Below are 72,089 nucleotides of genomic sequence, written 5' to 3'. Positions count from 1 at the left end.
GATGAAAAGTGTATGACCTCTTTGTGCCAAGACAGTTGTATTAGAAACGGCTCAAGAGAGCGTTTGACAAGAAAGTTCGTCTTTGGGAATTCAAATAAGGAGATTTCGTGCTCAAGAAGATCTTGCATGTGCACAAGGATTCACATGGGAAATGGACTCCCAATTATGAAGGCTCATATGTTGTAAAGAAATCCTTCTCCAGGGGTGCCCTAATTTTTACAACTATGGATGATGAAGAACTCTCACACCCCATGAACTATGATGTAGTAAAAAAATACTATGCCTAACAAAAACTCGCTAATTCGAAAACCTGAAAGGACGACTTAGGCAAAAGTTAGAGATAAATAAAAAATAATAATAGCTCGCTAAGTTGAAAACCCGAAAGGGAGAGTTAGGCAAAAAATAACGTCCCGATGGACTGAAAACCTGAAAGGGCGGTCCAGATAAAAATTAGGGACAAAAGGCAAAAATTGCATCAGAAAAACCGACCCCTTATATAGGAATATCAATCCAACTGCTCCTACAAAAGCAAGGTTTTTGTGAAGTCATGGTTATTAGGACTAGTAGTGGTTATTGTGATTCAATGTAGACCCTTTCTCATTACCATTTTCAAAATTGTAACATTCCATAGAGCTACGCCATTTGCGTGTTACTAATCTTGAATAAAAACAAACTTTTCCTTCAATTACCATCATTCATGTTTTTCTTTGTTTTTCTTTGTTATGAAAAATGTCATTTGTTTGTTAATAATGAAATTTTGAATTTGGAAAGAATATTTTAAACATATTAAAAAAACACAAATTTGCTTTGACATATGTTAGGATTAAAAGGAAATCATTTGTTTCCCGAAAGTCTCAAGGATGCAAAATCACTCCTAGATCACCACAACATGAATCTCCATGGAGTACAACCTATCAATCCTCTGGAATGACCACTTGGTTGGTTACAATTGTCAAGCTTGGTGAATTCTCCTATGACAACACCCATCTCACATACTTGGTTGAGTTATTGGTGTTGAGGAATCAGAACCTCCATAAACAACCTCTACAAACTCCTAGTTTGCATAGCGCAAGAATTTGCATATCATGATCATTCACATATCACGCATAAAAGAAAATTCAAATCATGCATAGTTGAAGTGTAGTTCGCGCTCATTTTGCATTGATCACATTCTCTTTTGTTGATCCTATATCCATTTACCTTAAAAATCCAATTTTGATTTAGCGCTCTTAAACCATAGTTTAGTTTTCACAAGCATAAAGTCCGTTGAAGCCGGTAAATATTTTACTGATGCCTTCGGTTAAGTCCAGTCTCGTCTGGAAAACTCTGTTTGAAACTGTTGCACCCCAAAATTTGCCCTCTATTTTTAACTCTAACCAATTTTTTGTTTCACATTCATTTGCATCATCTTCATAGCATAACATTTTTTCTGTCTTAATATTAGCCGGAATAATTTCTCGGAATTTACAAACAGACTGGTCAAATTAACTTTTTAACTGTGCCTAAAATTAGTCAACGAAAAAATGTCAAGTTTAAGTTTGCAAATGTCGGTAACATTAATCTGCAGTTCACGTGGTTTAATTTGACATGCTAAAAATATTTTTACAACTATTTTTGGTCATATGTTGATCAGTCTGAGCAGTTTAAACGGTCATAATTTTTATTTCAAAATCCGACTAAACGCTGTATTTTTCCGAGTCATTTATTTCGCGCTGATTATTTTGACGTGTTCATTTTATTTTTTCGAGCATTTTGGTGCCCGACTTTTATTTTTTTGAGTCTATTTATTTTTATATTGGGTCTAGAATAAATAAATAGGTTAATTAGTTTTTATTTTAATTTTAACTATTTTAATTATTTAACTTTATTCAGTTTTTAATTTAATATTGGGTCTAGAATAAATAAATAGGTTAATTAGTTTTTATTTTAATTTTAACTATTTTAATTATTTAACTTTATTCAGTTTTTAATTTAATATTGGGTCTAGAATAAATAAATAGGTTAATTAGTTTTTATTTTAATTTTAACTATTTTAATTATTTAACTTTATTCAGTTTTTAATTTAATATTGGGTTTCAAAATAAACTTAGGCCCATTATCATTAACCTAATTTGTTCCTATATATATTTACTAGCATGACTGATAGAGGGAGGCCAAAAGACAGAACAAAAAAAGAGAAACTGAGAGTGGCTGATCTATACTATCGTACACACAGTTTGGTAATAGTTTATATATGATATATATTTTATCTATTTTGTTGATATATTTGTTACTGTGTTTCAAATACATGTTCATATATGTAACTAGTGTGTTAAATATATATATATTTCTATTTTATGTTATAATTTGATTATGTTTTCGGATCGGATCGTGTCAATACGCCGTTTTCACATATACGTGTATGAGGCGTGACATTTGTGTTATCCGATCCAGTTGCGATGATCGCAATTTTGCGCTAGCAACGCCGTTGTTTTTTTTTTAATTCATATTTTTTTTTATATACATATATTTAGATCTACACATTTTTTTCATAACTAACTACCCTGATTTTTCCTAAACCCTGACAATTTCGTCACAAACTCTAAATTTCAAACCTAAAACTTTAACCGTGTTGTTTCCTCTAAACCATAAACCTTTTCTTAAACCTTAACAAACCTTATTATTATTTCCTATTTTCACTCTTATTTATGTTATTCATACACTGTAACTGCTTCGCCCTTGTAATATTTTAAGTTTTAACTTGTAATATTTTAAGTTTTACTTTTCGCCATCTTTATTATGTAACTGCACCAAAGCGTTGTAATAATTAGGATTTTATTTTCTGCCATTTATTTTCTGCCATTTTATTTTTCTGCCATTTATTTTTCTGCCATTTAAATTTCTGCCATTGATCCTATATTAACTGCGTGGTTTAGTAATGTAGGGCGTGAAAACCTACTAAATTAATTATTTAATATTTTTCTATAACCTTTATATTTTTTGTAAATAAATAATAAATACTAACTATTTTAATAACTTTTTTTTATTACTTACTTATAATAATAAATCCTTATATATTTTGTAAATAAAATCTAATTGACCATTTTTCTAATTGAATAATAATAATAAACCTATTAATCTAATAATTTGATATTTTCTATAATCTTTATTTATTTTGTAAATAACTAACTTAATATTTTTCATATAACTCTTTTATTTTATAATTTGTACATTAATGTATTTTAAATTCTTTTATTATTACTAATTTATTTTAAACTCATATTTTTCTAATAACTTCTAAAAAAATCTAACTTGTTTAACCTAAAATAATTTCTTTTAAAATTCTAACCTTTTTATTATCACTTTATTATTATTGTTATTTTATTATTGCTTTATTACCATTGTTTATTTATTATTTTATTATTATTTGCTTTTATTTATTCTATTTTTGCTTCATTATTTTCCTTATTTTAATTTTGTTTTATTTATAATATTAGGAACAAATGTATAAGTTGTAAATTTATTCTTTCTCGCCTGATTATTATGTATCTGTCCCATAGCCATGTAATAGTTTAGAAATTTATTTTTCTTGCTTTTATTTTTGTAAATATTTATTGCGTGGTTAGTAATTTAGGGAGTGCAAAAAACTAACTGTAAATAATTGAACTTAGAAAATTAAATTCAAGACAAATATCTGAAAAATAACACTCACACACGTAAGTCGATCTTTGATCGCCATCTGTACTTCCTAGGGTATTCCTCTTGGTTGCCTTCTTTAAATGGTCAAGTCCCTCGAAAATAGGGGTGTCTTAAGCAAAGTCCCTTCAAACAGAAAAATCATCAAGTCCCTATAAACTTAAAAGATCAAGTCCCTACGAGGTTGCCTATGATATAATGATCTTGTCCCTTCGGTAAATATGATGATAGTCCCTACGAGTTGCTAAAGACACCCCTTATGTTGCCTTCATTGACCATACGATGACCCTACGCCCGTCCCTTAAACACATCCAAGGTAATGACTACCTATTCCTTAATAATAGGGACAGTCTTACCATTGAAAGAATATACGAGAACACGAAAGACTTAATCTAGGGTAGGTATCTCATAGTTACTTGCTCACACTTTTCGAAATTACTTTTACACCTCACAATTTCTAAACTAGGCTTTGTATACACCCATACGAGGGTCATTACAAAGTACTTAAAGAAATTTTTCTAATCACACATTACACTCTTGCAAACAAACAAAGTGAGCTAAGTAACTAAGAGCCCATGGATAACCATGGATATAAAGGGTGCTAATACCTTCCCTTTGTATAACCTACCCCCCGAACTCAAAATCTTTTTAAGGTCTTTCATGTTCTTTTATGTCCTTTCCTTTTGGATAAAATAAAAGTCGGTGGCGACTCTTGCTATCCGCAACATTTAACTAAAGTCAGTTCTCCCACCGTGTTACAGAACTGGCGACTCTGCTGGGGATTTAATAAAAGAGGGGTACCCTTAGGAATTAGATCACTTTAAAATTGTTTGCCTTGTTTGCTTTATACTTATTTGTTGGATGCTCTTATGTGTGAAAGACCCTAACCCGGATCTAGTGTACCTTAGGTAAATGGCAATAGACCAAGGAAACTGTACGGCGTATATCGATATGGTTGATCTGGTGGCCATAGTTAGTGTGACTTCTTGGTTGGTGCTTATGTTCCTTAAGCAAGTTGAGGATAATATGAGGCTGCCATATGTTGTCAATACACTAACTGACTTTTAGAACCCTAGTCATCCCATCTTGGCCTTTAGAAAGTAGTGAGATAACCGGCTTTGGTGAAGACTGAAGTTGGTTGATACTCGATACTACACTCATTGAGATCCTAAACTTGGAGGGTTTTGGTTGGAAAGTAAGTTGCCTACTGAACAACCACCCTTGTGAAGGATCAATGATTTTGAGATCCCTTAGAACCTGGTTACTTTTGTAGGACAGGATGAATCAACTAAACTTCAGGGGAGGGTACTTACCTTTAAACCTCATGCAAGCCTTCAAACCTAGGGCTATTGTGTGACTTGTTTGTGTGTGCCACATGTTTGTGATTGAGCATAACATCATAGCATCATCATGCATCATAAGCATAGCATTTTCACTAACCATTTCAAGGACCAAAGGATTTATCTTTGTTCTTTGTTGCAGGTCATGGCTTCTGCTCGTAGGAATACTATCCGGATCAACTTTGTAGGAATACCTCCTAAGCTTAAGGAATTGGTCTCTCAAGTTTCTGAAAACTCCCAGTTCATCAAGAGGCATGGTCACCTACTGGATCTAGTCACTTCAGGGTTCAATGAAGACATGATGAGTGTCCTGTTTCAGTTCTTTGACCCTAAACATCATTGCTTCACATTTCCCGACTATCAGCTGGTTCCTACAATAGAAGAGTTCTCCAAGCTTCTGGGTATACCTATTCTTGATCAGAAACCCTTCACAGGCTTGGAAAAAGAGCCTAAACCTGAAGTCATTGCTGCAGCCTTACATTTAAAGAAATCAGACATTGTCCTAGAAACAAGGAGTGGAGTTAAGGGTATTCTTGCTAAGGTATTGATGGAGAAAGCTCAAGTATTCCTGAAGGCTGTGAGTTATGATGCTTTTGAGGAGATCTTAGCCCTATTGATTTATGGCTTAGTACTGTTCCCCAATCCATACCAGTTCATAGACGTACACGCCATCAACATATTTCTGACTCGCAATCCAGTGCCTACATTACTTGGAGACATCTTACACTCTCTTCATACCCGTACAAGGGTTGATACTACTGATAGTGTTGTTCGTCCTTTGGGGAATTCTGCCGTTTCTCTGAATCCGGCACTTGCTGTTAATAGACCTGCCGCCGCTGTTGCTAAAACTCACGTCCCTGCTGGCCAGAATGGCATGATGAAAGAGGTATGTGATGAGATGCTGAGGCTCATCAAGAGGAGTGAGTACAACGTTGTAGATCAACTTCTACAAACGCCTTCAAAGATATCTGTGCTATCTTTGTTAATGAACTCTGAACCACACCGAGAAGCTCTATAGAAGGTGTTGGACGTGGCGTATGTAGATCATGACGTCACAATAGAGAAATTTGATAGTATTGTTGCAAATATTACTGCTTGTAACAATCTGTCATAATAGAATTTTGGCGTCCCCAACGGAGTTCGTATTTCTTCAACAGGTAGATCGTCATCAGAAGGGAAAGTGCTTTTGTCTACAAGAGTTTGAAGGGGAAAAACCAGGATCGCGGGAAACCGTATGATGACAAGAGGAGACAAGTTGGTTTTGGCAAGAAGCCAAGTGGGGGAGGATCTTCTACTCCACTTAAGTGTTTCAACTGTGGCGTTGAAGGTCATCTTGCTGTTGATTGTAGTAAGGATTCTGTGACGTGTTTCAAGTGTGGTAAGAGTGGTCATAGAGCAAACAATTGTGGAGTTGGTTCGAGCGTGACTTGTTTCAATTGTGGTGAGAAAGGTCACATTAGTACCAAATGTGATAAGCCAAAGAAGGAGCAAGCGAAGGGAAAGGTGTTTGCATTATCTGGTGCGGAGGCCACTATCGATGATAGACTAATCCAAGGTATGTGCTTTATTAATGGTACACCTTTGACTGCCATTATTGATACCGGTGCAACACATTCTTTCATTTCTTTGGATTGTGCTAAGAGACTGAATCTTATATTATCTGATATGCGTAGAAGTATGGTTATTGATACACCTGCTATGGGTTTTGTTTCCACTTCCTATGTGTGTCTGAATTGTCTGTTGAGTATCTTTGGTAGGGATTTTGGAATTGATTTAGTTTGTCTTCATTTAGAGCAACTTGATGTGATTTTGGGTATGAATTGGTTAGAATTTAATCGGGTGTATATCAACTGTTTTGAGAAGACAGTTATTTTTCCTAAGGTTGGTGCGAAGGAAGATTGGTTTGTGTCTGCTAAGCAAGTTGATGAATCGGTGCAAGATGGTGCCGAGTTGTTTATGTTGTTGGCAACTTTGGATATTCGTGAGAAGAGGACGATTGAAGAATTGCCAATAGTTGTGAGTTTGCGGAGGTATTCCCGGAAGATATAAGTGATTTACCGCCAGAACGTGAGGTTGAGTTTTCGATTGATTTAGTTCCTAGAACTAGTCCTGTATCGATGGCTCCCTATAGGATGTCTGCTTCTGAGTTGAAAGAGCTGAAGAGTCAACTCGAAGACTTGCTTGAGAAGAGGTTTATTCGTCCTAGTGTGTCGTTGTGGGGTGCACCTGTTCTGTTGGTCAAGAAGAAAGAAGGTTCTATGAGATAATGTGTTGATTATAGACAACTGAACAAAGTGACGATTAAGAACAAGTATCCACTTCCGAGGATTGACGATCTGATGGATCAGCTGATTGGAGCTTGTGTGTTTAGCAAGATTAATTTGAGGTCTGGGTATCATCAGATTTATGTAAAGGCTGAGGATATTCAAAAGACTGCTTTTCGGACAAGGTATGGTCACTATGAGTATTCCGTGATGCCTTTTGGTATGACTAATGCACCTGGTGTATTTATGGAGTATATGAATAGAATTTTTCATGATTACCTGGATAAGTTTGTTGTTGTGTTCATCGATGATATATTGATTTATTCTAAGAGCGAAGAGGATCATGCCGAGCATTTGAAGGTTGCGTTATCGGTGTTGAAAAAGAGGAAGTTGTTTGCTAAACTCTCTAAATGTGATTTTTGGTTGAGTGAAGTAAGTTTTCTTGGGCATGTGATTTCGAGTGGTGGTATTTCTGTGGATCCTACGAAGATTGAAGCTGTATCTCAGTGGGAAGCTCCTAAGTCTGTTGCTGAGATTCGAAGTTTCCTTGGTTTGGCTGGTTATTATAGGAAGTTCATTGAAGGATTTTCTAAGTTGTCATTACCATTGATGCAGTTGACTAGGAAAGGTCAAGCTTTCATTTGGACTTCGCAGTGTGAAGCAAATTTTCAAGAGCTTAAGGGAAGATTGACTATAGCTCCTATTTTGATTTTACCGGATCCATTAGAAACTTTCGTTGTGTATTGTGATGCTTCTTTGTTGGGTTTGGGAGGTGTTCTGATGCAAAAAGGGCAAGTGGTAGCTTATGCTTCAAGGCAACTTAAAGTTCATGAGAGGAATTATCCGACGCATGATTTAGAGTTGGCAGCCGTTGTGTTTGCGTTGAAGCTTTGGAGACATTATTTGTTTGGATCGAGATTTGATGTGTTTAGTGATCACAAGAGTTTGAAGTACTTGTTCGATCAGAAAGAATTGAATATGAGGCAAAGGAGATGGTTGGAATTCTTGAAAGATTATGATTTTGGTTTGAATTATCATCCTGGAAAGGAGAATGTTGTAGCTAATGCATTGAGTAGGAAGTCATTGCACATGTTTATGTTGATGATTCGAGAGTTTGAATTGTTGGAGCAATTTAGAGATTTGAGTTTGGTTTGTGAAGCGACGCCTTCGTGTGTTAAGCTTGGTATGTTGAAGCTTACGTGTGGCATTATTGACGAGATTAGAGAAGGTCAGAAGTCAGATTTGAAATTAGTCGATTTTATGACATTTATTAATCAAGGCAAAGGTGGTGACTTTCGGATTGATGGGAATGGTATCATGAGGTGTCATGATCGAGTTTGTGTTTCGGATGTTGCGGATTTGAGAAAGAGGATTCTCGAGGAAGGGCATAGAAGTGGTTTGAGTATTCATCCTGGTGCTACTTGTTGATTCTAAGTGTTGGCAGCAATTTTGGTAAAACAAAGAGTGTTCACAAGATGTCATGTGTGATGTCTTAACATGAGATATCCTATGTACCTGCTGGAGTTAAAGAACATGTGCAAGCAGGATTGTTTCAGAATGCTACATACAATGACAAGGCTTCTGATATTGGTTGTACTTGCTGGAGCTTATATGGAAGACATGTTCATGCAGGCTTATTTCAGATGACATACACAATGTCATGGTATCTGATATGGTTGTACCTGCTATAAAAGGAAATTGGATTATGCAGGATTTTTCTAGGATGTCAGACCCGATGTCATGACATTCTGTACACAGAACATTCAGTATGAATGTCTGGTGTTTTGTGATTGCACAAGTAATGGCAATCATTGGTTGATTGAAGATATGGCTAGCTGGCGCATTCAATCAGGGATTACAACCAGATTTGATTATTTTCCAAGGAGATCTATACAACTGTTATAAAAAGATTTGATTGGAAAATATATTTAGGGTTTTCAAGATATCCAAGCCCAGCAGATTGCTTCTATAAAAAGGGGCTTAGAAAACCTGTTTGAACACACAACCAAGACTGAGCGAAATTTAGAGAGAGAGCTAGGGTTTGTGTCTGTAGGTCATTCAAGTCATCCATTGATGATTGAATTGGACTGATTTGTCTTCTTGATCAAAGTTGTGAAGCAAGATCAAGAGTGTGTCTTCTTGATTGAAACTGTGAAGTAAAATCAAGAGTTTTGTAATTGAAAATTATTTTCTTTTCACAAGGATTGTCGTTTAAAATCACGGGTGTGTGATTGTAAGGGAAGTGAGTGGGTTCTCATATTTAAGAGTGCTTAGGTAGAAGTTGCACGGGTAGAGATTAGGTGAGAAAGACTGTAACTTATTGAAGTGTACGGATAGTCTTTGAACTAATTCTATTATAGTGAATTTCCTTCCTGGCTTGGTAGCCCCCAGACGTAGGTGAGTTGCACCGAACTGGGTTAACAATTGTTTGTGTGATTTGCTTTACAATTCTGTTTATATTTCCATTGTGTATTAACAGATATTAGTGTCGTAACATCACCTTCGACATCTTATATCTGATACCAGAATTTCAATTGGTATCAGAGCAGGCATCCTGCTCTGGCTCTGGGTGAGATCTAGGGAGAATACTTTCTGGTACAATGGAGAGGGATGGAGGATCTGTTCATAAGCCACCAATTTAGGATGGTTCTAACTATGACTATTGGAAACCAAGAATGGTAGCTTTTTTAAAATCCCTTGATAACAAAGCCTGGAAAGCTGTCTTGACAGGCTGGATGCATCCTGTAGTTATTAAAGATAAAGAAGTCTCTGCTGAGAAAAAGCCTGAAGAACAATGGTCCAAGGAGGAGGATGACCTAGCCCTTGGAAATTCTAAAGCTTTGAATGCCATCTTCAATGGAGTGGACAAGAATATTTTCAGGCTGATAAATAATTGTGAAGTAGCCAAAGAGGCTTGGGACATTCTCAAGACCACTCATGAAGGCACATCTAGGGTAAAGATGTCTAGACTTCAGCTGCTCACCTCCAAGTTTGAAAACTTAAGAATGAAAGAAGATGAAAATATTCATGAATTTTACATGAGCATTCTTGAAATTGCCAATGCCTCTGGAGCTTTGGGCGAGAAGATGTCAGATGAAAAGCTGGTAAGAAAAATACTAAGATCACTCCCCAAGAGATTTGCTATGAAAGTCACAACCATAGAAGAATCTCAAGACATCTCAAATATGAGAGTGGATGAGCTAATTGGATCCCTCCAAACATTTGAGATGGGAATATGTGATGGAGCTGAAAAGAAGGCCAAGAGCATAGCATTTATGTCAAACACCGAAGAGGAAGATGAGGAAGGTGGTCACGACATTGATGGAGACCTGGCAAATGAGATAGCAATGCTGGGAAGACAGTTCAACAGACTAATGAAAAAGGTAGATGTTAGAGCTAAGGGCAATGTCAAAAACATCACATCTGACATCAATAAATCCAACAGCTTTGGTAAGAACACAAAGTCTGAAGAAAAGCCCAAAGAAGTTCAGTGCTATGAGTGTAATGGATATGGTCATATTAAAACTGAATGTGGGACCTACCTCAAGAAACAAAAGAGGAGCCTTGTAGCCTCTTGGTCTGATGGAAGTGAAACTGAAGAAGCTACAAATCATGTGAATGCTTTGACAGGAAGATGGGGGTCTGAGGAAGAGTCAATTGATGATGAAAGAACATTTGAAGAGCTGGATACTACCTACAAAGAGTGGTGCCACAGAAGGGCAGGAGTGTGCAGACAAGTTGAAAGACAGAAGCAAGTGATAGCTCAGCTAAAAAATGAGAAGAAAAAGTATATGGAAACCATCTCAAAATTGGAAACTGAGGCTGTATTCTTGAATTCCAAACTAGATGAGATGACTAAATATGTAAAAATGCTTAATAATGGATCTGCCACCCTAGACAAGATTCTCCAGACTGGGCAAATAACTGGAAACAAATCTGGCATTGGATTCAAGGTTGAGTGCAGTGGCAAATCAAAATCCAAACCTAAGAGCAGCCATGTCAAAAGCAAACCTGAGATGTCACATCAGATGTCACAACAACAGAAAGGGAACCATCAAAGATGGAAATGCCAATACTGTGGAAAATTTGGCCACCTGAAGCCCTTCTAGGTCCAAACATCACAAGACTGTCAGCAGAAAGCAATGGGCTCTTAAGACAAAGGTCACAAGTCTAATAGCCCACACTTCCCTCAGAGTCTTAGCCAAAGAAGATTGGTATTTTGACAGTGGTTGCTCCAGACATATGACTGGGAACAAAAACCTGTTGACTGAACTTCATCCTGATGCCATGAGTTATGTTACCTTTGGTGATGGTGCAAAAGGTGAAATCAAGGGAATGGGTAGGCTGGATTGCCCTGGGGTTCCTGACCTTGATGATGTTCTACTTGTTAAGGGATTAACAGCTAATCTTATAAGCATCAGTCAACTATGTGATCAAGGTCTGAATGTAAACTTCACAAAAACTGAATGTCTGATTACTAACAAAGAAAATAAAGTAATCATGAAGGGAGTTAGGTCCAAAGACAACTGCTACATGTGGAGCTTTTAAGAAACTGGATACTCTTCAATGTGTACCTTAGCTAAAGAAGAAGAAGTGAAGATATGGCATCAAAGATTGGGCCATCTGCACCTGAAAGGTATGAAGAGAATCATATCAGTAGAATCAGTTAGAGGGATTCCCAACTTAAAGATTGATGAGGGAAAAATCTGTGGAGAATGTCAGATTGGAAAACAAACAAGGATGTCACACCAGAAGCTCAGACATGACACAACTACCAAAGTCCTGGAACTACTTCATATGGACTTGATGGGACCCATGCAGGTAGAAAGCCTTGGTGGGAAGAAATATGCATATGTGGTGGTGGATGATTTCTCCAGATACACCTGGATCAATTTTATAAGAGAAAAATCTGATGTGTTTGAAGTCTTTAAGGAGCTGTGTCTGAAACTTCAAAGGGAAAAAGAAAGTCCTGTTATCAAAATTAGAAGTGATCATGGAAAGGAGTTTGAGAACAGCAAATTTGCTGAATTCTGTTCTTCAGAAGGAATTCATCATGATTTCTCATCTCCCATCACTCCCCAACAAAATGGTGTGGTGGAAAGAAAAAATAGGACTCTGCAAGAATCAGCCAGAGCTATGATTCATGCTAAGAAGTTACCCTATCATTTTTGGGCTGAAGCCATGAACACAACCTGCTATGTCCACAACAGAGTGACATTAAAGAAAGGGACTCCCACAACTCTGTATGAAGTCTGGAAAGGAAGAAAACCTACAGTAAAATACTTCCATGTATTTGGTAGCAAATGTTATATCTTGGCTGATCGTGAGCAAAGAAGGAAGATGGATCCCAAAAGTGATGAAGGAATATTTTTGGGCTACTCAACAAACAACAGAGCCTACAGGGTCTTCAATTCCAGAACCAATGTGTTGATGGAATCCATTAATGTAGTGGTTGATGATCAACAAATTGATGTCATAGACGATGTCGAGACATCTCTGAATGATTCTCCAGCTGACTCCTCAGACAAGAAAAGGAATGAAGTATGGGAATTGGTTCCTAGACCTGAAGGAGTAAATGTCATAGGTACAAAGTGGGTATATAAGAATAAATCTGATGAACAAGGGGTTGTTACTAAAAACAAAGCTAGATTGGTAGCTCAAGGATATACTCAAGTTGAAGGAGTTGACTTTGATGAAACTTTTGCTCCTATAGCTCGCCTTGAGTCCATTAGATTACTGCTTGGAGTGGCATGTATTCTGAAATTCAAACTGTTTCAGATGGATGTAAAAAGTGCCTTTCTAAATGGCTACCTAAATGAATAAGTATATGTTGAACAGCCTAAAGGCTTCACAGATCCAAACCTTCCAAAACATGTGTACAGATTGAAGAAAGCCCTCTATGGGTTAAAACAAGCTCCCAGGGCTTGGTATGAGAGGCTCACAGTGTTCCTCACTGAAAATGGATACAGGAAAGGAGGTATTGACAAAACTCTGTTTGTGAAGAATGAAGGAGTGAAGCTCATGGTGGCACAAATATATGTAGATGAAATAGTATTTGGTGGAATGTCAGAGCAGATGGTTGAACACTTTGTTAGACAAATGCAATCTGAGTTTGAGATGAGCCTTGTTGGAGAACTGACTTACTTTCTTGGGCTACAAGTCAAACAGATGGAAGACTCTATCTTTTTATCTCAAAGAAAGTATGCCAAGAACATTGTGAAGAAGTTTGGCATGGAGAATGCAAGTCATAAAAGAACTCCTGCTCCTACACATGTAAAAATCTCCAAAGATGAAAATGGTGTCAATGTAGATCAAAGTCTATACAGAAGCATGATAGGCAGTCTACTATATCTCACAGCAAGCAGACCTGACATTGCATTTGCTGTTGGTGTGTGTGCTAGATATCAAGTTGAACCAAAAGTCAGTCACATAAACCAAGTGAAAAGAATACTGAAATATGTCAATGGCACCAGTGACTATGGGATGTTATATACTCATGGATCTGGATCTATGTTGACTGGATACATGATGCAGACTGGGCTGGAAGTGCTGATGATAGGAAGAGCACATCAGGAGGATGTTTCTTCTTAGGGAACAATCTGATTTCATGGTTCAGCAAGAAACAGAACTGTGTATCTCTATCCACTGTTGAAGCTGAGTACATAGCAGCGGGAAATAGTTGTTCTCAACTGGTCTGGATGAAACAAATATTGTCCGAATACAATGTCACACAAGAAGTCATGACATTATACTGTGATAACCCGAGTGCTATAAATATTTCCAAGAATCCTATTCAGCACAGCAGGACAAAGCACATTGATATCAGGCATCACTTCATCAGAGAACTTGTGGAAGAAAAGATCATAGCACTGGAGCATGTTCCTACAGAGAGGCAATTAGCTGACATATTCACAAAAGCCTTGGATGCCAATCAATTTGAATGTTTAAGAGGAAAATTAGGGATTTGTGTGTATGAGAATCTATAGCAATCAAATGAGTCTGGGGATAGTTCTCACAAAAAGAGTATGGAGTTTTGTGAGGTATGGTGTAGCGAAAGATGTGATGGGTGTAAAGATTCTATGAGATTTATTTACCTTTGGTCAATTTTGACTAAAAAGGGGGAGAAGTATGTGGAGCTGGTGGAATTGGTTGGAGCTGGGTACTGGCTAAGATGTATATGGCTAGTCAGAAGGAGAGGCTATTATTGAAAGAGGTGCACAGGTGCTGATGTTGAAGCAGATGTCAGTATGACATTCTGGCTGGTACAGGTGCTGGAGTTACAGTAGCTGTTATATTTGATGCATGCACAGATTTAGGGGGAGAAGAAGTACCCTGGTGCATTGTGCATTTGTGTGTCTTACTAGTTGCATCCATAACTAGTAATTCTATTGATTGTTGCACAAATTTAGGGGGAGGACAACTACCCTTGTGCATGTGTGTATTACTAGTAGCCATAGCTAGTAATTGTTTTGCTTCTGCTGCTGATTAAACTTCTGTTATGTTGTTTAACTACTGATAGTTTTCCTTGTGAACAAAACGGACAGATATATGTTTTAGCCAAAATTTGCCAAAGGGGGAGTTTGTTGATTCTAAGTGTTGGCAACAATTTTGGTAAAACAAAGAGTGTTCACAAGATGTCATGTGTGATGTCTTAACATGAGATATCCTATGTACCTGTTGGAGTTAAAGAACATGTGCAAGCAGGATTGTTTCAGAATGCCACATACAATGACAAGGCTTCTGATATTGGTTGTACCTGCTAGAGCTTATATGGAAGACATGTTCATGCAGGATTATTTCAGATGACATACACAATGTCATGGCATCTGATATGGCTGTACCTGCTATAAAAGGAAATTGGATTATGCAGGATTTTTCTAGGATGTCAGACCCGATGTCATGACATCCTGTACACAGAACATTCAGTATAAATGTCTGGTGTTTTGTGATTGCACAAGTAATGGCAATCATTGGTTGATTGAAGATATGGCTAGCTGGCGCATTCAATCAGGGATTACAACCAGATTTGATTATTTTCCAAGGAGATCTATACAGCTGTTATAAAAAGATTTGATTGGAAAATATATTTAGGGTTTTCAAGATATCCAAGCCCAACAGATTGCTTTTATAAAAAGGGGCTTAGAAAACCTGTTGGAACACACAACCAAGACTGAGCGAAATTTAGAGAGAGAGCTAGGGTTTGTGTCTGTAGGTCATTCAAGTCATCCATTGATGATTAAATTGGACTGATTTGTCTTCTTGATCAAAGTTGTGAAGCAAGATCAAGAGTGTGTCTTCTTGATTGAAACTGTGAAGTAAAATCAAGAGTTTTGTAATTGAAAAGTATTTTCTTTTCACAAGGAATGTTGTTTAAAATCAAGGGTGTGTGATTGTAAGGGAAATGAGTGGGTTCTCATATCTAAGAGTGCTTAGGTAGAAGTTGCACGGGTAGAGATTAGGTGAGAAAGACTGTAACTTATTGAAGTGTACGGATAGTCTTTGAACTAATTCTATTATAGTGAATTTCCTTCCTGGCTTGGTAGCCCCCAGACGTAGGTGAGTTGCACCGAACTAGGTTAACAATTGCTTGTGTGATTTGCTTTACAATTCTGTTTATATTTCCATTGTGTATTAACAGATATTAGTGTCGTAACATCACCTTCGACATCTTATATCTGATACCAGAATTTCACTACTAAAATGTATCAAGACTTGAGAAAAATGTTTTGGTGGCAAGGTATGAAGAAGGATGTAGCGGAATTTGTGTATTCATGCTTGACTTGTCAAAAGTCAAAGATTGAACATCAAAAACCGTCTGGTTTGATGCAACCGTTATCTATTCTCGAGTGGAAGTGGGATAGTATCTCTATGGATTTTGTTTCGGGTTTGCCTAGAACATCGAGTAATTGTAAGGCGATTTTGGTCGTTATGGACAAGTTGACGCAATGTGCTCATTTTATTCCGCTAAGGATGGATTATTCGATGGAGAGACTTGCTAAGTTGTACATCGAAAGGATTGTGTGTTTGCATGGTATTCCGTCGAGCATTGTTTTGGATAGAGGTCTGAGGTTCACTTCGAGATTTTGGGAAGGTTTGTAAAGTGCTTTAGGTACGAAGTTGCGTTTGAGTTCGGCATATCATCCGAAAACTGATGGTCAAACGGAGAGGACTATTCAGTCACTTGAAGATCTTTTGAGGTCTTGTGTTTTGGAACAAGGAGGAAATTGGGATAGTTTCTTGCCTTTGATCGAGTTTACGTATAACAACAGTTTCCATTTGAGTATTGGAATGACACCTTTTGAGGCTCTTTATGGTAGAAGGTGTAGAACTCCTTTGTGTTGGTACGAATCGGGAGAGAATGTTGTGGTTGGACCCGAGTTGATTCAAGAGACTACAGATAAGATTAAGATGATTCAAGAGAAAATGAAGGCTTCTAAGAGTTATCATGATAAGAGGAGGAAAGCTCTTGAGTTTGAGAAAGATGAGCATGTGTTCCTTCGAGTTACGCCAATAACGGGTGTTGGTAGAGCTTTGAAGTCGCGTAAGTTGGCGTCGCGTTTCATTGGTCCTTATCAGATTTCCGAGAGGATAGGTGAAGTGGCATATCGGATTGCATTACCACCATCACTTTCTAATCTTCATGATGTGTTCCATGTGTCACAATTGAGGAAGTATATTGCGGATCCATCGCATGTTGTTCCATTAGATGATGTTCAAGTGAGGGATAATTTGATGGTTGATACATCACCTATGCGAATTGAAGATCGAGAAGTGAAGAAGCTTCGTGGTAAGGAAATTGCTTTGGTAAAAGTGATATGGGACGGAGTCGCCAATGGCAATATTACTTGGGAACTCGAGGATAAGATGAAGGAATCGTATCCGGAGTTGTTCGTTTGAGGTAAATTTTCGAAACCGAAAATCTTTTAAGTGGGGGAGAGTTGTAACAACCCAATTTTAGTAATTATTTCTTATATTATTATTACTATATTTTATTTTATTTATTTGGAGTGTTAATTAATTAATTGGTTGTTAGGTAGTATAACAATTGATTATATTAATTAATTTGGTGTGTTAATTAATTATTTAGTTGATATGAGATATAATTGAATAATTAATTATATTAATTAATTTGGTGTGTTAATTGAGTTGGTTTAATTTATTTGAATTAAATAGAGATATTATAATACTAGGTATTATTGGGCCTAATAATTAAATTAGAGGTATCATTCTTTAAGCCCAAATATAATACTATAAATAAGAGGTAGGAGAGTGAGAAGTAGGATTCATTTGATCATTTGACGGCAACAGAGAAAGAAAAGAGGAAAAAATAAGGCGAAGAGGGGAAGAACAAGAGAGAAGCTAGGGTTTCTAGAAAATTGTAGAGGTAAGGGGGGAATCCTTATTATTATGGGTTAGTATGATTGGGTCAATGGGTAGAAATATGTTTACGTTGAAATCCCTAAATTTCATGGGTTTTGGAATTGTTAGGTTTTGATGAGTATTCTTGATTTGTGGTGATTTAATTGTGTTAAAACTGTAAATTAACCTTATATACTTAGCGTATTGTATGAGTTATAATTTTCTGAACGTTTGGCTTTTTACGGAATCGAAATCGGAGGTCCGAAAGTCCTCCAACGATGAAAAACGCAGAAAATTCTGCATTCTGTTTTGTGTTAACGCAAGAATAGCATTCTGTTTTTGCGTTAACCGGTTAACCAAAGGCGTTAACTGGTTAACGCTGTTGAAAATCTGCTAGGAATTTCTTTCTGTTACGCGTTAACCGGTTACCCATATGCGTTAACCGGTTAACACTGTTGAAAATTGCCAGGGAGTGCGTTTTGGTTCGTGTTAACCGGTTACCCATATGCGTTAACCGGTTAACACTGTTTGAAAAGTGAAAATTTGAAATTTTAAATGCTGTATTCGTTTTGGTATGAAATCTAAGTGTGCGTATTTGATAGTTAGCCTATATTTGTGAATGATATATTGTTATGAATGTGTATATGTACCATTGGTGGATAATTCATAGAGTTGAATTATAGTGATATGTGCAATGTTAAGATGGTAGAGATGATCTTAATTGCATATGTATTGGTATTTGTACATTCATTCATGGCATGGTCAGCTTCATAGTGGAAGCGGTGAAACTGTGGGTTCACATGGTATTAGACGTTGATCCTTGAATGGAAATAGGCGTAGCAGACGTTGATCCTTAATTAGAAATAGGCGTAGTGGCTTTGATCTTGTCCGGATCGGAAGCGTGGCTTGGATTCTAGATATTGAATCGGAAAGCAGTGAAACGTTGGGTTCACATTGAGGTATCGCATGCATAGAGTCACATGTCTTGCATTGAGTCACATTAGAGTTATGTGAAAATTGAATGTATGCGTTGATGTGATTGTGATGTGTGTATGAGATATGGTAATTGAATTTAGTGATGTTTGGATACATAACTTGGTAAAATATGTGATTACGTGATAATTGTAGTTATGTGTATATTTGGGAATATAGTATTGGATTTTAATATTATACTCCTTGAGTTTTGATGGATGTTTGAAACATGTGAAATAAATGTTGGTTAATATTATTGACATGGTTATACAAGGTGTGATGAATTCCGTTAATTGTCGATTTAATCATTGTGCGTTATTATACTTCTTCATAATGATTTGGATTCTCACCCTTTCTATTTGAATGTTGGCTTTACATGGGCATCACGCAGATACTCAGGAGTAGTATTCTTGAAGTAAGTGGACGGTAGCTCACTCGAGATTAGCCGGAGAGTTTCCGTATTTTAGTTTGAAGACTAGGTAATGATTCAATGCTCTGGTCATGTAACACGGGGTAGATTGGTAGTATTGAACTCATATCTTATTTGGATATGCATTACGTTATTACTTGTGAACATATTTATTTGAAATTGCTGTTGGAGAGGCCATCGTGCCAAATATTCTGGATTTGGTTTTATTTTATCTTGAGGAGATTATTGAGAGATGATCATGGTATGGGACATGGATCATTTTATGAAATGCATGAGTATTCATTATTTTCCGTTGCGAACGCATATTCTTGAATATTCATGATAATTGAAATGTGTTATTTTAAATGACCAGGTGTATTGTATATTGATGATGAATGAGGTTTGGTTTTGAAAGCTTTTAGTTTTGAAAACGTCGATGTGACGCCCTTTTGTTATATGCGTGCTTATTTACTCTGATTATATGTTAAGTATTTTGGGGTAGAAAAAGGGGTGTTACACCCTGAGCCTGTCGTCATCCGATATGATGGCAGCAAGTAAAAGGCTTCTCCTACTCTCATAATTAAGCCAGCTGGCCCTGTGCCATATTCTTCTGACAAGGCTATTCCCTATCGTTATAATGCTATGGCATTAAAAGATGGGAAATAGGTGCCTCTACCCTCCACCTCTGTTGTTAATATCGCTGATGTGAGTGGCCTGACCCGTAGTGGTCGTGTTTTCTCGGCGCCGCCAAAACCCCAGACTGACACCAGAAGTATTGATACTACTGATAGTGTTGTTCGTCCTTTGGGGAATTCTACCGTTTCTCTGAATCCGGCACTTGCTGTTAATAGACCTGCCGCCGCTGTTGCTAAAACTCATGTCCCTGTTGGCCAGAATGGCATGATGAAAGAGGAATGTGATGAGATGTTGAGGCTCATCAAGAGGAGTGAGTACAATGTTGTAGATCAACTTCTACAAACGCCTTGAAAGATATCTGTGCTATCTTTGTTAATGAATTCTGAACCACACCGAGAAGCTCTGCAGAAGGTGTTGGACGTGGCATATGTAGATCATGACGTCATAATAGAGCAATTTGATAGTATTGTTGCAAATATTACTGCTTGTAACAATTTGTCACAATAGAGTTTCGGCCTCCCTAGCGAAGTTCGTATTTCTTCAACAGGTAGATCGTCATCAGAAGATGTTTGATCTCTCCCTAGTAGATCGCTTTGGTATATCCACCGATCGTCGTATCTTTGCTCCCAGTTAGAGTTCCCTCCTGGTTTCTGAGCAGCTTTTTGATTCCTCCCCAGTAGGGTTATCTCCCATTTTTATGGTGTTGACCTAAAATTCCCCACGGTTGGATATGTTTTCTCCTCAGCAGATCTCCTCATTCCCTAGTTAGGTTTGCCCTTGGATGTTGATCTCTCTGTTCTCCAGCAGTTTGTCTCCATGACTTTTTGTGGATTGACCGAGGATTGTACCTGTGGTTCAAATTCTTTATGACACCTCTATATCCTTCGTGATCGTTTTGTCAGCATAATCATCATATATACATATACATATACATCCATATAATTTCATGATTTGCATATCCTGCATCTTCATATTTGATTGGTTTGAGATCTTCATTCTCTGTTATGGCGGTACTTTATCCCCATACCAAATATGGTGTCTTTCCTCGTTCAAGTGTAGAGTGTCAGCCCCTAAGCAGAAAAGACTTTAACCTTTCTATGTTTCCCCACTGAGTTTGTTTCCTCGTGGATGATTGTTATTTCATTTTCCTCTCCGGCAAATTTTCCTGATGGAATTACTCCCCTTGAGTTATGTCCTCATTGGGTTGAGGCTTGATTGATTGTTCTTTCTAGCTCTTACCTAGATAGATATTTTGGTCCCCTAAGAGTCTTTTACCCAATATCTGGTAATATTCTTCTTAGTTTGTGGTTTGTTACTGCTTGCCCAATACCCGACAAAGGTACCCCTTTTCTCCCCAGTGGAGTCTCCGGAGGTATATCCTTGATATGTTCATCTTAACCAGGTGACAAATATCTTTCTTTTCCCCGCAGGAGTATATCCTTGATATGTTCACTTTAACTAGTGAAGGATATTCTCTTCTTTGGTATTCTATTCAGTAACTGATAGATGTAATCCCTATTTTCTCCCCTTTCAGAGTCTATCCTTGATATGTTCATCTTAACTGGTGACGGATTTTCTCTTTGATTGGTCTTCTACCCAGTAACCGGTAGTTGTAAATCCTACTTTCTCCCCTCGCAGAGTTTAATCCTTGATATGTTCATCCTAACTGGTGACGGATTCTCTCTCCTACGGTTTTCTATCCAGTTTTCGATAGATGTAATTCCCCTTTTTGTTGTTCAGTTGGTATATCCTTGATATGTTTATCCTAACCGATGACGGGTATCCTCCTTGACATCCTCAGGCAAGTCTATCCTTGTTATGTTCATCTTAACCGGTGACGAATTTTCTTCCATGTTGAGTTTATCCTTGATACGTCCATCTTAACCGATGATGGATACTCTCACCCTTTGGTCTTCTACCCAGTAACTTGTAGTTGTAAATCCTTTTTCTGCAATTTCCCCCCAGTAAGGCTATTCTTACCCAGTAACCGGTAATGAGTACTCCCTCCTGGACTTTTCCTCAGCGAGTCATCCTTGATATGTTCATCCTAACCGATGACGGATGTTCTCTCTACCGGACCTTTATTATCTCCTTACCCAGTAAAAGGTAGTAGATAATAGATGTTTGCTCCTCCTATGTTGAAATTTTATTTCTCCCAAATTGAGTTGAGTGCGCATTGCCTTAGTGAAATCGTTGTTCCCCTGCACGAGTCGAGTATCTTAGTGTTATCCTAACTTATTCGTATCCCCTACAGGCGTTGTTTTGTATTTCCTCAGCTGAGTCTTTCCATTTTATATGGATCCCCTCAAGTCCCCTAGTAGTTTTTAGTCGTAGCCTGACCTACGCATAACTCCTTTTACCCCTAGAGTCTCTGTCCCCCCAGTGAGTCTTCCTCATGGAATGCATTGTGCTCCTGCGGATTTTCGATGCCTCTGATTTCTTTTCCTTTGTGGCAATATTTCCCCACGAAGCATTAACTTTTGCATTCATATCATATGTATCATTAGGTCTCTTAGGGACCAAAATTTGTTTCTCTATGTTATTATTTAAGCCCATTCTACTGAGTCGAGCCGAAGATTTTAACCTTCACCTCCTCAGTTAGAATGTCCTTAAATAGGGGCAGCTGTAAGACCCCAATTTTGACCCTAAGATCCCTCATGCATTTCATCACAAGCATTAGCACTGAGATCATACCTTGGCATCCTCCTTACCCTTTTCATTAGGTTTGTTTTGGGAGAGATCACCAAGCACTTTGTGATTATATCACACTTGTATTTTATCATTTTACTAACCAAAATACCAAAAAAATATGTCTTTGTAGTTGTCTAACTCTTTTGTAGGTAAGGGACATGATTTCCTTGATTCATTGATCACATCTAGGGTTTAAGACCCTCATGAACAAAAAGCACAATCAAGAATTGATTCAAGAATGGTTATGAGCATCACGTATGAGTCCCAATTGCTTCTACATGTTATATTGATCAAGTTTGCTTTAAGTGTTTGAGGGCGATTTGCCTTGGAAACCCTAGTTTGACTAAGTATCTTGAGTAACTTCTCCAACAAGCTATCTCACCAATTGATCAAATTTCTCAAGGGACACTTCAAATTTCATCATCTTATGCATATATGATCTACCATGAGCCAAGAAAGTCAAGAGAATTGGAAATTAGCAAGTTGGTTGATGGTGGTTGGCCAGATGAATTCATCTGATCAAAACTAGGTCTCCCTAGACCCTATCTCCTACAATTTTCACCATATGAAAATGATTCCAAGAGAAACATTACTCTAAATGACATTATAAACAACTTTCATGTTGAGACCTATAGCTAGTTTACCTTGGAAAATCATTTTCTATGTTGAAACATTATAGGTCATTTTGTTTAAACCCTAATTTGAAAGTCAACTTCCCAAGGCCATAACTTGCTCAATTTTTATGATATGAAATATTTCCAAGTTGAAAATTCAAATTCAATGTGTATAATTCAACTTTGATGTTTGGAGTGGGAGCTAATTCAACTTCTTTGCACATGTGATATGAGGCTACATTATAGGTCACTTTTGACCTATACCATTGATCAAGTGATTTTTCCAAACTTCAAAAATGCATAACTCTATCATTTAAAATCCAAATGACATGAAACTAGTAACTATTTTGAAGGTCTTTGAGAGATCTACAACTTTGATGAAGACACATTTCTCATTTGAAGCTCCTATAAAAAGTTAAGCAAGATGAAATATTGAGACATATGGCTTGACACTTAGAAAATTTTCAAAATGTCAATTTTTTCCAAACTTCCAAGTTACAAGCTCCAAATGAAAAAGTGTTAAACATTAAACTTGTTCCTCTTGATCTCAACTTTCCAAAGAGCTAAAATTCATGCATTTTGGATGAGAAATACATAGGTTGTGCATGGCTTAAACAGACATGTATCATGTGTCATGGATCAAACTTCAAACAACAATGCTCAATCGCCTTGCAATTCAATCCACCTCCATTGCATTTGAACTTCACTATGGACTTTTGAACAATCATTTGATGGGCCTATGTGCGCCCATGCAGCTTGCTTACATCATTTTGCCAATTTTGGAAACTTGAAGGAGTGTGCAATTATCACTTGAATTCTCAATAAAATGAAGCTCAATTACTCAGAATTGGGACACACAGTGCGCAAGCTTTGATTCCCCATAGAAAACCCTTCATACCAAGAGGATAAACCTGAGAAAATCTGTTGAATTTGAGCTTGAATCTCCACTGTTTTGGAATTCAATTCTCCAGGAGTCATTTGATTCTAAGCCATTCCATTACTCATCTGCAAGCAATTGGAGTGAAGCAAAGCACAATTCAGATCAAGATCTAGCAAGCTCAGACCTCCATTGAAGATATTTTGCAAAAAAATTGATCTCTTCGATTCTCCTTGTTTCTTGCTCAATTCTCCTGATTATTGTGTTGGTTGAAGTCCTACAAATGTAGGCAAGGTGTTTAAGTTATTTTGATGCTGAATCGAAGCAACTCAGATCATGAATCTCATTTTTCAATTCCACATATCTCTCAATATAATTGGAATTGGAAGAAATGGAGGTGATATTCATGCTCCGTGATGTTTTCTCTTTAAAATCATGTCCCTGTTTGAAATTTTGGTGATGGTTGATGATGACCAGTCCGACGAAGCTCGCCGAAGAAGACAACTGGAGCTCTGGCTCCGGTGATGGTGTGTTTGAGGTCTAGACCGTGTGATCCAACTCCTGTGTTCTAATCTCAGCCGTGCATTGTGATTACCATGTTTGCCACGCAGTGGACTCTTGTGCTAGTGGAACGCCCGTTGTGGATCATCCGATCTACCACCTCAATTAATGAGGGAGATCTCATGGTCCACGTATTTTAGCATTTTCTAAATTTTCATTTAATTCCATTTTTTTCCATAATTCATAATAAATTTAATATTGATCCAAAAAATATGGGACTTTCACCAAAAAAGTTCAAATATTTTTCTCTTCCATATTTTGAATTAAAATTATATTTTAGATCATTATTAATATTTTTCATGAATTAATTGATTTTGCATTTATTTTTAATTGTTTAAAAATATTTTTAAGTGTCCAAAAATTATGATTTTTTTTATCCAAGGTCCTTTGACCTAGTTTGACCTATGATAAATCACATGGCCATTTATTTGGTGTTTTGATGGGATTTTAGGATTTGGACAAAACATATTTGAATTTAATGCATTATTTTACTATTTTTAATTGAATAAATGTCATTTTAATTGTGTTGACCATTTGAATTGACTTATTTGAGTTTCTCATTTGTTGTTGGGCCTTGGTCAAGGTTGATTTGACTTTGTCAAATTAATATTATTGGATTTAGGGGATTGATGAAATGTACATTCCATCTCCCAAAATGAATGAATAATATTAATATGGTAAAAATCCTCCTTTGACCAATTTGTGATCTTATTCATCCCTTTCCCTCTTCATCTAATTCCCCTTCTTCATCCATTCATATTCATTGGCCAATGACTTCTCCAAGTCCTAATGCTAGTTGATTAAAAGATTAACATGAGTAGGGATGAGATTAGGTCACACTCTTTGCATATTTTTGTGTGTGGTATGTTTAAGGAGCATAGTTCTTAATGATATGCCTCTAACATGCATTAACACCAAAAGTTTATTGTCCGACCTCAAATAGTTGTGACTTCTAGATAAGTCCAATTACGATTGCTTAACATAGCGCTAAATTTGTGACATAAAAGGCATAAGCAATCTAGTTAGTGAGATTGTAAGTTTCCCCTTTTCCATGGTATTGTGTGGAAACTTGGCCTTCTTTCCTTCCTTTGGAAGATGTTTTGGTTCAGGACTCATGCTTGTGGCAAGTGGGCTGAGTGTTCTCCAAAGAATGTCTTGAATGAAAAAGAAAAACAAAACTAACTATTAACTTACTAACCATTAACTTTTACTTTCAAGCTTTTACCTTTAATGCAATTTATTTTATTGTTCTATTACCATTCGTAATTGTACATATCATCCTAATTATTTATGTTTATGCAATTTTCACTTTGTCCACTTGGACCATATTGTGTGATATTATTTTGCTTTGTGTATATCTTGTTTGTTTGATTGGTCTTTGACCATTCATGCACATAATAATAACAAAAATCCTAAAAGAATGTAAGTGGACTGTTGTTTGATCTCCCCAATTGGACTTAGAATCTAGGCAATATTCCTTTGCTAATGGACTTGGCCAATGCCAACTTGTTGAAGAACCAAGAACTTGCTAGTTTGAACTCATTTGATACATCATTCAAGATCCCTCCAAATTCATCTGCAACATTGATCATTATTAAGTTGTTATGTTAAATTTGTGACTTATGGAATTCATCAGCTACATAGGCTATTTTGAAGAAGATCTTTGGAGTGGATAAGCTTGGATGAGGCCATCTTTATTTTATGCCTTTGCTCTTCAAGATTGATATAATTGTGCATTTGTGTGTTGCTTGATTCTAAAAAGTCCAAGAGAATTCTGGGTTTCTATTGACATACTTGTCTATTGGATTGCTCCCATTTGTTCAGATCTTTTCAACTTTAAACTTTTAAATTCTTGTACATAGGGTAGTCTCTTCATCTTTTCCCCATTTATTTAATTTCAAAATCTCTCCCTCCATTTTTAAAACCATCTTTGTGTGAACTATTTTTGTTCTAAACTTTGACCACTTTCAAAAAAATAGAAACTTTGGCCTTATGCCATTGCCTTTTTAAACTCATTTTTCTTAAATCAAACTTGTAAATAAACTTAATCATACTTGACTTAAACTTTCAAAATGCCAAAAAGAACTAACCCATTCAAACCATTTTAGGCCTTTGTGCCTTTCAAGCTTAAATTTTGTTAAAAACCAACATACTCATTTTGAAATTTCTAGCACGAACTATGAGGTTTTGATCCCTCATTTTTATGTTGGTACGTAGGCACAAGATTTGAAGGTCTTGTCAAACACAAAAATATAATTAATCAATTATTTTCTCATCCCCTCATTCTATTTGTTTGTAAACATCACTTTGTACAAAATACATATGCACACAAAAAAGGCTCCCTAGGAGTACATAGGACACTTTGGGTGCTAACACTTTCCCTCTGTGTAACCAACCCCCTTACCTGTGATCTCTGACTTTTATTAGTTTTTATTTGAAAACTTCTTACTATTTGGGTTTTTTTCGCATTTTTTCCCTTTTCCCTTGGAAACAATAAAATCACGGTGGCGACTCTTGTTAATTGATCTCTAGCCTATCAATAGCTTGATGATCATGAATTTCCCGCTACAGGTGCCTTAGACCTTGGCGCCTGCATTATGCCTCATGAGAAGATGCAAATGGCCATGGCGCCTGCGTTGTGCCTCATGAGGAGGCGCCGTAGGCATTGGCGCCTACTCAATGCATGTGGTGTATGCGCCAATTCATCTGGCGCATACACCCTTGTATTATTTATTTTTTTAATTTTTAATTTTTTTCTTTTAATTTTTATTTATTTATGAAATAATAAAAAATAATGTAATTTTTTTTATTCATGATATAATAAATATTACATGGGATTGATAAAAATTTAAGGATCAAAACATCCTCTTGCTCTACATCTAGGTGCATTAGTTTGTCTCCGAGGTCTCCCACGATTTTCCTAAGGTGTTTGGGGTCTTTGTGTGCTGACCTGATCGAATGATAGATGGTGTGAAGGTCCGGCGGAAGTTCTGGTGGTATTTGACAGATGTGTCATCATTTGTTCCCAATATCCGGAGTGGCTGTGGCCAACGGCGCTTCCGTAATGGAGTTCGGTGTCCATGTCATCGTAGTTAGATTGATGGGGTTGTGTGGATTATGGACGGCATAGTTGCCCAAATTGTGATATTGAATCGTTTTGGAAACAAAGCAATGGTTCATGGGGTGTACTATAGTTAAACAATGGTTGTGTGTTTTGGTGATGAGATTTTAGTGGTCATTGGTGGGGGGCTACGATGAAGTGACCCATATGAATCATTTGGGCTATAGACGGTTGTGATTGAAGCGTATGGTTGTTGGTGGATAGGGTTTGATTCTTGGTTTTATGGTTGGGTGGATGGCATAAATGGATTGCGACGTTGGGTGTTTGGTTGTGGGGTGGATGGAATGAATGGGTTGCGAAGTTGGGTGTTTGGTTGTTAGGTTTATGTGGTAGGTTGATGGTGTGAGGTTGGTTGTTGGGTTTGGGTGGTTTGACATTGGTGTTGGACGGGGACTTGTTGTTGGGCGTATGATGACGAAGCTAGTTGGCGTGGATCTATCAAATACCGCGGCTCAAACACAAATTGTTGTGTTGTTACCGACCTAAACCATGCCATATATTGTTGAGTTGGTCTTGCATAATGGATGACTGGTTCGTTTAAGATGTGTTATCGTCGATTCCTCCAATGAAGACACATCTCTTTTGCAAAGTCTCTCCAATCGAAATAATCCCATTGGGCATCAACTCTTTTTTATGCTAATTCCCTAAACACGTCGGAGGGTCTGGAATATGTTGTTGCATGCCGAACTGCAGTTTTACCCGGTCACTCTGGTGCATTTCCACAATAGTAAACCGAATAATTGGCGTCTTTGATGTCCAAACTGCAGCATCATCATAGTTCACATGATGATCAAGACCCAGATATGGCCTCCAGATAAACTGTAAAACAATACGAAATGGTTAGATGATAAATAATTTGATAAGTATTTTTAAATTAAAATATAGTTGTGTAGGAGTATTACATCGTCTGGTCCAATGTGGTCCAATAGTTTGCGATAGACTACTATAGCGTGTATCGGACACCTATAGTAGTTCATTCCCCTTACTTACCACAACTATATGAACCCCAACTATATGTGCTTACCTTATTAACATTGCGTAACAACGGTAAATACATAATATTTACTGAATTACCTGCATTTTCTGGAAATAAAAAATTACCAAATAAAATCATAATATAACACCGAGCTTTAGTTATTTTTTCGTACTCGGTTGATTCTTCGTCAATATTATACTCGCATAATATTGTTTAAGGTATTTTAAATTTATACCTTGCCTCCTTGCTTGATCGGATGACTCTCCCGCAGTTTGGTCGTCACACAAAGGGGCACCCAATAATTCATTACAGATAGAGTTGTCCTAGTTTACTTTACCATTCATGGCCTTACCATCTATACGGAGACCCAACAACATGTATATGTCCTCAAGTGTGACGGTACATTCACCGAAAGGAAGGTGAAATGTGTGGGTCTCGGGTCTCCATCTCTCCAACAAAGCAAGAATGAACTTGTAGTCCACCAAGTATGAGATAATGTTGAGGAGATTTCCAAATCCACATCCTCTAATATATATGGCTCTATCAAAGGATTGTGGGGTACATATTCATGTACACGACATCGAAAATCCTTTGGGTCCTAATAACACATAAGTAAGAAATACAATAAGAAGAAGTAATATATAATATAAACATAGATAACAAAGGTATACGAATTAAATATGGAATAAGTAAAAAGAGAGTGATAACATATAAATGTCGAGATATTCTCGAGTGTTCCTCTGTGTTCATCACCCATAGTAAACAGAGACATAATTTGAGTGCTTCAGAGAAAGAGTATAGATGATTAGTGTTGGAGATGATTTGATGTTGTGATTGGAATCCTATTTATAGATGAGGGAGTCTTACTAGGTTTGCAACCTACGCAACATGTGATTGGTTGCATACATGGCAAAGTAGAGTAGTCATAGCCTTAGGCGCATGCATGTGATATTCACATGCAAGGAAGAAGCGCCCATGGTATTGGCGCCTGCATGTGAATATTCACATGCAACAAAGATGCGCCCTTGCTCTTGGCGCCTAGAAGTCTTTGTCATGAAGGGGCGCACTTGGTCTTGGCGCCTAGGTTACTTTATGCGCCTAGGGAATATGCGTCTGTTTGGACTATTATGGCAGAGATTCTCTTGTGAGATTCCCTGTGTGCAGTGATTCCTTGGGCGCATGCATTGTGTGTTCTTGTCACTGCATGGTCAAGTCTGTGTAGATGAATAGCGTGATCAATGCATTCAACGTTTATGTTATTTAAGTGCATTTGAATAACATATCAATTCATTCAATTTCAGTATAGAAAAGAAATTTAGATTTAAAAAAATGTCTTCCTCACAACATTACATGATCAGGGCCCATATCGAAGATGAAATATTTGAGCATCAACTATTCAGTTTTTATTTTCGCAACACAGAGGTAACTCGGTTTACAATAAATCGACGATCAAATTTTTCACATCTAAAAAAAAGAATAGAAAAGAAATTGCAGTGCAGTCCTGTTGGCCAAATTATCTATAAAAATCCGGTTTGGTTTGCAGAAAACTAGGTGAAGTTTTATCAGAAGAAGATTCGAGATGATGAAGATGTTCAACATATGTTTCTCAGTCACGAATAATCTGGGTACAACGATATAGAGTTGTATATATTACCACCACAACAACAAGTGTCATAATTCATTGATCAGTCATGAGTGTTTTGTGAAACTGATGACGAACAAGCTGAGGTGAATGTTATAGATGACGAAGAGGAAGAAGCAGAGATCTTGGTTGATTCAATGGTGAACGCTGATGACGAAGAGGAGCCATTACCAACTATTCATGTATACTGTCCACCTCAACACATGACAAGGTCGAATTTGGGTTCTGATGAACCTTCATCAGATATATGGTACAATTCTTATATACAAATGCAAGGATATTTAAAACAAGGAGACACATTTCACACAAAAGAGGATTGTGTAAAAGCCATCAAAAAATTTCACATGCAACTATCAGCTAATTTCATAGTTGATAGAACTAATGCATTGAGGTACAAAATTTATTGTTCGAATGAGCACTGCTTTTTCAGGTTGTCACCTTCGTACCGGAAGAGGAGCGATTCTTGGGAGATTGAATCCATGGGTCTATTTCACACATGCATGCTGATAAATCCAATGCAAGATCATCGGAAACTAAGCTCTCAGCTAATATGCAATGAAATATTGCTTGTCATTGGCGACAATCCTTCGTTAAAGGTGAGTACAATAATCTCACATATTAGGGCAGAGTACCAGTACACTCCATCATATAGGAATGCATGGATAGCTAGGACTAAGGTTGTTGAAAAAGTGTTTGGAAATTGGGAGGAGTCTTAAAAACAACTTCCAAAATACCTGTTAGCTCTAAAGTAGTATGCTCCAGGGACTATTGTCAAGTTGGAAACGTTGCCCGCGTATAGACAAGACGGGGCGTGTGTTATTGGAAATGGAATATTCCACCGCCTCTTCTGGGCATATCAACCATGCATCATAAGTTTTTCTTTCTGTAAACCTGTTATACAAATTGATGGTACATGGTTGTACGGGAAATACAAAGGAACGTTACTGATGGCAGTGGCACAAAATGGCAACAACAACATTTTTCCAATCGCCTTTTCCCTTGTTGAAGGGGAGACTGCTGAGGGATGGAGTTTTTTCCTAAGAAATCTCCGATTGCACGTTGCACCGCAGCCTAACTTATGTTTGATCTCCGACAGACACCCTTCAATCATCAGTGCATATAATAACATTGATAATGGCTGAGAAGATCCTCCTTCGACGCATGTCTTCTGTAATAGACATGTTGCTCATAATTTCATGCGGGAAATCAAAGACAAGACGTTGCGGAAGAAGGTTGCCAATGCAGGTTACACATTATCAAAACCTTCTTTCAAACACTACCGCAAAGAAATAAGATTGTCAAATGCAGATGCAATATGGTGGATCAATAATATTCCATTAGAGAAGTGGACTAGGGCATACGACAACGGTCAATGTTAGGGCCATATGACAACAAATCTTATGGAATCAATGAACTTTGTCTTCAAAGGCAGCCGTAACCTACCTATAACCGCTTTGGTGCATGCAACATATTTCAGGCTAGGGGCGCTATTTGAGACCAGACGTTCCAAATGGAGTTCAGTGTTGCAATTTGGACAGTTGTTCAGTGATGCTTCAATGAAATTCATTAGACATGAAGCTACCAAAGCAAACACACATGTGGTCACGATGTTTGACCGCACTAAATATTGGTATAGTCTTGCCGAGTCCATGGATTACAAAGAGGGCATGCCGATGGGACATTACAGAGTCGAACTAGATATAGGTTGGTGCTACTGCGGAAAGTTCCAAGTATTTCGTACGCCCTGCTCCCATGCCATTGCGGCATGTCCAAAGGTTCGAAGGGATCCATCCTACTTGCTATCTGAAGTTTACAAAGTCACCAGCCTATCAAATGTTTATAAAATTAGTTTTTCCGTAGTAGCAAAAGAGGATTACTGACCAGAATATCAAGGATACATTGTCTGACACAACAAATTTATGCGAAGGAAGAAAAATGGTCGCCCAAACAGCACCCACATTTCGAACCGAAATGGATACGGCAAACAAACTGGTTAGACTATGTAGTTCATGCCATCAGCCAAGTCACAATCGTACTAACTGTCATAGTGTTAGAACGAGCAGAATCAGATAAATTCACATGTACCTCTGTTGCAATATATGAAAAACTAAATTTATTTCATATTATAAGTTTGTGAGTAAAATACCATTACATAAATAATAACACAAACAATTAAAACAACTACAATACAAGAACTATGTGATTACAACCATCAAAATAATTTTCAATATGTAATGCATCATCCTGTGAACGTCTCGGTCAGTCTTGATATCCACTCATTCACGCACTTCTCCATTTTGGTTGAACATGGACACAAGTCATTGAATTCTTCTAAGCCTTTCATCATCTCCAATTTCTCCATCTAACCAACTGTTCGGCGTCTGATTAAGACATTCAAACAAATCTATATTCCAAAGTCGAATCTTTATCGGAGACGCAACGGTAAATCCATATTTTGCTTGTGAATGTATTCAGACATGGTTAAAACTCAAAAACTTGAAGGAGAGTGAAGTTGAATGAAAAAAAATATGGTAGTAGGGGAAGATTTTCTATGGAAAATATTGCATTCAGGGCGAGGTATTTATAGTGAGGAGATATAAAATGCATGCGCCAAGAGGGTAGGCGCCTAACATGTCAAGACATGTAGGCGCCATAGGCATTGGCGCCTCCTCATGAGGTACAATGCATGCGCCATATGCATTGGTGCCTCCTTATGAGGCTTCTAATGCAGACGCCTAAGGCCTTGGCGCCTCCTCTTGATGCAAGACGGATGCGTCAGTTCATCTGACGCATCTTTTTTTAAAGATGGTTATTTTGAATTTTTTATTTTATTTTAAAATTAATTTTAAAACTATTCATTTTGACATATAAGCATGTAATTAAAAATAAATATAATAATTATTATTAAATCATAATAATAATAATTTCTCCACGTTTCTCTCTTTCTCTTTCTTCTTTCACGTTTCTCTCACTCTCCTTCTCTTTCTTCTTCCACGTTTCTCTCACTCCCTTTATTTCTCATTTCAGTTACATCTATTATTCTTCCCCCACTCCATCCATCTATTCAAAATTGATCTTTATACTTTCACAAATTTTATCTCATAAACTATATTTGCAAATCTTTACATACATGAGGTTAAACCCTACACTAATAATATTTTCTTCTTTTTTATAATTGTCTGACTTTCCAATTTTTTCTTGTTTTTTTTCTTTTAATATTAAATTTAAGTAGAATAATTTATGAACTTCTACTGATTGTTGAAACTTTATAAAATTTAAAGCAATGGTAGCTTGAGTTTTAACAAATAATATGAGATTTGATTAAAAGAGAAAGATATAAGTATTGTATTCAATTTTACTAGCTTTACTAGTGCAATATTATTTTTGTTATCATGTTTAACAGTTGCGTAAATATTATTTGTATTATTATAATAGATTAAGAGATGTAAAACATACATGAAGATTCAACCATAGTTAGCTCTGATGACATGCTTGAGAGTGTTGTTGGTATTGATCCTCTCAATAGCAGACTACCAACAAAGCCTCCCTTAGAGCCATACGAAGGAATGAAGTTTGCATCAATTGAAGAGACGAGAATTTACTACACAAGGTATGCTAAGAATACAGGTTTTAGTTTTCGTATGGGTCGTGTTACTAAATCAAGAACAAATGGTATGATAATAGGTCGAGAATTTCTCTGTTCAAAGGAGGGATTTCGGGCAAAAAAATATGTGAAAGAAGAAAGTAATAGTATTATCGTACACGATGAAACAAGGGTAGGATGCAAGGCAATGTTGTATTTAAAGAAAAATGGAGAAATATGGATTGTTTCAAGATTTGTAAGGGAGCATAATCATGAACTATTTTCTCCTAAAAGTTCACAGTTTCTTCGAGTACATAAAAAGAAGACTAACATGCAAAAAAAAACTTATTGATATGTTGCATGATTCTGGTTTAGGCCCTAGTAAAATAAGATCTGTCTTATGTACTGAAAGTGGTGGTGTTGATAATGTTAGATTTAGTCCACAAGATGTTATCAATTACTTAACTGAAAAGAGACAAAAAAAGTTAGAAAATGGAGACGCTTAAATGATGTTATCATATTTTAAAAGTTGTCAATTGAAGAATCCTGGGTTTTTCTATGCTTTTCAAATGGACGCTGAAGGAAGATTAGCAAATTGTTTTTGGGTTGATTCAAGGTCCAAAATGGCATATAAATACTTTGGTGATGTTGTTACTAATGATCCGACGTATTTGACAAATAAATATAAAATGCCTTTTGTTCCATTCACAGGAGTTAATCATCATCAACAATCCATTCTTTTTGGTTGTGCTCTATTATGGGATGAAACTATAGAGAGTTTTTTTTTGGTTGTTAAGTACTTGGTTAGAAGCAATGAGTGGAATTTCTCCTAAAACTATCATCACAGATCAAGATGCTGCTATTAGTAATGCAGTTGCAAAGGTATTTCCAAAGGTTAATCATCATTATTGCATGTGGCATATTGAGAAAAAAGTTCCTGAATACTTGAATTGTGTTTATCATGAACATGGTGAATTTAAAAATCAAATTTACAAGTGCATCCACCAATCTACCAGTGTTGACGAATTTGATTTTGAGTGGGAAGCAATGATTGATAAATATGGATTACAAGATAATCAATGGCTAAACAAGATATTCTCCATTCGAGAAAAATGGATTCCTGCTTATGTACGTCACAATTTTTGTGCAGGAATGTCTACCACTCAAAGGAGTGAAAGTATGAATAAATATTTTAAGGATTTTTTGAATTCAAGTACTTCATTAAGCCAATTTGTGACACAATATGAAAAATCTCTTGATGCACGTTACAACAAGGAAAGAGAGAAGACTTTCAAAACAAGAAATTCAAAGCCACTTTTACGAACTTTATATCCCATGGAAGAAGAAACTTCAAAAATTTATACAAGAAAAATGTTAAGAATATTTCAAGATGAGTTGGTTGGTTCTCAATTATTTATCATAGAAAAGGTTAAGTTTTCTATTGAAGTCTCAACGTATAAAGTTCGAGAAATTTACAAAGAGAAGCCTATCTACTATGTGAATTTTCATTTCACTTCAAAAGAAGCAAATTGTAGTTGTCACATGTTTGAATATTCAGGTATTCTTTGTAGACATGTATTATGTGTATTCATAAAGAAAAAAGTTTATTGTCTCCCTTCACAATATGTTTTACATAGATGGTCTATTAATGTTAAAAAAGAAAAGGTAAAAGAAGTGACAATTGAAGGGTTTCAAGAAGGAAGCAGTAACGCTTCTGACACTTTATTGTTTAATAGTATTATGGTTCACTCCCTCGAACTATCAGAAAGAGGTTCACAATCCGAAAAACATCACGATATTGCAATTCAAAGTTTGCAAAATGGGATTGTAAAACTTGATTTATTGGATATTGAAGAGTCAAATAAGAAGTTTGTTGATTCAACATCTGAAGATATGCCAAAAGTATCTGATGTTAACATAGCTTTGCATGACCCTCCACTTATAGCAACTAAAGGACGTCCACGGACTTTGCGAATGAAAAGTAGTTTGGAGATGGTCAGAAAAGGTTCCTCTACTTGTAGTTATTGCATGAAAAAGGGTCATACTAAGCCTAAATGTCCAAATTTAAATCAAACAAGGTATCTTAAAATTACATGTACATGTCTTCTCATTTTTTTTATCTTGTTAATTTTATTCACTAGCAACATACTTATGATTTTTAGGTGATAAATTCAATTTTCAAACTCTATTTTGAAACTTCTATATTGTTGGTTGATTAAGAGGTAATAGTTTTTTCTAATGTTACTACTTTTGCTTATATTTATACTAGTGTTAATTTTAATAATTAGTTGTCTTCATATTATAATTGAAGGTTTTTATTCAAGTCATGCCTTATCAAGCCTTTTAGAACAGGAAAATTCAACAAGTTGCTTCTATGCTCTTTGGAGACTTCATCATAGCCTTATTTAAGTTGTTGGTATTTTGCACTTACTATTTTACTCTACTGTGATTTTTATGTTTAGATCAAATGATCTTTTGTTGATTTTTTTTATGTTGGAGTCTATGAGGGATTAGAGAAATATTTCTCATTCTTTATAAAGTTATGTGCTTATCCATTTATTCTTAACTTTTGAATTTTTTTCAAATTTTGTTTAATATTGAATGCTTTTATGCAGAGAGATCGTTAATTTTTATTTTCTTTTTCATGCTCAATCTATAGAGACAATTTATTATATCTTTCTCTTTTAATCAAATCCCATATTATTTGTTAAAACTCAAGCTACCACTGCTTTAAATTTTATAAAGTGTCAACCATCAGTATAAGTTCATAAATTATTCTACTTAAATTTAATATTAAAAGAAGAAAAAAACAAGAAAAAATTGGAAAGTCACACAATTATAAAAAAGTAGAAAATATTATTAGTTTAGGGTTTAACCTCATATATGTAGAGATTTGCAAATATAGTTTGTGAGATAAAATTTGTGAAAATATAAAGATCAATTTTGAATAGATGGATGAAGTGGGGGAAGAATAATAGATGTAACTGAAATGAGAAATAAAGGGAGTGAGAGAAACGTGGGAGAAGAAAGAGAAAGAGAGTAGGAGAAACGTGAAAGAAGAAAGAGAAAGAGAGAAACGTGGAGAAATTGTTATTATTATGATTTAATAATAATTATTATATTTATTTTTAATTACATGTTTATATGTCAAAATGAATAGTTTTAATGGTTTTACACTTAAAGTGTATTCCAACTAATTGTGGTATCATCACCTGGTTGCCAAATCTGTGGTAAGTTTTTCATTATACAAATTATTATGACAATTTGTGGCTAAATTTATGTTGTGATAGGTTGATTACGCTTAGATAAAACTAAGTAGGTAACTTTTTCTCATTACTTTTTATTAACAGATAACCAAACAACCTTTTAAATGTGTTTTTAAAATAAAAAATGTTTTTAGTGTTTTCTGTTAAATGCATCTTTTTCCCGGGGAAGGGAGTTGTTGATGATTCTAAAAAAGAAAATTTTTGCTAAAAACATTTTGACATCTTTGATTTGGGAGAAATCCTTCTATCCCTTTGGCTTGATAGTTAAACAATTCGTTGTTTGCCTAGATGACTTTTAATAGGTTGTTGTTTCAGTTAATATTATGTTATGAGTCCAAGTTATCTATTTAGATTTAGCTTTGTGTATCAACCAATCACAACATTCTTAGCCTGTTTCTTTTATGGATTCTGATGATGATGATAATCATCAAAACAATTTGATCAAAAATGAAGAACTTGTAGAATATCCAAAAAATCTGGATAAACTCAACAGATGGGTTATACCCTCCGTTCCTCCTAATCAAATTTATAGATTTGGTAAGATAGATGTTTTTGCTCGTTTTGCTGTTAAAACTTTAGAGCAAACAATTCAAATTTCTAAAGAAAAACAGACAATTAAACTGTTAACTAAAAAAGATTTGAAACCTTTTAAAAATTATAATTTTATCCATATTGGATTGGTTCAAATTGCTTTAAAACCGTTAACATTACTAGGTTTAAATTCTAGCATAATGGCTTATGTTAGAGATGGTAGATGTAAGGATTTCAAACAATCTTTAGCCGCTATGGTAGAGACAAGTCTGTGTCATGGACCGGTTTACTTTGATGTCTCACCAAATTTAACTCTATCTTTATCTGATAAGAATTTATTAGATGCTATTCAGTTAACTGTTCATACTAATGGTTACAATTTCAAACCTGGAAGTGAAATCATAGCAATATGCTATAGAATCTACTATAAGGTTCTTACTACGCTTAATCCCAAAGCAAAACAATTAGTGTTCCCTGGAACTACTACTTTGGTTCAAACCAATTTGTTAACTTCCAATGTTGCAACCAATAGATTGATAAAATGGGATGAAATAAACTTCCCAGAGACATGGTCTCTTCCCCAAGAAATAGATCCTGAACCTATCCTTAATAGGGATATAGATCAAATAATTCAAACTACTGAAGGAGATCTAGAAATAAACTTCACTCCTAAAAGAATAATTAGGATACCCAGATCTCTATCTGCTAGACACTTAGTTAGTGAATTTTTCACAGCTTCTAGCCAATTACCTAGACCTTCTACTTCTCAAACAAGAGAAGAAATAGAGGTCGTTGAGAATATAAGACTTAGCGAAAATAGAATTCCCCAAGGAATTTATCAAAAACCTAATACTCCAAGAGTAGAATCACCTACTCCGTCAGACATGGATTTCCAATTATAATGTTAGATTACTCCCCTGGTAGCAAGATGAGACAACTCATCAATGATGAGTTTCAACATGAGAGATATACTCAATTCAGAGAATGGTTTTTTAAAAAAAATTCAAAACCCGAATTAGCTCAATTTAAAGATGAGTACTACACTCAAAAGAACCTTGCGCAGGATTTCATTCCTTTTGTGAAATGGTTTGTTAACTATTTCATAAGTAAAAAACAAGAAGAAATCCTTGTTTTATAAAGACCTTGGGAAAATATTAGAGGAGAAAAAATGGAAGCTCCTTTTCCCCCTGAACAAACGATAAGTTTGAGTCAAAATACTGAAGCTACCCCTTACCTTAACCTTCAGTTACAAAGAGTTGAACAAAATCAAGTTACTCTTAAGGAATTAAATTCTGTCATCAGGTCTCAAAATTATACCAATGCTTATCTTGTTTTCTTAGGAGAACAATTTATCTCTATGGAAAAAGATCTATTATCCATAAAAAATCTTTTAGAAAAACAAATAGCACGTCAAGATATCATTATTGACTTCATAAATAAACCTAAGGACCAGATGTCCACATCCACCATTTCGGATGTTCCTATAGTTCAACCTCTTGTTTCCATAGAGGGATTTAAAATGGAAATCGATGGTCAAGAATGTGTTCGTATTTTAGAACAAAAGTTAAAAGGTCTTAAGATCACAGTTATGTCCCATGAAGATTATTCTGAGGATAATAACGAAAACCATATTGATAAATTATCTGATATGTTTGCTAATTTAGACATTAGTAACCTTGACATTAATAATACTAATAATATAAACCCTTTTTATGCTCTTAGGCCTATAGAAAAGTATTATTACAAGCGCCCCTCACCGCAAGATTTGCTCTTTGAGGAATCTGAACCATTCCAGAATTCTTATTCAGGAAAAGCCATTTATGAATGGAATGTTGACGGTCTTAATGACAAACAAATTATAGATACAATCCATAGGATGATCATGTATTCTACTGTTTGCAAGCAACATGGAAATTCAGATAGTTCTATAGCATCCTTTATAACCACAGGATTTGTTGGCCAACTTAGAGTCTGGTGGGATCATTATCTCACCGAATCTCAGAAATTAGAAATTCTTAATCATAAGAAAATCATGAAGGTCGATCCAGAAACCAGTAGAAGCACTACTTTGGCTACGACTACCACGGGAGAAGAAGATGCAGTGTATACTCTGTATCTCTCCATCTTACAGCATTTTGTAGGAACCAATGTCCCTATTGGAGAAAAAATCCAGACACTTCTCCAAAACCTTAGGTGCCCTTCTCTTACCCACTTTAGATGGTATAAGGATACTTTTCTTTCAAGAGTTTATCAATTAAACAATCCCAATTCTTTGCATTGGAAAGCAAAATTTATTGATGGATTACCCCATTTCTTTTCTGAAAAGGTTAGACAATCTTTAAGACAGAAAAATGATGGGATAAACATAAATTATTCTGACCTTACTTATGGTCATATAATTAGCACTTGTGTTAATGAAGGATTAACTTTATGTAATGACATAAAGCTTAGAAATCAACTTAAAAAGCAAAAGCTTTCGGAGAAACACCAACTTGACGAATTTTGCGAACAATTTGCTTTTTGATCTTGGAAAATCTCCAGATAATAATAATAAGAAGAAGAAGAAAAAAGAAAAAAAATTCCGCAATAAACCTTATAAGGATAAGTCAAAAAATTCTTATAAGAATAAGAAAAGGGGTCACTACAATAAAGGTAGACCTAAAGAAAAATCTTTTGACCCTAAAGGTAAAAGAAAAGTCAAAAAACTTGACATAACGTGTCATAAATGTGGCAAACATGGTCAGTATGTCAACCAATGTTGGACTAAAAAAGCTCTTAATGAGATAGAAGATGAACAATTGCGTTCTCAATTAGAAAAAGTTCTACTTCTCAATTCTGATTCTGAAAATTATTCTTCAGAAGAGGATATTAATATGATTTATGAATCCTCTACTGAATACTCTTCTGAATATTCTGACAGTAATGATTGTCAATGTAATCAATTAGATTACTGGAAATCAATTGTTGATATGAATGGGTTAAATGTTTTAACCTCAGAACAAGACGAAGCTATAAAAGCTATAGAATCTATTTCTAATAATGAAATAAAAAGAAAAATGCTTGAGGTCTTAATACAAGAAAACTCTAAAAAAGATTTTCCGGTTATTACAGAAGCACCTTACCAATTAAGTGAGGTTTTGTCTAGATTTCGACAGTCTAATGTCCGTGAAACTCTTGTTTCTATTATGGATTTAAATAGAGAAATAAACCTCTTAAAGAATGAGATATCTCAGATTAAAAGAGAAAACTATGGTTTATCTCAAAGACTCACTTTGTTAGAATCTAGTAATTCCAAGGTTGAAGAGATATCTTCAACTAGTAATCCTTCACCTAGTGATGAATTCCTTTCTCTCATTGATAGAGTGACCTCTCAAAAATGGTTTGTTAGGATAACTTTAGTTATTAATAGAAATTTCATATTAGAAAATGAAGTTGCCCTTATTGATAGTGGCGCTGATTTAAATTGCCTTCAAGAAGGAATTATTCCCACTAAATACTTTGATAAAACCACACAATCTCTTACCCAAGCTGGAGGAGATAAACTCACGGTCAATTATAAGTTGTCTAATGCTTATATTTGTAACAAAGATATTTGTTTACCTACTCATTTTATTCTTATAAAAAATTTAACTCATAGAATCATATTAGGAACTCCTTTTCTGCATAAAATTATGCCTCTAATTAATGTTGATCAAAAGGGAATTACCTCCATTATCAATAACAAAAGAATTACTTTTGAATTTATTACTGATCCTCATACTAGGATGATTAATGAAGTTAAAGATATTCTTCTTAAAAAAGAAAAACAAATTTGTTTTCTTAAAGAAGAAGTAGATTTATTAAATATTACTTCTCAACTTAAGAAACCTGAAGTTCAAAATCAAATTAAATTAATTGATCAACAGTTTAGAGATGAAATCTGCAATGATTTACCTAATGCCTTTTGGGATAGAAAGAAACATGTTATTTCTTTATCTTATCTTGATGACTTTAATGAAAGTCAGATTCCAACCAAAGCTAGGCCTGCTCAAATGAATCATGAGTATTTGGATTTATGCAAAAAGGAGATAGAATCTCTTTTAGAGAAAAATTTAATAAGAAATAATCTTATCTTGTTTGCCATTTCAAAGCAATAATGAAAAGAATCAATAAACAAAAGCAAAAGACAAGGTTAATGGAATAAGAATCTTGTCAAAAGCAAAAGACAAGGTTAATAGAATAAGAATCTTGCCAAAAGCAAAAGTTGCCAAAGCAAAAGATAAGAAAGAATCTTATCTTCTGATCTTAAAGGAATAAGAATATCTTGTCTTTAGGCATAAATGTATGCACTTAATTTTCTTTTGTAAATTTTTTTTGTTTTTAGTTTACCTACTATTGTAGGTAAAGGTTACCGACTTAAATAGTAAGCCTTTGCTTCCCTATATAAGGGGATTTAAGTTTCTTTTGTAATCAAATTTTTAAATAAGTGAAAGAAAATTGTCAATATTCCTCTAGACTTCTCATATTTCAATATTCCTCTAGACTTCTCTACCTGTATACTAATTGTGGTATATATATATATTCCTCGGTAGTTTATGACATGTCTAAGCCAATTTTATTCTTGGCACCAATAAATAGCAATAACCATCGTGAGATTCTAGGGTGGATATTTTCTGCATTCAACATTGGTATACCAACAAAACTCGTGTGATCCAAATGATGTATGAAGAGTAAAATAAAAGGACGCAGAAACGAATTTCACATTTATCGCTGAAGAATGCAAAAAAACACGAGAGAAACTGCAAGAAAAACTGGCGAAAGGAGCATTTACTCACTCTTTTGGTTCGATTTCTTCTTACTCTAATTACCTATAACCTGTTTGTTATAATGCTTCTGTGAACCTGTCTGTTATAATTTGTGTGAGCTTGCAAAATAAAAGTTTGTAAGGGAAAGATCATCTAATAGAAAGATTATGTCACTTCTGAGTCTGTTTGTTTCAGTTTCTAAACTTTGATTGGTATGGTTTCACATATGGACACAGAGCATGACTGGGTAAAATTTGGTATGTTTTCATTTCAAACTCAAGATAATACTTCTAAGTTGCGATTGTGGTTGTGGTTACACTATAAACCTTGATATTGTAGCCGCGGCGGCTACAATTATGGTTGCATTGTTGTTGCGGAGACCTCTAAAACCTTTATATTGCGGTCTAATTACAGCCGCAAACTACAATTTAGATTTAGATTTAAAGCATAGTTACTCTATGTAAATTAAAACTGAGTGATTGGATTTGTTTTCCCCTTCATTCTACCATTGTCATGTTTGAGTAACCTCCATCCTTGATATTGAGATCAATGAAGCATTAAAAACACATACAGACATAGATATGACACTAATACTAACACATAGACACATCACACTGGTATTAATTAAGAAAATAGAAGTGATTGAATGTAATTACATGTGTCAATATTGGGTTGATGTCAAATACAGTACACGCCTTCAGTCTGAAATGTCGGTGCTACATAGGTAATTTGACCGAAGATATTAGCCAGCTTGTTTTTTATGTCATCCATTTTCATCGGGCTTCTAATAAGGTGATAGTCATATCATTGGTTACAATATTTTCGCTTTGACCCGAGTTGGAAGTTTCTGCAAATGAATCTTTCTTTATATAGTAACCAGGTTCTTTTGGCTTAGAAAATTCACCGTCACTCCCCAACATTAGAACCACAGAAGGCATAACAGGCCTATCTTCTGGAAATTGCTGGATACACAAGAGACTCACGTGAATGCAACGCAATGCCTCTGATTCAACACAGGAGTCCTCTATGTTTTTGTCAATTAGTTCTATAGCTCTTCCGTCTTTCCATAAACTCCATGCCTAAAATGAACCGTGGAAAACTGAATTAGAAAATTCTTGCAACTTACAAGTTTTTATAAAAAAACTTAATTAAAAATGTATCACACATCAAGTACTTACATGAGTGACAAGGTTAGAGGATTCGGTGTCGACATAAAAACCTCTACTTCTCTTTCCACATATAATCTCTAGCAACAAAATTCCGAAACTAAACACATCTGACTTCACAGAAAAAAGTCCATCTGCGGCATATTCTGGTGCCATGTAGCCACTGCAACATAAATTAAACAAAACTATCAAAAAAGTTTCACACAAAACATAGACCTTAGTTTGGTACTAATATACTTACTAAGTTCCAACCACTCTCTTTGTATTTCCATGTGTTTGATCTAATCCAAAAATTCTAGCTATGCCAAAATCTGAGATTTTTGGGTTCAGCCTGTCATCAAGCAAAATATTGCTTGGTTTGAGGTCTCTATGAATTATCCTTAATCTAGAATCTTGATGAAGATAAAGAAGACCTCGAGCGATTCCGCAAATAATGTTGAAGCGCTTAGGCCAATCTAGAAGTTTTCTTTTAGTGTCATCTGTTTCAAAAGAAGTAAACTTAGTGACCCATTTTAATATTTGAATTGTATGCATTCTATTTTCTTAAATAGAATAGTTATACCAAAAATCAACATATTCAAGCTACGGTTTGTCATGAATTCATAAACTAGCACTCTATTTTCTTCCTCAATGCAACAACCAAGAAGTTTAACAAGATTTCGGTGTTGAAGTTTTGCTATAAGCTTTACTTCATTCTTTAACTCAGTGATTCCTTGTCCAGAATCACTTGAAAGCCTCTTCACAGCAATTTCTTGCCCATATGCCAATCTTCCCTAGATAACAACATATAAAAGTAAATTAAGACACTGTTTAATCATAAGTCTCTTTTCCTACATAACAAATATTTAATCACCTTGTATACAGGTCCAAAACCACCTTCTCCAATCTTGTTCTTTATCGAGAAGTTATCAGTGGCAGTGACTAAGGTTGAATAAGCAAGCAGTGGGAGATCGCAATCACCTTCATCTCCACTACCTCTGCCACCTTCCAGTTCAATCATTTTCGAATCCTCTGATAAAATGGAACAAAAACTTCAAATGAGTTGAAGGCATAAGGTATCAGGTATGTGATAAATCATTAACTTTGTAGGATAAAGGGTATAAATTCTCCTTTGTTCAACAAAGAAACAAATTCTACCACCCATTTAGGGAAAATATAGATAAAAAGGTTAGTTTTCATACCAATTATTCTGCGCCGCAATATGTAGCGACGATATCCGAGATAAAGTATCCCCAAAACTACAATGATGCTAGCAAGAATTCTGATTAGATCCTTCACGAGCCGATGATGTACCTCTTCAAAGTTAAGTATATAAAATCAAATAAACAAATAGTTAAAATATGTCTATATATAGATACACATCAATTTTCCATAATAAAACAGACCTTGTAGACAATATTTATGAAATTTTGACTAAGGTAATAAAGTTGTTCTTACCTCTGTATAATTCTGAAGCATCCATTCGAATATAGAGATCCTGTCCATCATCTTTAAACTCCCTAATATCAATTAAATCACCAAACCACATGACACAACCACTACCTTTTCCTGTTATGTTAGAATTAGTATAAGCCATACAAGAACAATTATTCAAGCACTTGACTCTACATTCATCTAGACTTATTGTTTCATCCACCCAACTATGTGTACAATCTGGCACTTTTACACCTTCCACTTTCACAAATCCATCCTTGAGTTTGTTAGTACAGTTTAACAGTTTATTTCGTACGCATCCTTGAGTCCAATCAGATGAGTTCCAAGCAACTGGAGACTTAGGGCTAAACCCTGATAAACAATTGCATATTTGTGAGCCAGTGATTATGCAAGTACCATAGGCTCCACAGGTTCCATAGAAGTCACACCTGTCTTTTGGTAGTGATTTAATAACTTGCCAAATTTGTTGATCTTCTATCCACACGGAACGATAAGACATCATCGGAGTTGTTTGATTTATTACCATTATTGTAATAACAGAATCATTCTCCATAGTATAAGTATAATACATCTCATCCTTATTAGACACAAAATTGAAAGCAAAAATGTTGTTAGGCTTTTGATCTGGTATACCACTAAAGTGCAATCCATTCCATGGTCCAATTCTTACAAATTTATTTGTTCCTTGCATGAGATATTGTTCAGGGTAGTTATAAAGTAATGAACCCCAATATAAGTCTCCTGGTGATGGATCCTCGGGACTTTTCCAAGATGTCATTCTCTTCTCTGTATGAGTTCTTAGATTCCAACCCAACTTCATCCCCGGAAGTATTGTATCAGAAGGGTAATCAAAACTCTGCCACAAATAGACTTCTGGGTTCGTATCCTTCTCGTCTCTTATCACAAGATTCCCCGAATCCAAAAGTTGTGCAATTGGATTCGGGGAACCTTGTTGAGATGTTGTATACCATACCACTTTGTCATTTTGTTTAAGGACAAGGTTGCCAGTATTGTTCAGCATTAGGATTCCGGAGGAGGAATCGTTGATGGGTTTGACACCATTTGCAACCCAAACAATTGTTTTATCAGGGATATTCTTGTACCAAATTCCTAAGTAACTTTTGTTGGAATCCTTAGGACTGAAGAAGCCAAGTACAAATTTATCACCTTGTGAAACCAAGGTCATGCCATCAGTGATGGACTGGGAGAGTTTAATAGTATCTACTGCCATGGAAAACTTTGGGGAAGGTATAAGTACACATAAAACAATGAACACTAAAGTAAGAATACCAATATCCATTGAGTTTTATCTTTTGCAGGACTCTATTGTTTGGATATATTTAAAATATCCATGAATAAAACTAAATGATTGTGCTGCTTACAGCAGAAGCAACGAAGAAACACTAGAAGGACGAACAGAATTAGAATGCAACAAAAATAAAAATTAAATTTCTTTAGTATTTTGTATTTAAGTTGAAAAACATAGCACATATATGTTTCTATTTGTGTGTATGACTTTGAAATAGAAAATGTCCATGCTACACCTAATTAAGAACATTAACATATGTTAAGAAGTGGGACCGTGATGACAGTCATATTATTATACACTTACAATGTAAATCATTTTTAATGCAATCCTTCAGGAAAAACGTGTTAACCATAATTTTTGACTTTACTGATATTGTAATGTTATTTTGACTTTACTAATATAGTTTGAATGGAAATCAATGATGTCGTATTGGTATATTCTAATTCATATTTGTTTAGTTCAACTTTTAGGAGGCAACAAAGAGAATGAGAGGAAAGAAAAGTACGTCTTTTACAATTTTTACTATCAATTAATTAAATTTTACATGTGAGTCACTTTTCTTTTTATTATTATTATTTTTTTTTAATCTATTTTCTTTTGTTGTTGTCTCTTCTTGCACATGTTTTTCCATTTTTTTATGTTACTTTTTAAATTAATATACCTAGATTACAATAACAACAATAAACAAACCTCAGGATCGACCTTGAGCACATATAAGACGACTCTTAGTCTAGGATTTCCAAATTAGGAGATCTAATTTTATTTTAAAATAAGTAAAATATATAGTTAATATTATACTAAACAAATTATAAAATGAAAACTAAATGGTCCAGGAGAAGTAGAGCAAATTTGAAGCATGGTAGTAAAGGTTATGTGTTTGATCCTCTTGAATTCATTTTTTTAAATTACCGTTGAATCCATTTTTTTCTAATCAGTGTTGCAGGTTTGAATTCATTTTTTCTAATTACTGTTGCAGATTCGAACCTCATGATTTCATTTTTTCTAATTACTGTTGCATCCATTTTTTCTATGTTGCACCATGTTTTCTAATTAATGTTGCATTAATTTTTTTTATTATTATGATAAATGTTAATGATTTAAACTATTTAAAGATGAATAGAAAATATAAAAATTAAATGAAATTGAAGACTTAATGTTTTTTATTTCATTTTTTAATTATTGACTCTTTATTTTGTAATTTTTTATTTTTTATTTTATATTTATAATTTTATTTATTAATTGTTTAATGATCTTTTGGAGGCACTAAAATATAAAGACTTAGTTGATGAATTTTCTTTAAAATAATATTATGTGAAAGACTCTTTTTAAGTAATTAGAAAATTTAAGTTGTATGAATTTTTTTTATAGTTTAAACAATCCTTTGAATTTTTTGTTGTTTGATTTTTTATATATTATTTTTAATTATTAAAATTATATTTATTTTTAATTTAGGTATTTTAAAATTAAAGTAGGATTTTCAGATTGATTGAGCCGGTCCTGGATAGTGACACGTGTGATTATCATCGTTGACGTGTCGGTATCGTGCACGATGTTGATGGCGTGTATGATGTTGAAGGCGCGCATACCATTGAAGTTCAGGTTGGTTTTGTAAACATAAAAGGAGGTATTGAAGGCACGAGGAACTCTGATGTGTTGCATACCTCTATTATCTAGGTGGTTTATTTCTCACCTTCCTCGATCAGTGATGAAGAATGAACAAGGGTTTAGGTGGTCCAAGAGGATTATGTCACTTTCTCATTCAGATATTCGTTGGTGCTCTAGATCTATGGAGAATGTTACCATCATTGACCGTTGTGGGGAGTTCCCTAATGTGCCACTCCTTGGCATAAGAGGGGGCATTACCTACAACCCTTCTTTAGCTCTACGTCAGTTTGGTTACGCTCGGACTGATGGTCCTCATGACATGCTTATTCAGGGTATTATGTTCGACTACGACAACGATCTTCAAGGTTACCGTCAAAGGTTCATACGAGCATGGGGTAAAGTGAACAAGGTTGACAGCAAGACTCTGGAACCCAAGTACACTATTCCTATGGAACCATATCTCAGATGGGTACGATCTCGTGCTCAGACTCTTATGATGCCATATCCTGCTATCCTGCCAGTTACCATGGAGCCTGTTGCTGAAGGAGATACTTCTTACATCATTCTTCATCCAGACATGCCCACTGACATGGAAGAGTTACAGAGGTCCTGGATCCAGTTGAAGGAGCAAAGAGATACTTTTGAGACTCATTACAAGGCAAGTCAGGAAAGAATCCTGGAGCTAACAAAACAACTTCACGAGGAGCGGAATCTCAACTCATACCTCAACACAAAGAGGAAACGTCCATGGGAGACTTAAAACCCCATTTTTTGTATTCATTTCATTTTTATTGTAATCCCAAGGGGCAAACAAGTTTATTACTAATAAAAGTTTACCTTTTGGTGGTTTAAACAAATTTAAATCCTACGGTCCTTGAAAACATTGCATAAGCATCTACATACCATATTATTGCATCACAGGTTTCTTATGAACAGGTATCTTATCTTCTCGCTGTTTACCTCAGCAGGAATGGCTCTTGAACAGACTGTCAAAGATCTCCAGGCTCAGAATGCACAATTCCAAGAGTTGATTCTGAACTTGTCCAAGGGGCAAGATGAGTTGAAAACTGTTGCTGAAGTTAGAGTGCCTCCCATGATTATTACCACTCCTGGCCCTATTCCTTATACTTCTGATAAAGCTATACCATGGAATTACGGTTCTGATGTTTATATCCATGGTGTTAAGCAGGAACCTTTGAGTGATACACCTGTTACTGATGATAACCTTGATGTTGATAATATTGCTGGATCTAGTAAGATCACCAGAAGTGGAAGAATTTTCTCTCCTCCAGCTACCTCAAAAAATACAGTTCTTCCAACTACTACCTCCACTTCTGAGCCAAGTACTGATACTCGAGGCAAAGGTCCTGTGGTTGAACCTGTGCAAGCTGAAGCACCGACTGCTGAAAATCTCTCTAAACAGATGGAAGAAGTGCTGAAGATCATTCGTAAGAGTGATTATGATATTGTTGACCAGTTGGGGCATACTCCCTCCAAAATTTCCATGTTGTCTTTGTTGCTGTGTTCTGAGGCTCATGCTAAAGCCTTGATCAAATTCTTAAGGACTGCTCATGTACCAAATGAAATTTCTGTGGATCAATTTGAAAATTGTGTTGCACATCTGACTTATGATAATGGGTTAGGTTTTTCTGATGCTGACTTGACTCCTGCCAAATGAAACCATAACAGAGCTTTACATATCTCCATTGAATGTAGGGGCACTACCTTGTCTCATGTGTTGATAGACAATGGCTCTTCATTGAATGTACTTCCCAAAGAGGTTCTGAACAAGCTCAGTCCTGAAGATGCTGTGCTAAGACCAAGTAATATAGTGGTGAGAGCCTTTGATGGTTCAAGAAGAGTGGTGCATGGAGAAATAGATCTCCCGATCAAAGTAGGCTCTCAAGTCTTCGATTCTACCTTCTATGTAATGGATATTCGTCCTGCGTACTCTTGTTTGCTTGGGCGCCCCTGGATCCACGGGGCAGGTGCTGTGACCTCCACTCTACATCAGAAGTTGAGATATCCAGTGAAGGGAAAGATCGCAACTGTTTATGGAGAGGAAGAATATATGGTCAGTCATGTGAATACATTTAAGTATGTTGAAGTGGAAGGTGAATATGTTGAGACTCCTTGCCAGACATTTGAAGTAGTTCCTTGGGTCGTTCCCGCTACTGAAGCTCCTCCTGTGGTTAAAAGAGTTCCTGTGGTTACCAGAGTACCTCCTACAATGGCTTCCCTCAAAGATGCTAGAGTTGTGGTTGAAGAAGAGTCCCAGAAGGCTGTTCGTCGTGCTCGTGATGTTCGTATCATCAATCCAGGGAACATGAAAGATCAAATCAATGTTGTGGGTGACTATAATGAAGACTACAATCTGGATAACTGGATTTTTCCTACTGTGGGTGATGGGCTCAACAATTGGAAGACTGAAGACGTTATTCCTATCTCCTTTAGTCAGGAGTAAATACTATTACTGCGTTGTTATTTTTAAGCCTTGTGCCTTACCCGGGGCACAATGGTATGCTTGTTTGGGATGTCATTTCATTTGCATACTTCATTCAATAAAAATCAATGGACGTTTCGTTTTCGTAAATATTGGGCTCTTTGTTTTTCTTTTATTTTATTTTCATCAGCTATGTGTTCTTACACACACCCACATCACTAAAATGCAGATCCTCATCCACTCTGGATCCTGTTGATAACAGTTCTACTATTGCCAATTATAATTTCGAGAATCCGATCTATCAAGCTGAAGATGGAAAGGATGAAGATTGTGAAGTATCTGTAGAGCTTGCTAGGTTATTACAACAAGAAGAGAAAGTTACACAGCCGCATGAGGAATCAATTGAGGTTGTAGATCTGGGTACTGAAGTAGACAAGAAAGAAGTCAAAATAGGAGCAGGCTTGGAAAACAGTGTCAAAGAAAGATTGAGTCGGATGTTACGTGACTATGTAGAGGTTTTCGCTGGAAAAATCAAGAGATGATATGGAATGATGAATGTCAAGAAGCTTTTGACCAAATCAAGAAGTATCTCCAAGAACCTATAAATCTGATGCCACCAGTTGAAGGAAGACCTCTAATCATGTATTTGACCGTGTTAGAAAATTCAATAGGGTGTGTGTTGGAGCAACATGACGAGTCTGGTCGAAAAGAGCATGCAATATACTACCTTAGCAAAAGGTACCGACTGTGAAACAAGATACTCCCAGCTCGAGAAAGCTTGCTATGCTTTGGCTTAGGCTGCTCGCCGACTAAGACAGTATATGTTGAATCATACCACTTTATTGATTTCTAAGATGGATCTTATCAAATATACATCTGAGAAACCTGCTCTCTCCGGAAGAACAACAAGATGATTGTTGAACTCTGCACGTAGTTCAAAATAAAACACCATAACTCTTCTCCGTACCGGCCAAAGATGAATGGCGCCGTGGAGGCTGCTAATAAGAATATTAAGAAGATCATACAAAAGATGACAGTAACATACAAAGACTGGCATGAGATGTTACCTTTTGCTCTTCATGGTTATCGTACTACAATACGTACTTCAACAGGGGCAACCCCATTCTCCTTAGTCTATGGTATGGAAGCAGTTCTGCCCATTGAAGTTCAGATCCCTTCCTTAAGAATCATGAAGGATGCAGGCTTGGATGAAGATGAGTGGATTCAGACTCGACTCGACCAGATAAATTTGATTGATGAGAAGAGGTTGGCAGCTGTTTGTCATGGTCAGATGTACCAGAAACGGATGATCAAAGCTTTCAATAAGAAGGTTAAGCCAAAGGTATATCAGGCTGGTGACCTGGTAATCAAGCGTATCATACTACCACAGGGTGATCCTAGGGGCAAGTGGACTCCTACATATGAAGGACCATTTGTGGTCAAAAGAGTATTCTCAGGAGGTGCCATGATGCTTACTACTATGGATGGTGAAGACTTTCCACAACCTGTAAACGCAGACATAGTTAAAAAATACTACGCATAAAAAGAGACCCGCTAGGTTGACCGGCCTAGGCAAAAATAAGGGCATCCCGGCAAACCAAAAGGGTTCGGGCAAAAATTAGGGATATATATAAAAAAAAATGTGTACACCCGGCAAGTCGAAAACCTGAAAAGGCGGCTTGGGCAAAAAAGGGTATCCCGGTGGATTGAAAACCTGAAAGGGCAATCCAGGCAAAAGTTAGGGATTAAAGCGTATGACTATGTCTCGTTTGGATCACTCATGTAACTTCAACTGATGGTGCTACCTAAATCAAGTTCAAACAGATAAAGATCAATCCAATCGTTTCTGTCTCAACAGCAGAAGATGAGATATTTGAAGATAATGGCAATAGTAGAATTGAAACTCAATAGGATCATTTTTCACATAGCTGTTTTCTTGGTTTTATAAAAAATTTACGACGAATTCCTCTTACTAGGATTTCTGTCTCCTTGTACAAACTTGCCTATGTATAGGTCACTTTGTGATATAAATAAAATTTCATCTTTGAATCCAGATTTACTTTTACTCTATTTACATAAGCGAAAACGTCCATTGGTTGTGTTTGAATGTATGTATGCTTTTGAATACGATTGATGTTTACCAGAAATGCATAAAATGCAGTAATAGTATTTACTAAGGACGAACGAGGGTAGTGGTTCAACGAAGCTTCGCCGGTTCATCCCCACTACAAATCCCCAGTAGAGCAAATCTATCTTTATAGATACTTCGAATTACGTCTTCCCTTGAATTTATGTCCATCTCTTTTATCCTCAGTCGGGATACTCAGGAACTTATTCCTTCAATAGAAGTACGACAAACGAATACGGGAATTGACAAATACTATACTATCAAACAAGACGGGAACGAGTTCCTCATACTCTTCAGCAACGAATCGGGATTTATTTTCCCTAGCCAGCAGTTATTATACAAAGATATCCGGACGCTTCAGGCCGCATGATTCATACATACATCATTTACATCATACCATAGCATATCCATAAGTGCATAATACATTTACTTAGATGCACCATGCCATGCATGCATACATATTGCATAAACTAACCTTTTCCTTGCAGGATGGTTATATACAGATAAAATACTATCAACAATTCACAACAGGTCAGAAACGATCTATACGAAGATCTAGTGCTGATACTTAATCATTACTCAAGGTGTCCTTGGATAGTAGGCAAACGGTCTATACGAAGATCTATTCCCTAGTCCAGGATGTTTTCAGGGGAGTTAATCCTGATACTCTTTTGTCCTCGGATAGTAGGCAAACGGTCTATACGAAGATCTATTCCCTAGTCCAGGATATTTTTAGAAGATTTAATCCTGATATTCTTTTGTTCTTGGATAGTAGGCAAACGGTCTATACGAAGATCTATTCCCTAATCCAGGATATTTCCAGAAGAGATAATCATCACGAAGATTTATTTCTACTGGTCTATTCAACAATTCAAAACAGTTCAGAGACGATCTATACGAAGGTCTAGTGCTGATACTTAATTCAGAAAGAAATCGCCACGAAGATTTGGTTCTGACACTTAAATTAAAAGTATGTTCTTAGATACGATTCAGAGACGGCCTATACGAAGACCTAGTACTGATATCCAGTATCAACATCAAGATATTATCACCTCCTGATATTATGGATGGCATCTATAAGCCCATCTCCAGTTCTTCCAAGTGGCATCTTCAAGCCCACTTAAGCATATACAACCAGTCATCAGTGTTACTTTACGCACCGGCGAGTGCAAATTTTTGGGCTTTTGTGTTCAATCCCCTTCAACCTTCCAAGTCACGAATGGCACACAGGCCAATCTAACTCCTCAGGTTTCAGAAAATTGAACAGGGGCAGCTGTTCCACCCCAAAATTTGCCCTCTATTTTTAACTCTAACCAATTTTTTGTTTCACATTCATTTGCATCATCTTCATAGCATAACATTTTTTCTGTCTTAATATTAGCCGGAATAATTTCTCGGAATTTACAAACAGACTGGTCAAATTAACTTTTTAACTGTGCCTAAAATTAGTCAACGAAAAAATGTCAAGTTTAAGTTTGCAAATGTCGGTAATATTAATCTGCGATTCACGTGGTTTAATTTGACATGCTAAAAATATTTTTACAACTATTTTTGGTCATATGTTGATCAGTCTGAGCAGTTTAAACGGTCATAATTTTTATTTCAAAATCCGACTAAACGCTGTATTTTTCCGAGTCATTTATTTCGCGCTGATTATTTTGACGTGTTCATTTTATTTTTTCGAGCATTTTGGTGCCCGACTTTTATTTTTTTGAGTCTATTTATTTTTATATTGGGTCTAGAATAAATAAATAGGTTAATTAGTTTTTATTTTAATTTTAACTATTTTAATTATTTAACTTTATTCAGTTTTTAATTTAATATTGGGTCTAGAATAAATAAATAGGTTAATTAATTTTTATTTTAATTTTAACTATTTTAATTATTTAACTTTATTCAGTTTTTAATTTAATATTGGGTATAGAATAAATAAATAGGTTAATTAGTTTTTATTTTAATTTTAACTATTTTAATTATTTAACTTTATTCAGTTTTTAATTTAATATTGGGTTTCAAAATAAACTTAGGCCCATTATCATTAACCTAATTTGTTCCTATATATATTTACTAGCATGACTGATAGAGGGAGGCCAAAAGACAGAACAAAAAAAGAGAAACTGAGAGTGGCTGATCTATACTATCGTACACACAGTTTGGTAATAGTTTATATATGATATATACTTTATCTATTTTGTTGATATATTTGTTACTGTGTTTCAAATACATGTTCATATATGTAACTAGTGTGTTAAATATATATATATTTCTATTTTATGTTATAATTTGATTATGTTTTCGGATCGGATCGTGTCAATACGCCGTTTTCACATATACGTGTATGAGGCGTGACATTTGTGTTATCCGATCCAGTTGCGATGATCGCAATTTTGCGCTAGCAACGCCGTTGTTTTTTTTTAATTCATATTTTTTTTTATATAAATATATTTAGATCTGCACATTTTTTTCATAACTAACTACCCTGATTTTTCCTAAACCCTGACAATTTCGTCACAAACTCTAAATTTCAAACCTAAAACTTTAACCGTGTTGTTTCCTCTAAACCATAAACCTTTTCTTAAACCTTAACAAACCTTATTATTATTTCCTATTTTCACTCTTATTTATGTTATTCATACACTGTAACTGCTTCGTCCTTGTAATATTTTAAGTTTTAACTTGTAATATTTTCAGTTTTACTTTTCGCCATCTTTATTATGTAACTGCACCAAAGCGTTGTAATAATTAGGATTTTATTTTCTGCCATTTTATTTTTCTGCCATTTATTTTTCTGCCATTTAAATTCCTGCCATTGATCCTATATTAATTGCGTGGTTTAGTAATGTAGGGCGTGAAAACCTACTAAATTAATTATTTAATATTTTTCTATAACCTTTATATTTTTTGTAAATAAATAATAAATACTAACTATTTTAATAACTTTTTTTTATTACTTCCTTATAATAATAAATCCTTATATATTTTGTAAATAAAATCTAATTGACCATTTTTCTAATTGAATAATAATAATAAACCTATTAATCTAATAATTTGATATTTTCTATAATCTTTATTTATTTTGTAAATAACTAACTTAATATTTTTCATATAACTCTTTTATTTTATAATTTGTACATTAATGTATTTTAAATTCTTTTATTATTACTAATTTATTTTAAACTCATATTTTTCTAATAACTTCTAAAAAAATCTAACTTGTTTAACCTAAAATAATTTCTTTTAAAATTCTAACCTTTTTATTATCACTTTATTATTATTGTTATTTTATTATTTCTTTATTACCATTGTTTATTTATTATTTTATTATTATTTGTTTTTATCTATTCTATTTTTGCTTCATTATTTTCCTTATTTTAATTTTGTTTTATTTATAATATTAGGAACAAATGTATAAGTTGTAAATTTATTCTTTCTCGCCTGATTATTATGTATCTGTCCCATAGCCATGTAATAGTTTAGGAATTTATTTTTCTTGCTTTTATTTTTGTAAATATTTATTGCGTGGTTAGTAATTTAGGGAGTGCAAAAAACTAACTGTAAATAATTGAACTTAGAAAATTAAATTCAAGACAAATATCTGAAAAATAACACTCACACACGTAAGTCGATCTTTGATCGCCATCTGTACTTCCTAGGGTATTCCTCTTGGTTGCCTTCTTTAAATGGTCAAGTCCCTCGAAAATAGGGGTGTCTTAAGCAAAGTCCCTTCAAACAGAAAAATCATCAAGTCCCTATAAACTTAAAAGATCAAGTCCCTACGAGGTTGCCTACGATATAATGATCTTGTCCCTTCGGTAAATATGATGATAGTCCCTACGAGTTGCTAAAGACACCCCTTATGTTGCCTTCATTGACCATACGATGACCCTACGCCCGTCCCTTAAACACATCCAAGGTAATGACTACCTATTCCTTAATAATAGGGACAGTCTTACCATTGAAAGAATATACGAGAACACGAAAGACTTAATCTAGGGTAGGTATCTCATAGTTACTTGCTCACACTTTTCGAAATTACTTTTACACCTCACAATTTCTAAACTAGGCTTTGTATACACCCATACGAGGGTCATTACAAAGTACTTAAAGAAATTTTTCTAATCACACACTACACTCTTGTAAACAAACAAAGTGAGCTAAGTAACTAAGAGCCCATGGATAACCATGGATATAAAGGGTGCTAATACCTTCCCTTTGTATAACCTACCCCCCGAACTCAAAATCTTTTTAAGGTCTTTCCTGTTCTTTTATGTCCTTTCCTTTTGGATAAAATAAAAGTCGGTGGCGACTCTTGCTATCCGCAACATTTAACTAAAGTCAGTTCTCCCACCGTGTTACAGAAACCAGTAAATATTTTACAGATGCCTTCAGTTAAGTCCAGTCTGGTCTGGAAAACTCTGTTTGAAGCCGACAAATATTTTACTGATGCCTTCGGTTAAGTCTAGTCTCGTCTGGAAAACTCCGTTTGAAGTCGGTGTATATTTTACTGATGCCTTCGGTTAAGTACAACTTCTCCTGTCAAAATCCATTTGAAGTCGATATATATTTTACTGATGCATGTCGGTCAAGTCCAGCCTTGCTTGGCATTTCATTTTTAAATTCCAGCATTGTCTGACATTTTGTCATTTTTAAAGTTTAACACTGCCTGACATTATGTCATTTTAAAGTTCAGCACCGTTTGGCATTTCATTTTTAAAGTCCAGCACCGTCCGACATTCTGTCATTTTTAAAGTCCATCACCATTTGACATTATGTCATTTTAAAGTCCAACACCGTCTGACATTCTGTTATTTCTTTTCCCCAACAATTTGTTATCTCCGATGAGTCTTCACCCTCATTGTCTTTATCTTTTTTCTTGTGGATCACCATCATTCCCTACAGGTCTTCTTTTCATCGATCATAAAGAAATCATGCTAGGGTTCATTTCACATCACATCCCCAGCAAACAAGAAATAAGGTCTTTTAGCTCATAGCATAACATGTCATTGCATCTAGGGGGAAAATTCAGGTTTTCTGTATTTAAATATCTTTCACCCCGATCCTATGAGGACTACCATCACTCATGCCATATGGTAAATATATTTAAATAAGAGCAATTGTCACACTCTAAAATTTTCCCCACCTAAATTGATTTCATATGCATTATATTCATCTACATAGATTAATCTCATTAAGTCATCTGCATTATATTTATTTGAATCTCACCATTATAATGACCATTTTATATGGTCATTGCATACCATTTGTATACTTTTCAAAATCCACATTTCACGTGAGATTGATGTTAATTTATACAATAGAAGTGTTATTGTGTTTAATTAGTAAGGTCATTTTTAGTCTCATTCACATTAAACTATTAAGCATATCATTTTGCATATCTTCTTTTGATTTGTTTTGAAAAGAAATGATGATGATTTTCAATTTTTGATATAGGCGTTCAATTTTCACTTTGTCAATATCGTTTCAAACCATCCACATTTTAAACATGCATACATTCATTCTCCTTTTGACCCCATTAATGAAAAACTCAAATCGTAAGGCATGCCTACATTAACTTTCAAGGATTGATGACAAAGAATTAAGTGGATTCGAATAAAGCTAGTGTATTCCCAATTGTCAAAAAAAGGATATATCTTTAAAGATCCCCATTACATACCAAATGATATCAACATGAGTTACAATAATGACTTAACCTATTCAAGTTAGGTTATGTTACATTTGTTTTTTTACATTTTTTCAACCAAGACCACTTTGATCTTCATCAAAAGAGAAGAACAAGACCTAAGACAAGAAACATCTTCCATCTTCCATTTGAACATTGCTTTCTCTTGATATCTTGAGACCTAAGAGAAGAAAATAACCAATGCATTAAAAATAAGGCAAGGCCAATCTCATGGTCCAATCCATATCATGATCCATAATCCAAATCAAACTTTCAAACCTCCAATATTGAACAACAACAAAAGAAAGTGTCAAAACAATTTCAATTGTTTTTACCAACTCCAATTCCATTTTTTTTACCAAGAGTCACTACAACAAGAGTCAACATCTTTTTACATTCAAATTTTTACTATATTTCTTTTTCTACCACAATAAATTAATTCAAAAAAGGGGATAGGTCAGATATAATGCAGTAAAAAAAAGAGGGAAAAATTCACTACCAAACAAGATGTAGAGTAGGGCAGCAAGAATTTCATCAAAGTTGCAAAAACACAGTAAACACATATTTGATTCCTCTGTATTTTTCCATTTGTATCAACACGCAACTCATCCTAAGCTAATTTCCTCACTATAAGAAAGGCAATAACAAAGTTGAAAAAAACACACAAGAAAACCTAGCAAATCAAATTCATTCAAAACAGAGGAACACAAAACCAACAACCGCCATATATCAAAATTCAAAGAAAAAAACCCCAATCAAACTACAAACAAGAACACAACAAGTTTCACATACATACTGATAGAACCCAACAACCATACACTCGCGCAAGGGCAAAGAGAATAAGTTATGGATTTGGAAAGGAAGGATATTACCTGAAGCTTGCGTCGTAATTACTTCTCGTGTAGGTAGTCCGCTTTTGTTTTCTTTCTCAGAATACGTTGAAACCATTTCCATTTTTTTGTCTATTTGATTCGCTTATGTTTATGTAAAATGTACAATTCTACTTCTGTTTTTTAATTTTTATGTTGTTGCGTTGATGCTTGGCCAATACGTGTTTGGTGTAGGATGAGGATGTAGGTTTGGTTATGCTTCACCAAAGAGTTTTTTTTTTTTAAATCTCAGAGTATAGATTGTTGAAGGGAACGATTTCGAAGGGAGAAGAGAGGAAGAACTTACGAGAGAGAGATCGTAATTTTTTCAAGTTTTCGTTTTCGTGATATTTTTCCTTTTTGCCATAGATGCGCGTTAAGGTTGCATGTACAGGGAGAAAAGAGAAAGGGAGTGGTTGGAAGAGAAATGAGTGAATACAATTGTTTTAGATTTTAGGGTTATTTTAGATTAACTTTTTATTTTGTTGTTGTAAGGGTCGGGTCAGTTGAGGTCCAACCTGGATCTCATGACCCGCGCCCATATTCCTGTCTTGGGCATCCCCCCTCTTAAGTCTTTTGGATCTTCATATCTGCCTTGCCACTAAGGCACCCCCTATTTTCATTTTTTTATTTGTTTAAAATAAAAACTTATTTAATTTTATTTGAATAAAAAATAGTTTAGGTTTTATAAAACAAATATTTTAAACAAAAACAAAAAATATAAAAAATAATTAAAAAATCAAACTTTTTTTATTAAATAAAATAGAAATAAAGATTGAATTTTTGTAATAATCCTTTAGTTTATTCAACTTATTTTCTCTTTTAAAAATCAAAAATAAAATAAAAGAGTTTCACATAGATGTATGAATAGATCTTATCCATTTGCATTTTCAAAAATTCATTAAATTTCTTTTAAGATTTAGTGCTTCGAATTAATCTTGACTCATGTTTAGTTTGATTTATTTGATCCTTGATTAAAAGTATGATTGCTTGCATGTCTTATTAATTATGGATGATTGTATGACATGTTTGATTTTATAATCTTGTGAGTAGACTTTTAATGTTTAAATAAAAATGATAAAATGGATGCATAACAAAATCAATCTTTTAAGATAAGTTTCAAACACTTGATCAAGATCAAGTTAGTTTTCAAAATCTTACCAATTCAAACTCATTTCTCACTAACACAGATCAAACATCGATCAATGTCGAGTGACTTTTCCTAAATCAGTAATATCAAATTCTTTTTCTTAAACAAACATGAAAGAAGAGGACCATTGGAATCTAGCATTCCAGTGGAACCCTCGAAAGATCCGTCCCGAGGCACACGTTTTGGATCAGCGGTTCATTATTTCTTTCACTCCTAAAACACTTAACAAATTTGGACTAAAAAGGACCGATGTGATCTAGCCATTCATTCTTTCTTTTGGGTCAGTCATTCATTCTTTCTTTCGCTTATTGAACATATATATTTTCAACCAAACTCAACAAATTTCAATAAATATATTTAAAAATAGCTCGTCTGAAAGTTAAATTTGAAGTTACACGACATGTTATCAATTTTATCATTGACAAAAAAATTAACATGAATGTATAGTTTAGGTCACCAGATCAGATTATGGTCCTTAGTTTACCATGTATGCTTTCTAATCTTTCAAAAGTATCATACAATAAACAAGTTGTTAAGTCACCTAACAAAATGGTATAATAGAAATAAGCCTTAACAAATTTTGAATACCGATAAAGAATTGCTTTTTCAATCACATTTATTAAAAAAAAAATTATTGTCACACATGTTTCTTTTATTGCAAATAGAGTTATAGTCCAGTTTTGAAGTGTGTTAGAGAAATGTACTAAAGATTGTGACCATAACAAGTCCCTCATAACAAGTCATAAATTACTATTACAAAAAACTAACACGAAGAAAAAAAATGAAATTAATCTAGTTAATGGGATAGCGATAAGACTCACGATGTTATATGTGATAGAATGTTAAGCGCTTAAGAACCAAGACGAGAATATACTAAGTGTAGCAAAGATGAGGATATTATTTTGAATGTATAGTAAAACTAAACAAGATAATATTAGAAATGACAATATTAGAAAGTGGTGATGGGGTAACACCTATAGTAAAAAAAATGTGGAAAATATATTTTGATGGTCTGGGCAAATATAAAGAAAATCTATAGATTATATGGTAAGGATAGTAGATCGTACGAAGAAGAGTCAAATATAAAGTTAGAGAAAGACCTAGAAAGATCTCAAGATTAACAATTTAGATAAAAGTGTGATCTTAGATAGAACATTATGACAAAATTTGATTCATATAACCAACCTGTGAGATAAGGTTTGACAGAGCCTGTCTTAACATTTTAGATGGTCAGGATAAATAATAAAAGTGGACTCTTAATGAAAAAAATACAATTTAAAAAAACATTATTGTATTCGTCAAATAAAAAGATTTTACCGCACTGACTTCTCTGTCAAATTCTTCTATTCGTCAGCGTCGACATTAGCTATAATTACTTCCTCCTCCGACGTGAATACCACAATATCATTTTCATAAATAAATAATGAAAACAATATTATGATCAGCCTTGATATAATTAGTGTGAAAATTATCATACTTAATAACATTTCTTCATAACATATCAAATAATGGCGCCACCTGAATAAAGCTTAAAAACATTCAAAATGAAATCAAAAACATAATAGATAACTAAATATCAAATAAATATATAATGTATTAGTGATAATATATAAAACATGAGTAAATTTAAAAAAAAAAATAACATGAGATGATTAGATTATACTACTAAGTATTAATAACAATTACTCAAAATGTATAAAAACAAGTAATTGCTAAAAATATGTATGAAATGATGAAATTAATAAAGAAAAAGCGACCTTATGCTAAATATTCTTAAAAAATAATACAAGAATCATTTATACATTCACATGAGGTTTGTTTAGAGCGTTGGGGCGGTAATAATTTTTGTCTTAATTTTACTCAAGTTTTGTAAAATAAGCAACCTTTATATTTACTGAGTGTGTTGAATTTTTTTTTTATGGCTCAAGAAAATTAAGGGGAATAGATAATAAGAAAATTTTCACACTAGGGACTTAACTTAAAATAAATATGTATTATAATTTTTTTTTCTTCATAATAATAAGAAAGGGAAATAACAATGAAAGGGAAAATAATATACTTGAAAAGGGAAGGTTGAAAGAACAAGGTTTTCCCCCCCACACTTAACTGGAACATTGTCCCCAATGTTTCAAAGAAAACAAAAGAAATAGAAAAAAAAGAAAGAGAAACTAAAGTCAATGTTGCCTGCCGCCTCTTGTTCTTGGACCTGGTGATCGTTGACGTACTTCTAAATCGTCAAACCTGCTGAGCAACTCAGTGAACCGCTGGTCGGTTATGGCATTTCTCGCTTCCTGTTGTTGTTGCATCTGGCGCATCATTTGCATCACTTCGAGATTCTGCACTTGCATACCATCAATAGCATCCATGATGTCGTCGTTGGTTGCTGGCCTTCTTCGTCGACGACGTCGTGAGGATAGACCAGCTGCGTTATCGGAAGGGTTGAGCGGGACTGATTGTTGTGCAGGAACCTGATCACCTTGCTCCATTTCTTCAAACTCTTCAGTAGACGGGTTGGCGTGTGAAGGCTCGGTAGCTTCGGGAGCATTAAGGTCGTAGATGAAACAGTTGGGGTTGGTGACATCTGTGAGGGCAATGTTGGGTAAAACAACGCTTGGGACTTCGTGGTTACTCACCATAAGATAATACCTTCCGACTACCCTGTTTTTGATTAGGCGACTGGACCGACAATAGCTTATATCCATAAATAGGGGTGGGAGAGCTTGTAAATTTTGAAGTCGGTCCCCTAGATTCAAACCAAGTGCTATGGAGGTTATTAATCCTCCAATCACGAAAGGTTGGCGGCCTCTAGCACATAGGGTGCGGATATGATGAAATAAGAAAGAAGCAGCGTTTACCTTTGTATCCATTTCAAAGACGCAGTGGAGGAAGAATAATTCCTTGGCGTTGACTTTGCTGTTGTTCGGTCTTCCAAAAACTGTGTTTTGCAGGATGCGGATAAAATACCGGATGGTTGGGTTATGTATATGGGAAGCAAGTAGTGCATCCCAATTATCGGTTTCCACACCGGATATTTTCCTAAAGAGGTCGAAGGCGTTTATTTGCCACTGGGAGTTCGGAGGGATTCTTGGGTGGACTCGGTCTCCTACAGGGAACTGTAGCATGGCACTCAACTGATCCTGGGATAGTGAGTATTCGGTGTTGAACATGCGGAAGGTTGCGGTACCGGTTAAGTACTCGTCTTCACCGGTGGGAGTGTTGTACGAATAAGAACTTAAAAATTCTAAGGTGAGAGATGGGTAGGTAGGTTGATTATGAGTGCATAGAAAGGTTAAATCAGCAAGGCGGAGCATCCATTGTATACCTTGAAGTAATCCTAATTCTTGTAAACAATTTAAATCAGGATACCTGGTAGATAGGACACCTCGCTGTTGGAAACGCTCGAACTGCTCCCTTTGATAATTATCATCTTCGGATCGGAAGATGATATTTCCGAATTCTTGGTTTCCCGCCATACTGATAAGTGGGTTGAAAGAAGTAAAAGGAAAGAAAATGAACTGTATTTTATAGAATGGTTTGTGGTGTATGAAGAAAGGTATGGTGGGTATTTATAGGAAAAAAATTTGGAAGTTGGAAAGGGAGTGGGTGAAAAATAAATAAATATGGGTAAATGTGAGTAAATAGGTGAATGAATGGGGAAGGTAAAAAGTGGGGTGGTGTAATGGTCGTGTCTCCAACGGTTACTAACGTTCACCTAGTCTGAAGGTGTCACGCTCGTGACAGAAGTGTTACGGGCGTCACAGGCACTTGGTGTGACGACCGTGATGGAGTGTGTGACGCTCGTCACACAGTAAGTTTGCAACGGTCACTGCTTGCGTTCTTCCTAATTTGTTTTTTTTACTATTATATTTTATTTTATTTTGTTATTTTGTTTTGCTTCTGTTTATTTTATTTTGCTATTGTGATACTTTTAAATTTCCTTGCATGCTATTCTACTACCATAATATGTGTATTTCTTTAACAGGCATAGTAATTATTAGCATATAGTGGATATCATTATTTGTAATTATAGAAATTGCATAGATCAAAATAAAATAAACCAATAATGCAATAGCTTCATAAAATAATCATAATGTAACATTGGAAGACCAAAAGCAAACATGCGAAAGAAAAACAAATACTAATATTAAAAATAATGTGAAACAAAATTAATAAATAGGCTAAACTAAAACTAAGTAACTAAGAAAAACAACTTCTAGCCACTTGCATGATCTCTGGCTGGAGGAGCAAAGGAGTTAACACGGTTTATCAACTCGTGGAATTGATTTGTCATACTGCTCATGTATCCCAGAAATTCTTGTCCCATGTTAGCTAACTCTTCTCTGAGGGCGTCTTGTTCTGACATCAAGGCTTGAATGATGGTGTTATAATTATCTCCGGGCATATGATGTCTAGGATCGGGTATTGCCGACTCTTCGGTCGGGATGGGTTGAGGAGGAGGGTCAATATCATAATAACCAGATGGTGTCTGAGGGTCAGACTCAGCATAAGGAATCTGGTTGTCACAAATCTCATAGTCCTGGATGGATTCAGTAGATCTAGCAGGAGAGGGTATTCCGTTCAGATTGTAGAGCCAGTTATTGCGGTTATGAACACTAGTCCTCGGACTAGGCAAGGTGAATAGGCAAAGAACTTGGTTGTTAATTATTAGTTCGAACTCTTCAGGCCCGAGGTTTGCTATAAACATAATGTTGAAGAGGAAGGGTATACTCATAGTCGCAATGCCACAGAAAGGGCTTAGGTCAAGCATAGGTTGACGTAATCCGATAGCATTACCAATCATGGTTATCAATCTGCCTATTTGAATTGGTGCTCGTTCATCTTGGATAAGGCGGTCAAAGTTCGCCAACATAAAAGTGGCACCATTCACAGGACGGTTCTGGGAAGCACAAAACATGATGAAGAGTTCATCACGTGATACTGTAGTAATATTTGAGTTCTTCCCAAAAAGGGTGTGGGCCAGGATCTTATGGAAATAACGAAAGGCCGGATTATGTATGTTTCCAGAAAGAAACTCATGTTCCTCGGGGTCGTCATTTCCAGTCAAATTTCCCCAAAAATGTTCAAGTTCTCTATATTCAAAAAGGTCTTCTTGGCTCACTGTGAATGTATCAAAAGTGGTAGGGAAACCTAAAAGGTTGGTAAAATCTTGAATGTTAAATTGATACTCCATGTTGAACATTCTGAACTGAATGAAACCTCTGCTTATTCCTTTTCCATGGCTGGGTAGATAGATCAGGGAGCTAAGGAATTCTAGCGTTAGTCTCCGGTAAGTGACGAATTGTCTTTGGATAGGAGTGGTTTCCCACCCTATTTGACTCAGCAAATACAGGACACTCTCTCTTAGTCCAAGGGCAGTCATTGCCCAATCATCAGCATACAAGCTAGGAAGCATCTCTCTCTCTGCTAGTTCCTCAAACTTTTGTTTCTGAGCTTTCCCTCTGAATTTGATACCCATACGATCAATTTGTCCCATCAGGTTAGTGTTAGCTAGAGAGAAGAAAAACAAGAGTTTTAGTCAGGATTTGGCCAAATGCCGAAAGAAGAAAAGAAGAAATTTTTTATAAGTTAAAATAAATTAAGAATGAATACTAAATAAAATTAAAAAAAATATTTGTGGGTTGTCTCCCACAAAGCGCTTTATTTAATGTCGCAAGCTCGACATAAAAACTATCAAATATAATCTATAAATTCTGGAGGCATTACGTCTAAGTGCAGGACTTGCAAATCTTCATTGTTCTCTGCATAGTGATAATGTTTTAGACGCTGCCCGTTTACGATAAATGGTTCCATAGATTTGCCTTTAATTTCCACAGCTCCACTTGGAAAGACATTGGTGATTTGGAAAGGGCCTGACCATCTAGAACGTAGTTTTCCTGGGAATAACTTAAGTCTAGAGTTGAACAAAAGGACTATATCGCCTTGTTTGAAGATTTTTCTTGATATACGTTTATCATGCCATTTCTTCGTTCTTTCTTTGTAGATTCTGGCATTTTCGTAGGCGTCTTGTCGAAGTTCCTCTAATTCGTTTATGTCAAGAATTCGCTTTTCACCAGCGGCCTTATAGTTTAAATTTAGATTTTTAATAGCCCAGTAGGCCTTATGTTCTAATTCTACCGGGAGGTGGCAAGATTTTCCATAAATAAGCTTAAATGGGGTTGTCCCTATGGGAGTTTTGTAAGCGGTTCGATATGCCCATAAAGCTTCTGGTAGTTTCGATGACCAGTCTTTCCTTGAGGTGGCGACTATTTTTTCCAATATTTGTTTGATTTCTCTGTTAGACGCCTCCACTTGTCCACTGGTTTGAGGATGGTAAGGTGTTGCTACTCTATGTCTTACACCATACTTAAATAGTAGTTTTTCGAGTATCTTAGATATGAAATGCGATCCACCATCACTGACTACTATTCTTGGGACACCAAATCTTGGAAAAATTATATTCTTAAAGAGTCTAGTTACTACTCATGTGTCGTTTGTTGGAGAAGCTATAGCTTCAATCCATTTTGATACGTAGTCAACCACTACGAGTATGTACTTGTTACCGAAAGAAGGTGGAAAAGGTCCCATGAAATCTATTCCCCACACGTCGAAAATCTCTACTTCCAAAATGCCCTTTTGTGGCATCTCGTCACGTCTAGATATGTTTCCTGTGCGTTGACATCTATCATATTTCTTGATAGCCGCATGCACATCCTTCCATATGTTTGGCCAATAAAGACCGGCTTGTAGGATTTTGGAGCAGGTCTTGGATGTACTTGCATGTCCACTATAAGGAGCGGAGTGACAGTGTTGGATTATATTTTCTATCTCTTCTTCAGGTATACACCGACGGAAAATACCATCGGGGCCTCTTTTGAAAAGTAAAGGGTCATCCCAGTAATAATGTTTTATGTCATGGAAGAATCGTTTCTTTTGTTGGTAAGATAAATTAGGTGGAACTATTCCGGCAGCTAAATAATTGACGAAGTCAGCGTACCATGGTGTAACACATATAGCTAAGGTGGTCTCTACCTGTTTATCAGCTTTATTTTCTTCCAAAGTAGCTATAAGTTTATCGTACGAGAAATCATCGTTGATCGATGTTCTTTCCGGTTCCAGGTTTTCGAGTCTAGAGAGGTGATCTGCTACTACGTTTTCAGTTCCTTTTTTATCTTTGATTTCCAGATCGAATTCTTGTAGCAACAAGATCCACCTTAGGAGTCTAGGTTTAGCATCCTTTTTTGTTAAGAGGTACTTAATGGCGGCGTGGTCAGTGTAAACGATTATTTTAGCTCCGACCAAGTAAGAACGAAATTTATCTAGTGCAAATACTACTGCTAAAAGTTCTTTCTCGGTCGTGGCGTAATTCATTTGTGCTTCATCTAGAGTTCTACTTGCGTAATATATGACGTGAAGCTTTTTATCCTTTCGTTGTCCTAAAACAGCGCCTACGGCGTAATCACTTGCGTCACACATTATTTCGAATGGTTCATTCCAATCCGGGGTCTGCATTATGGGTGCGGAGATCAATGCTTGTTTAAGCGTTTGAAATGCTTCTAAACATTTATTGTCAAAGATGAATTCAACATCTTTCATTAATAATCCGGTCAAAGGTTTAGTTATTTTAGAGAAATCTTTAATGAATCGTCGGTAAAAACCGGCGTGTCCTAAGAAGCTTCGTACTTCTCTCACAGTTTTCGGAGGTTGAAGGTTTTCGATTACTTCTATTTTGGCTTTGTCTACTTCAATTCCTCTATTTGATATGATGTGTCCTAAAACAATTCCTTCTTGTACCATAAAGTGACATTTTTCCCAATTAAGTACTAGGTTTACTTTTACACATCGCTCTAGAACTCTTTCTAGGTTTTCAAGACATTCTTCAAAGCTTTGTCCGCATACGGAAAAATCGTCCATAAATACTTCCATGATATTTTCGAGAAAATCGGCGAATATTGCCATCATGCACCTTTGGAAGGTTGCGGGAGCATTGCACAAGGCAAACGGCATTCGTCGATAAGCGAAGGTACCAAAAGGACATTTGAATGTTGTCTTTTCTTGGTCATCAGGATGAATTGGTATTTGAAAGAAGCCTGAGTAACCGTCTAGATAGCAGAAATGAGAATGTTTTGCTAATCGTTCTAACATCTGGTCTATGAATGGTAAAGGGAAATGATCTTTTCGGGTTGCTTTGTTTAGTTTCCTATAGTCAATGCACATTCTCCATCCCGATTCGATTCGTTTGGTTATAGTTTCTCCTTTTTCATTTTCAATAACTGTTATACCTCCTTTCTTTGGTACTACGTGTAGAGGACTAACCCATTTGCTATCAGATATAGGATATATGATACCTGCCTCTAATAACTTTGTTACTTCCTTCTTCACTACCTCACTCAGGATCGGGTTTAGTCTCCTCTGATGTTCCCTAGAGGTTTTATAGTCTTCTTCTAGCATGATGCGGTGCATACAAATAGAAGGACTTATTCCTTTAAGATCGGTGATGTTGTATCCTAATGCGGTTGGATATTTTCTTAAGATATGTAGGAGTTTTTCGGTTTTGAGTTTTCCTAGGTCTGCATTAACTATCACTGGTCGTTCAAGTTCTAAGTCTAGGAATTCATATCTCAGATTTTTGGGAAGTGTTTTCAGGTCGAGGTTTGGTTTCTTAAGGCATTGCGCAGGATCCGATGTCATTGCTAAACATTGGTTAAGTTCGTCTTCTACACGATAGTCAAACAATTTGTCATTTTCTAACTCTGTTTCTTTTATGCATTCATCGATGATATCCATAAAGTAACATGTGTCTTCTATTGCAGGTGCTTTCAAAAATTTGGAAAGAATGAACTCAATTTTCTCTTCTCCTACTTCGAAAGTGAGTCGTCCTCGTTTTACGTCTATGATCGCACCGGCGGTTGCTAAGAATGGTCTTCCCAATATAATGGGTGTAACTTCATCTTCTCTTATGTCCATCATTATAAAATCGGTTGGTATGTAGAATTGACCTATGCGCACGGGAACGTTTTCAAGAATTCCTACAGGATATCTAACAGAACGATCTGCTAGTTGCACAGACATTTTAGTTGGTCTTAATTCTCCCATTTCCAGTTTCTTGCATATGGATAAAGGCATAACACTGATACCGGCTCCTAAATCGCAGAAGGCTTTATCTATGACAAATTTTCCTATGTGACAGGGTATAGAGAAACTACCAGGATCCTTAAGTTTTGGAGGCATATTCTGGATTATGGCGCTACATTCAGCAGTGAGTGTAACGGTTTCGCTCTCTTCAAGTTTCCTTTTATTAGAAAGAATTTCTTTTAAGAACTTAGCATATGAGGGCATCTGCGTAATAGCTTCTGTAAACGGAATTGTGACGTTTAATTGTTTCAGTAGGTCAACAAATTTTTTAAATTGGCCCGCATCTTTGGTTTTAATAAGCCTTTGAGGGTAAGGGATAGGTGGTTTATAAGGTGGTAGAGGTACATAAGGTTCTTTCTTTTCTATGGTTTCCTTATTACTTTCTTCCTTTTCCTTAGGTTTACTTTCTTCCTCAGTTGACTTTTTAGAGTTTTGGTTTTCCATCCTTGGATCAGACGGTCCTTCTACTTCCGTTCCACTTCTTAATATGATTGCATGAGCGTGGCTTTTCGGGTTAGGTTGGGGCTGTCCAGGAGATGTACCAGTTGGGGCAGCAGTAGGCGCTTGTTGTTGAGCTACTTGTGAGATTTGTGTTTCCAGCATTTTGTTATGGGTAGCCAGGGCATCTACTTTACTTGCTAGTTATTTAATTTGTTCGCTAGTGTGTACATTCTGGTTTAAGTCCTTATTGGTTTGCTGTTGAGAAACTATGAAGTTCTCCATCATGATTTCCAAGTTGGATTTCCTAGGAACGTTATTGTTAGGTGTAGATGGGATCGGCTTTTGATATCCCGGAGGTATAGCTGGGGCTTGATTTGGAGCTTGTCCTGGTGCGTATAAAGCATTATTACTCTTATATGAAAAATTAGGATGGTTCTTCCAGTTAGAGTTATAGGTATGCGAGTAGGGATTTCCTTGAGCATAATTCACTTGTTCTGCTTGGATTCCTGTTAGGAGTTGACAATCTGCAGGAGTGTGACCTTGGATTCCACAGACTTCGCAATTTTGAGTTGCGGCAACCACGGTGGCTGGAGGTGATACATTTAAACTTTCAATTTTCTGGGCCAGAGCATCCACTTTTGCATTAACATGATCAAGGCTACTTATCTCGTACATGCCACTTTTCGTTTGAGGTTTCTCTACCATTGTTCGGTCGCTTCCCCACTGATAATGGTTTTGGGCCATGCTTTCGATAAGTTGATAAGCATCGGCATAAGGTTTATCCATAAGCGCACCACCTGCGGCGACGTCTATTGTTAACCTTGTGTTGTATAAGAGACCATTATATAAGGTATGAATTACTAACCAGTCCTCTAAACCATGGTGTGGACAAAGTCTCATCATGTCTTTGTATCTTTCCCATGCTTCGAAAAGAGACTCCTTATCTTTCTGTTTAAATCCATTTATCTGGGCTCTCAACATAGATGTTTTGCTTGGAGGAAAATATCGGGCAAGAAAGACTTTCTTCAACTCGTTCCATGTGGTAACTGAGTTGGAAGGTAGAGACTGAAGCCATCTTCTAGCTTTATCTCTTAACGAGAAAGGAAAAAGACGAAGTCGAATTGCCTCTGAAGTGACACCATTAGCTTTAACAGTATCAGCGTATTGGACAAATACGGATAAATGAAGCTTTGGATCCTCGGTAGGATTTCTAGAGAATTGATTCTGTTGCACTGCTTGTAGCAGCGAAGGCTTAAGTTTGAAGTTGTTTGCTTCGATTGCGGGTGGAGCAATACTCGAATGCGGCTCATCTTGCGATGGAGCGGCGTAATCTCGAAGAGCACGAGCTGGTTCTGCCATCTCGGGTATCGGCGAAGGAAGAAGATTTTTGAGGCCGGGCACTTCGATAGGAGGGAGATTGTTTGCAGCACGATATTCCCGAATTCGTCGTAAGACTCAGAGATATAGTTCAATGTCGTTGATTCGTAAGTAAAACGACTCGCCTTGTGAGCGAGTGTGTGGCATACAAATCAACGAAAGAAAAAAAAATAAAAATAAAAATTGCCTTAGTCTCTACAGCGTAACAGAAGAGTTACGATATCGACTAAATAAAAGTCCCCGGCAATGGCGCCAAAAACTTGATCGCGACTTTATGAGTCTATTGGGGTATTAACTGCAAGTGCACAGTCTAATCGCGTAGTAATAAAAGATATCGATCCCACAGGGACTTATGAATCGATATACCGTTTTCTAAGGTTACTTCGTAAAGCTAAGGCGGATGATACTTTGTTGATTAGGGGGAAAAATAAAACTAAAATAAGATCTAGATTAAATATCAAATAAGCGGATATCGGTATGTAGTTCGTCGTAATTAGGGAATCAAATCTTTGTTGGTTTCTTGGTTTTAAAATAAATCTTTTCACTAGACACTATTGATTAAAAACCTTTTCTCAAACTCTCGTTCTGTTGAATAGACCATGACTTTATATTAACGTAGTTGTCACTTATTAGTTAAGTCCAAAATCACTTTTTGAAAACAACAGAATCTATAGAAACCTTTATTAAGAAAATACTAACCGTTTAAACACCCTCGTCTCAAACTCTCGCTCTATTGACTTAGATTATATAATTAAACTTAAATGCTTAACTCTCATCCTCACATTTAACCTTTAAAAATATTTTTTGAAAAAGATTAGAATTTAATTAACTCTAAAAATTGCTTTCGCCCTGATTTAGAAATAATGTCCAATTTACACTGTCCAGTTAAAACTCAATCTTTCGTTCTATTGATTTTAACTTCTTTATGTCTTTTACTCTCGTACAAAAACTTTGGGATTAACCCTGTAAATTGAGACCATAAAAAGAGTGACTTTATTTTTAAATAAAATTAAACCAACTTAGTTTTGATTCCTTCATTCCGCTTACTTTACAT

At 35.6% G+C, this 72,089-nt stretch overlaps 1 protein-coding gene, 1 long non-coding RNA gene, 1 other non-coding gene and 2 pseudogenes across 6 annotated transcripts; 3 read left to right on the top strand and 2 right to left on the bottom strand.

Annotated features, from left to right (window-relative positions):
- Window positions 1-33,992: 33,992 nt before the first annotated feature.
- On the top strand, window positions 33,993-35,886 carry LOC127137260 (protein FAR1-RELATED SEQUENCE 5-like; annotated as a pseudogene).
- Window positions 35,887-41,994: 6,108 nt separating this feature from the next.
- On the top strand, window positions 41,995-49,493 carry LOC127075281 (uncharacterized). 4 transcript variants are annotated; one of them, XR_007786339.1, is made up of 4 exons: window positions 41,995-42,338; window positions 42,497-42,558; window positions 44,332-44,529; window positions 47,663-48,678. XR_007786339.1 is itself a non-coding variant. In XM_051016768.1 (2 exons), exon 2 carries the CDS (start codon window positions 48,744-48,746, stop codon window positions 49,491-49,493), a length of 750 nt encoding a protein of 249 aa, XP_050872725.1. In that variant the 5' UTR covers window positions 41,995-42,338; window positions 47,663-48,743. The 4 variants fall into 4 exon arrangements, 1 of the variants encoding a protein (XP_050872725.1); XR_007786338.1 differs by lacking the exon at window positions 42,497-42,558 and having other exon boundaries at window positions 47,692-48,678; XR_007786337.1 differs by lacking the exon at window positions 42,497-42,558.
- LOC127075282 (G-type lectin S-receptor-like serine/threonine-protein kinase At4g27290) lies at window positions 42,824-46,201 on the bottom strand (annotated as a pseudogene).
- An 8,494-nt stretch (window positions 49,494-57,987) lies between the features above and the next one.
- LOC127075279 (uncharacterized) lies at window positions 57,988-59,458 on the bottom strand. Its single transcript, XR_007786336.1, has 2 exons — window positions 58,939-59,458; window positions 57,988-58,247 (listed from the first exon to the last, which is right to left on the bottom strand). It is a non-coding gene; the product is annotated as an uncharacterized LOC127075279 (long non-coding RNA).
- An 11,074-nt stretch (window positions 59,459-70,532) lies between these two features.
- LOC127077816 (small nucleolar RNA R71) lies at window positions 70,533-70,639 on the top strand. The gene has a single exon (XR_007787587.1). It is a non-coding gene; the product is annotated as a small nucleolar RNA R71 (small nucleolar RNA).
- The last annotated feature ends 1,450 nt before the right edge of the window (window positions 70,640-72,089 follow it).

The sequence above is a fragment of the Lathyrus oleraceus genome, chromosome 4 (assembly GCF_024323335.1).
Source record: "Lathyrus oleraceus cultivar Zhongwan6 chromosome 4, CAAS_Psat_ZW6_1.0, whole genome shotgun sequence".
Taxonomy (NCBI): Eukaryota; Viridiplantae; Streptophyta; class Magnoliopsida; order Fabales; family Fabaceae; genus Lathyrus; species Lathyrus oleraceus.
This window is presented reverse-complemented; position numbering and strand designations above follow the sequence as displayed.

Excerpts from the sequence above, each read along its gene's own strand:
- LOC127075281 (XM_051016768.1), top strand. The coding sequence starts at position 48,744 with ATGAACAGGTATCTTATCTTCTCGCTGTTTACCTCAGCAGGAATGGCT.